At 36.5% G+C, this 55,753-nt stretch overlaps 3 protein-coding genes and 1 long non-coding RNA gene across 4 annotated transcripts; all 4 read left to right on the top strand.

Moving 5' to 3' along the window:
* Positions 1 to 12,457: 12,457 nt before the first annotated feature.
* Positions 12,458 to 13,810, top strand: LOC130460585 (uncharacterized). Its single transcript, XR_008920435.1, has 3 exons — positions 12,458 to 13,070; positions 13,160 to 13,274; positions 13,791 to 13,810. It is a non-coding gene; the product is annotated as an uncharacterized lncRNA (long non-coding RNA).
* A 21,802-nt stretch (positions 13,811 to 35,612) lies between these two features.
* On the top strand, positions 35,613 to 36,877 carry LOC110804971 (uncharacterized). Its single transcript, XM_056829539.1, has 2 exons — positions 35,613 to 36,786; positions 36,873 to 36,877. The coding sequence occupies exons 1-2, from the start codon at positions 35,613 to 35,615 to the stop codon at positions 36,875 to 36,877; spliced, it is 1,179 nt and encodes a 392-aa protein (XP_056685517.1).
* A 26-nt stretch (positions 36,878 to 36,903) lies between these two features.
* LOC130460592 (uncharacterized) lies at positions 36,904 to 39,950 on the top strand. The gene is made up of 3 exons (XM_056827863.1): positions 36,904 to 37,811; positions 37,899 to 38,247; positions 38,340 to 39,950. Exons 1-3 carry the CDS (start codon positions 36,939 to 36,941, stop codon positions 38,987 to 38,989), a joined length of 1,872 nt encoding a protein of 623 aa, XP_056683841.1. The 5' UTR covers positions 36,904 to 36,938; the 3' UTR covers positions 38,990 to 39,950.
* Positions 39,951 to 40,042: 92 nt separating this feature from the next.
* Positions 40,043 to 55,436, top strand: LOC110804968 (protein fluG). The gene is made up of 18 exons (XM_056827862.1): positions 40,043 to 40,313; positions 43,262 to 43,513; positions 44,349 to 44,418; positions 44,544 to 44,657; positions 44,735 to 44,840; positions 45,082 to 45,238; positions 45,321 to 45,416; positions 46,554 to 46,602; positions 47,824 to 48,092; positions 49,727 to 49,899; positions 50,793 to 50,913; positions 50,996 to 51,048; positions 51,145 to 51,274; positions 51,536 to 51,681; positions 53,219 to 53,404; positions 53,589 to 53,821; positions 54,134 to 54,276; positions 54,854 to 55,436. Exons 1-18 carry the CDS (start codon positions 40,149 to 40,151, stop codon positions 54,914 to 54,916), a joined length of 2,526 nt encoding a protein of 841 aa, XP_056683840.1. The 5' UTR covers positions 40,043 to 40,148; the 3' UTR covers positions 54,917 to 55,436.
* The last annotated feature ends 317 nt before the right edge of the window (positions 55,437 to 55,753 follow it).

The following is a 55,753-nucleotide window of genomic DNA, read 5'->3' as shown; positions in this document are numbered from 1 at the left end:
ATTGAACATAAAACCTTTTTTAATTAAAAATGAACTTGACAGGATATCAAACATAGTACGAACATTAAATTTCTAAACCTGAACATTGAATTTAAAAATTTGACATAACTAAGAATAATAAGTGATTTTTTTTAGAAACTAAAAAAAAAACCTATTACTGATTTAAACACATTAACTCCAGAATTGAGTATTAAATATTTTAACAGTAATTCAAATTTACAAACCCATAAATCGAACATACATATATCCTTATTTATGAACATGAGACTTTAGAAACTGTACATCACACAAAATTATTGAACATATAGTAATTTTATAAGTTGAATTTAGTTGATCATGATTCTGTATAAGTTGAACATAAGACTTGAGAAATTGTACATCACACAAAAGTGTTCTTATTTATGATGATATCATAGTTTAGTAAGTTGAATTTAGTTGAACATGATTCTTTATAAGTTGTACATGAGACTTTAAAAACTGAACATCACACAAAAGTGTTTTTATGAACATCATATTTTAGAAGTTGAACATGATGAACTATAAACTGAACATGACAATATTTAGACATCACTACTTTTGATCTTTCAGTAAAGTGAACATGAATGTGTACATAATTCTTTATAAATTGAATATGATATGTAAGAAACTGAAAATCGCACGAAAGTATTGAACATATATTAGTTTTTTTAAAAAGAATATTAGTTTTTCGCATTCCAATCAACTAACCAAAAGCTCGCAACAATGAAACAATTCCAAAAGATTAAAAAGCAAATATATTAACTGCTCTCTTTTATACAAAGAGGTGGCAAATATATGAACATTATTCTGTATAAGTTGAACATAAGAATTGAGAAACTGAACATGACACAAAAGTGTTCTTATTTATGAACATATCATAGTTTTATAAGTTGAATATGGTTCTTTATATGTTGAACATAATACTTGAGAAACTGAACATCACAAAGGTATTGAACATATATTAGTTTAATAAGTTAAATTTAGTTGAACGTGATTTTGTATAAGTTGAACATAAGACTTGAGAAACTGAACATCACACAAAATTATTGAACATATCAGAGTTTTATAAGTTGAATTTAGTTGAACGTGATTCTTTATAGGTTGAACAAGAGAGTTGAAAATATATGTTCAACGATATTATCAGCGTAAAATAGATGAAGTTAATACTAATCACTATTCTTAATGAAATTAATCCATATCACAACCAAAAATTAATGAAATTAACATTTCAATTTCGTTGAACATGATTTTGTGTAAATTGAACATAATTCTATATAGGTTGAACACGAGAGTTGAGAAACTGAACATCACACAAAAGTATTGAACATATATTAATTTTATAAGTTCAATTTAGTTGACATGATTTTGTGTAAAATTGAACATGATTCTTTATAAGTTGAACACGAGAGTTGAAAAACTGAACATCACACAAAAATATTATTATTTGTGAACATCATCTTTCATAAGTTGAACATGATACATTATAAACCGAACCTAACGATTTCAGAATTAATATTCAGCCGTAACTACCGCAAGTACAACCACCATGAACAAACCACAATACCAACAACAACAACAATATCAAATTAACAAGTGTAGTTCATTCTAATCACACTTATAATTCTTAATCAAATAATATGTCAACAAATCATAATTATTAATGAATAAATTGCAATTTCTCTTATCAAATTGAAATTAATAAGTTGACGCTTAAATCAGTGAACTATTTGCAATTTCTCTGTTGTAATCACACTTACTGACTTGAAATTCTATAAGCACACAAAATTGAATACATGAACATGCTTCTCAATCAAATTCACACAAAAACTAGGGTTTACAACTAATAATTTCAAAAAAATTCGTCCAAAATTAATAAAGTCAAATTTATTAAATTATACAAATGAAGGATATAGAACAGACCAGAGCAAGAGGTGGAAGGATTCGGAGCGCTGATTTTCAGCGGTCGAGAATGTAGAGCGTCAATGCACGAAGGATCAAAGTGGCAGCGTCGCGGGGGAGGGGAGAGAGAGAGCTATGTCGACTTCAGTGATGACGTCTTTGGCGCGGTGTCGCTTGATCTAGCTCGAATGAGTAGTTGCGCGCCGTTGAGGATGCGGCGGTTGTTCGATCGAAGCGGCGGTTGTTAGATCGAAGGGAGGAAGTGACGGTTGCTAGACCGAAGGGAGGCGGAGGAGTGGCGGTTGTTAGATCGAAGGGAGGCAACGGCGGAAGGTGGAGGGGAGGAGGTCGGATTGGTTGGGAGGCAGGAGAAGGAGTGACATCAATGGAGGAAAGAGAGTGAGAGGTTTTGATGAGAGAGAAAATGGTGAGAGGTTAGAGAAGAGAGAAAAATGGGTATAGAATAGGCGCGTGCTTTATTTTTTTCCAGAAACGCAGTCGTTTCATCTAGTATGCACGTATAGATACGTGGATAGGTATCCATATATTAATGATTACACAATTTATACCACTCCACGACAAAGTACATTTGGGCTTTATCAACAACCCAACATTTCATCAACCTTGGCAACAAATTTTACCGCATCCACGGATCTCTCCACCTCAAGAAATACAACCCCACGAAATTCACAACGAGGAGGGGATTAAAAAAAATGGAATATTGATATGATTGGGTGTAAGAGTAATGATTAAAGTTAGAAGATTCTACTTTTACAATAAATGGAAAAGAGAAAAATAATAAATAATGAAAGCAAAAAGAGATATTTTATTTATAAAAATGATAAAATAAGGTGGGTGAATGAATTAAATAATGTGGGTAGGGAAATCGATGAGAATAATTAGGCAGGTGAGTCGAATAAATGTCGGATATGGTAGGAACTAAATTGTAAAATGAGGGTATTTTGGGGAAAATTTTTTGTCAAAAAAAGAAAAGATTCACAATGAATAAAACAAAAAGGAACGCCGTTTCGAGAAACAGGAAAAACGTTAAGGAGCAGAGGTTGTAATACTTTAGATAACTTCCTTTTAATTCTCCTTCTCTGATGAAGAGAGAGGGGCTCTCACCTTAGAGAGAGCAAACTTAATTGATTTTACTTAAATTAGTTAGGGTTATATGAATACCTTTATACATTACGAGTGGTTTAACCTTCTCCGTTCCATAATCACACCATCTTGTTTTATATAGTACACTGTTCACATTAGACATTTGGTCATCTTTTGTGATTGATAGTTAAAAAAAAGGAAAAAATGATTCTAAAAATACAACCTTTAAGCGATCTGCTTAAAATGGCTGACTTTCCGTTTAATTAAGAATAACACGACCTTTTAGACCTGTTTCTTTTTTAAAGGGTTCCCCTCATAAAAGACTTGCTACAATAGTTAATATGAAAACCAACCTCACAAATTAAACATTTTTTCTTTATATAATTAACAAGAAGATTAAAAAATATTGTAGCATATTACCTATTTTAGCAAGTTATTGTAGCATATTATAAAGGGCCGCCTTTTAAAAAAAGATAGGTCCAAAAAGTTGTGTTATTCTTAGATAAACATAAAATCAGCCCTTTTTAAGCAGATCGCTTAAAGGTTTTATTTTTAGAATCAATTTTTCCTAAAAAAATTATAGTCACGTGAGATTTTGTTAGATTCATATTTACATATATTTTCTAAAATTCAAATTTTTTAAAATAACTTTTAGTTATACATAATTCGAGATATTAAGAGTCAACTTATGTGTCGGAAAGCGTTAAGTCGACCATGATACAATATTTACAAACTTTTAGGAAAGACAATCTAACGCTTAGACCACTTTTATGCACTGGAACCAATTAGTTATGCACTTTAACTAATTAGTTAACCACTAAAACCAATTAGTTAAGTCTGAAATTCAATTAGTTAAGCAACGAAACAATTAGTTATGCAACCGAACGAATTAGTTAAGCACTGAACCAATTAGTTAAACAATGAAGCTGATTAGTTAAGAAATGAGATCAATTAGTTAAGATTTTATGAGTTTTAGATAATAATAAGTTTGTTCAAAAATAATAACTATTCGACTCAAAACCTTAACTATTTGTCTTTATACCTTAACTATTTTGTTATTCAATTAGTTATGATTTTATTACTTTTAGTTATATTTTACACTAGTTTAGTTAGTGCAAAGTGGTCCAACTGTTAGACGGTCTTGCACAAAATCTTTTGTACAATATTTAAGGAACACAGGAATTTTATATCATAGCTTATATTAAAAAGCCGCATACTGTAGACACCTACTTTTGTCCCCATTCCCGCAAGGGAAAGGTTCGATGATGAAAGCATAAAAACTCCACTTGACAACGCATCTCCTATAAAATAAACGAATCTCGATTCCCCATTTCATTTCACCCGAAGCCTGCTATTTATGGAAACCTGCTAAAAATAGTAACTGCCGTAAAAGGTAGCTTCTAAAAGTGGCAAATCATAAAAGATAGAAACCTGTCAGAATTAGGTGTTGCATTCCAACATAAATCCTAAATGAGATAGAAAACCGCGAGAATCTTATTCCTAATAGGATTCGGAAATAAGAGTTACGTATTAATTAAAATCCTAACGAGCCTAGAGTTGGTAACGGGCCCAGACGCATTCCGTCACAAAATTGATACGCGCTAAAAGACTCGAATTAATCTCAAACTCTAAGGATTTTAGGAATCCGAATCTGACAAAACAAAACTGCCCAGACCATATTTTCAACGCCTGGGCGCCGAAATCTTCGGCGCCCAGGCCTGGGCGCTGAAAGTACCTGGGTACGTCTCTTTTCCTAATTCTTTGCGGATTAGAACTCTGCAATTCTATCTTTCCACGAACTCTTCCCTATAAATAGGCCCCTAGTTTCGACGTGAAACAACACACACCAACACATAATATATTCTGAGTATTGACTCTAAACCCCTTAGCCTAAGCCTCTCGCTGCGAAACTGTTCACGCGTTCTGTCGCAATCGATCCATAAATCGAACAGAACGTATCCTGTCCCATAATCGAGATTCGTTAAATAAAAAGGAGAAATAGCAAAGTCAAAGTGGTTAGTTTTCTGAGAACCGTGACGCACCTCTCAAGGGTGCGTCGTAATGTGTCCCTTTTCGATGATTTAACTGCTTTCCTCGCCCTTTTTATGAACTGTTAAACTAACCTAATATGATTGTTCTATCACGCCTAATAAATATAATATTTTTGGGAAATCGGATTATCATGCTAGGTCCCTTAATGCTATTTAAATCAGATAATCACGATCGAATTAGTATTATATGCTGCATGTTGCTAAAATCAATTCAGATTAGTTTAATAGTTAACGCATGTCCTGTAATCCCCCATAATTTTATATATTTTGTTTATATATTTTAACGTATATTAATATATTTAAATATAATTTACGGATTTCAAAAATGAATATGTAATTAAAATATAATTATTTTATTTCATTTTGAATACTTTTAATGATTTACGAAATCAAAATGTATATTTGAATTTTACGTTAAAACGATTTCGAATTACGAAACCACGTTCTATTGAAATTAGAAAGCAATACTAAACATTGTGGATTCATCAACCTAAATCCTACTCCTAGCCCAATTGGGCAAAGCCCAAACCAATAAACCCAACTAAATACTCCCTCCTCTTCTCTACTCTTACGTGAAACCAAAAGAAGAAAAAAAATAAAAGAAAAGAGAAACCCTCCTTCAATTCACGCACAACTCAGCCATCTCTCCTTCCTCCCCTCCACGCCGTCGCCCACTGCCGGACCACCACCTGCACCGACGACCACCGTCGACCCTCGTGGTAACTCCTTCTTCCTCTCCCTTCTTTCGGTTGTCTTGCCCTGCTCCTCCTCGTCGTTTTCCCCCTCCTTAACGGTGTTATTGGTTTCACAGCACCACCTTTGCGCCTAGCCGCGCTGCTGAGCCACCGCCTTCGCCGTCGGTATGCTTCTTCCTCCCCCTTCTCTCTTTTGTCCCTTCCTCTCTTTTGGTCGTGCTTGCTCCCCTCACTCGGTTTTCTGTTTCGCCCAGCCTCCGCGAGTCTCTTCGCCACCCGCACAACACCACCTTCGTCAGCTCAATCGACCGTCGCTGCCGCGCCGCAAAGTCTACCGCCGGCCAGCCTCCTCCTCATTCTCTCCTTGTGGTTATTTCTTAAACCCTAAGTTATTTAAATGTTTTAGTTATATTATTAATTTAATTTATGTTTTGATTGAATTAAATTTATGATTTTTGTGATTTATTTATGAATTTCAGATTTTAATATTGCATAATTGAATTACTAATTTTCAGATTATATATTTTGATTAAAAATAGGGGTTTTAATTATTAAAGCATGGATTTTTAAGGTTTTTATAGTTTTAAACCATGGATAGGACGATTACAAGTTATTAAAGTTATTGTTTTTTTATGATTTCAAACATGTTAATTATGTTTTGGAGTAGTTTGAAATTAGTTAGATTGCTGGAAATTTAAAGTATGATGCTTTGAAGAGTTTTCAACGAATTTCAATAATTAATATAATAATTATGATGCTAGGAGATCAAATATTCAAGTTTCGATATTGGAAAATGTTCTAATTATGTTTAGGAAGGGTTTGAAGCTCCCTAATGTTGCTGAAAATTCAATATGAATTGATATGAGTCTATATTGGTTGTTGTTAGGTGGAGAATTCTCTGTAGGCGACTTTTGAATTATTAAAGTGGTCTTGCAGTTTGTTTACACAAGGTACGTACATACCTGTGTGCTTGGAATGCGTGCTATTTGTTGAAACCATGTTGAAATTGTTGATGAACTTGGTTATGTTGAGATTGTTGATGAACTTGGTTATGTTGATATTATTGATGAACTTGGTCAGGTTGAAATTGCATGTTTAATACTGTTGGATGGACATATTGAACCTAGATTGCATTATGAGAATTATAACATGTTAGTATGGATGATTGATACAAACATGTTGGTTGGGAACACTAGATTATTCTATATATGTTGGTTTGGATCGATCGATCGTTGTTCCTTTTTAGCTTTTCACTACTTTATGAGGGCGGTGGACCTTGTTTAGTAAGTTGAAACTTTATACCCATATACAGGGTTGATCATGGTTAAAGGAAAGGTTGGGTAAATTGGAATGAGTCTTGATTGATGCCTTTATGATCACTTACATAATTCCAAGATAAAAACAGTTGTGAACAAATGTGGATTGTATGCCTTATGTGATTGTTGAGTCATAACAGAGTCTCAATTTGTAAATCATGTAAAGTGAAACTGAGTAGCAATAGCTTTAGACTGTGCACGTCTAAAGTGACGGACAAATAGGAGTTGGGGTTCATGGTGGTAGCCCATGGCCTTTTCTGGGACCGGATTGATCACCGTGTTCTATTTTTATTAAAACGTTCCTCGATATCGCAGGTCACTGAGGTTACGGAGTCGCGCCCGTACCTCGTCTTCCTTAGTGAAGACTTCTGGATGGACAACTCGGTCCATTGTCTATTTCAACTAAAATAATATTATTGCTAAAAGTCTAGCCTAGTCTAGTCTGGTCAAGTATGGTCGTCAAACTATCATGTTTTGTCTGCCCTTGTTTGTGTTCATTAGTATCATGTTAGGGTTGTTCGTTTAATAGAATCATGTTAGGATTATTATTGATTTAGTATGTAGTACTCAGCTTTGCTGATTACGTGCTTTTGCTTGTGCATGTTGATCATGGCTATGCCTTATTGATCCTGTGATGACCCAATCTTTGGTGAGCAGTCTCTAAGGATCAATAAGCATTGTCCATCTGCAGGTTTGAAGATGTTGCATCATTGGGATCGGGAATAGAGAGCTTGTATTTAGTTTTGATTTGCTAAGTTGACTTGGGTTTGTTTAATTGGACTTTAAACTTGTCACACTATTTATATTTCCTTATTTTCGTTGGTTGATTTTTAGGACTAAACCTGTAATCGATTATTTATAAACCTAAAAGTTAGTTTTATGTTTTCCGCTGCAAAATTCTGAATAAGCCGTTACGTTTTCACACGGGCGATAATGCCTTGATAATTCTCTATATTTTATATTAAAAGGTTACTTTAGAAAAGAGAGAATTGTCGGGGTGTTACAAAGTGGTATCAGAGCTAAGGTTTTACTTTAATAAAATTTTAGGTGCCTAACTATCTAGTTATTTAAAATAAATTTCTTAAAAATCGAGTTTCTACGTATTATAGTGTTCAAAAATTGGTACTTTTTTTTGGGGGACCAAATTCATTTTATTTTGTTTAAAAAGTATATTAATATTTCTTATTTAAGTTTGAAATTAATTTATTTATTCGAAACTTTACGTTTATGTGAATTAAGTAAGTTCTTCTTTTCGTATTTAAATTAAATATATTCAAAAAAAAAAAAAACCTTATTCTATTTATTCGTTTAATAAATTTTTTTTTCTTATTAATCATTCTTGTTTTATTTTAAGCGTTTCAATGTTTACTTATTTTGATTTATTACGAGAGATGGGTAATATAAGAAGGGCATATAGGATAGAATTATGTGTGCATACTAGTTAATTCTAGCATAAGAAGTTAATTGTTATATGCATGTGTTAAATGTTCAAGTGTTGCAGTCAAATGTGCGTTAGAGAGATTGTTTGATTCCACCGAACTTATTGCTTTATTGAACTTTGATTATGGTTTGGTTGGGAAATCGTTAGTGAGATCTTAAGTTGCTTCTTTCAGGAATAAAATATCTCTTTGTGAAGAAAGTCGTGTTTGGATGTGAGTATTTTGCTAGATACAAGACCAACCCATCTTAATAAGAGAGGATACTGTAGCATCCACCATTGTCTATTGCTTACCTAACAAAATGCCATACCTAGAACTCAAAGATAGGTTTAAAGACATGCATTCTGATGATGGAACACCAAAGTTGATTAAGTATGGGACTAGGGATGGTAGGTAGAGATATGACTTAGAGATCCTGACCACCATTATTGAGGTCGTAGAAAATGGGTTCAAGGAGGGTAGAAACTCATGGAGTCATGCTTGGGATGCAGTTACAGAAGAACCTATGGGAATAAGTGTAAATAATGACCTAGAAGAAAATGATGTAGCTGTGGAGAATGAGAATGTAGGTGTTGAGGCAGAGAATCCTAACCTAGTGGCCCATGAGCCAACCATTGAATTTCTAGTGATTCAGATGCATAGCTCGAAAGTGAACAGGAGGTGGCAAGTGAGCCTAATCAAGATAAAGATATGGAAGAAGATGAAGACCCTGGAGAAGAGTTTGATGATTTTGAGATCTAAATCTCACTCCGCAAGTTTCAGGAGCAATGGATAGGCAAGAGGCCACAAATATTTTGAAGTCATAAATAGTTAATTAGCTCTTTTATGTTTTAAAGAATAAGTAGCGAAGCTACAACAGTTTAAAGTTAAAGTTTATTGAAGTTTGAAATGTTCTTTATTATTTTCAAGGATGTAATAAACCTTTATAGAGTTAGCAATAGAAGTTAAAGTATTCATTTCCAGTTTGAGAATTCCATTATTCGCCAACAATAGTTTATGTTTGTGTCATAGAACCTTTATGTTAATTTGAGGACAAGTGCGTTATTATGGTTTAGAAATTGTTATTAACATTCTTTTGAGGAATAGAGTTAGATTATTGATAATCCAAATGATCATGAGTTTATTTTGGGCACCCGAATGGGAATATTATTACTTATTTGTTGTGATTGAACTTCCATTCATTGGTTTTCAAATTGTATGTCCTTGATGGGGATATTTTCTTGAATGAGTGACGATGATTGCTCTATTATTGGTGTATATTCTTGAATAAGTGTTTGTTGATGCGATTTCTATGATCAAATCTAAATTTCTTTCGTAGAGGGGACATATGAGTTATGTATCGTAGAGTAATTAATTTTAGGTCGCACACTAGAATGTCAAGCAATAGTGAGTTAGTTGCTACTATTCGCCTTTTGGCGGGAAGACTGGCTGAAGAGAGAACTGAGCGTCCTGATTCTACTGGGGACATGTTTGAGAGACTAACCAAAGTTAAGCCACCATACTTTAAGAAGCAAGCTGATCCTACCTTTTTAGAGAACTGGGTTAGAGAGTTTGAGAAACTTTTTGGGGATGTGAACTGTCTTGAGAACAGGAGAGTGGGTCAAGTTGTACTGTACTTGGAAGATAAGGTTGATTTGTGGTGGAGAGAAAATGGGGTTAGACTTAGCGCTGTTGAGAGATTCAATTGGGCTTCGTTGTTACTGCCTTAAGGAAACTCCTTTAATGAGAAAGCAAAAGGCACAATAATTGATAAACCTCGTGATGGGATTGGCTAAATTTGTACAAGGCTAAGATAGACGTACTGTGAAATTCAGAAAGTAAATTTAAGGAACCATATTGGAAGATTGACCTCGTATAGATGTTTTGAGAAGTCCAAAAACCTTTAGTTTTTTCTGTAATGCAAGTGAGGACTTGATGAATAAGGAGTGTGAACTATTTTTCTGCAGTGTGTTAGAAGTGGGTAAAGAAGTTGGAGTGAAAATCAAGTATGTTGCCATTGTGAGTGGATTCATTGATGTGTTTCTGAGTGAAATTGCAAGTATGTTACCTGTTGGAGCCTTTGAGATCACTATACACTTAATTCTTGGAACGACACCTATATCTAAAAGCACCATATAGAATGACACCTCCTGAAATGAGCTAATTAAGACACAATTACAAGAGTTGTTTCGTTAAGGGGTATATTAGGCCTAGTGCATAACCGTGGGGAGCTCCTGTGTTGTTTGTTAAGGAGAAAGAAAAGAGTATGGAATTATGCATCGATTTTAGGGAACTAAACACCATCAAGAACAAGTATTCTTTGCCTAGGATAGATGACATATTGGACCAATTGAATTGGGCGAGTGTGTTCTCGAAGACTGATTTGGGTTTAAAGTACCACCAATTGAGAATAGCTGATAAGGGCCTAAGACCTCATTAGGATTCGTTATTGTCATTATGGGTTTAGAGTAATGTCTTTTGGGTTAACCAATGCACCTGCATTAATTATGGATTTGATGAATGAGATTTTCTAAGAATTCCGAATTAAGTTCGTTATGATGTTATTGATGATACCCCTATTTATGCAAGGAATGAGAAAGAGCATGACAAACACTTGAGGATTACTTGGAGACGCTTAGGAAGAATCTAGTTTTATTAAATGAAGTATACAAATCTTGAAGTCATATGGGTATAAGTGACACCGACAGAAAAGTGAAGGGTTAAATTGATTGAGAACTATGTTACGTAAGGGAATAAATTTAAGAGAAGATTTGAGTGGTCCAGGATCGTTAGAAATCATTGTTGTCTGGAAAAGATGAAAAGAAATACATGAATTGGTGCAAGAGCTAAGAGTTAAGCCAAAAGTTATACACCCATGAAAAGTGTAATGAGGTTCGGTAACAAGGAAAGTTGAACAGAAGGAGTTTCTGTAGATCATGCTAAGATTCAAGCTGTGAGTGAGTGACCTACTCCAAAGGACGTGTCCGATATTTGAAGTTTTCTAAGCCTAGATGACTATTATAGGAGGTTGTGGAAAACTTTTCGAAGAAAGCAAAACCAGTGACCAACTTGTTGAAAAGGAATCGAAATTCAAGTGGAGTGAGAATTGTGAAGAAGCTTTCCAGATTTTAAGGGAATGTTTGACCTCCGCAACTGTTGTCGCGTCAATTGAAACCTTATAAGCCTAATTACCAAACCCATGACCTAGAGTTAGCTGCTATTGTGTTACCTGCGAATATTTGGAGACATTACCTTTATAGGGCAACATGTAAGATCCTTACCGAGCACAAAAGTCTGAAACTTTGGCAATAAGGTCCAGTTGAATCTTGGGGACAACATCGAAAAATGTACTGCTTTCCACCCTGCAATTGATGGTCAGTCTGAGGGGACTAACCAAACTACGGAATATATGTTGAGAGCCTGTGTTATTGACTTTAAGAGTAACTGGGGAACCACCTAGATTCGATTGAATTTCTTGAAAAATAGATACCATGCGAGCAGTAAGATGTCACATGTTGAGGCATTGTATGGGAAAGAAGTGTAGAGGTTCCACTTGTTGAGATGATTTTAGTGAAAATATAGTATTGGGAGCAGAATTCGTTGAAGAAAAGATATCCAAAGTTATTCCCTGAGATGAGTTACGAGGGCGTAACTCGTTTTCTTTAAGGGGGGTAGAATGCGATAGAAATTCGCGCTTTTTACCTATTTTTATGGTATTTTATGCATTTTATGCTCATTTTTAGCAACTTATACATGTTGATGTAAAGGAAATAGATTCTCCGCATAAGAAAATGTGTTCTTGAATATTACAAGTAACTCTTAGTTGGCAAAAGAGTGCACAAGAGTGGCACAAAGTACTTCTACAATAAGAATAAGTTGGAAAGTTTGGAAAGATATGTGAATTTTCGTGTCAAGTTTCGGGACGAAACTTCTTTTAAGAGGGGTAGATTGTAATCCCCCATAATTTTATATATTTTGTTTATATATTTTAACGTATATTAATATATTTAAATATAATTTACGGATTTCAGAAATGAATATGTAATTAAAATATAATTATTTTATTTCATTTTGAATACTTTTAATGATTTACGAAATCAAAATGTATATTTGAATTTTACGTTAAAACGATTTCGAATTACGAAACCACGTTCTATTGAAATTAGAAAGCAATACTAAACATTGTGGATTCATCAACCTAAATCCTACTCCTAGCCCAATTGGGCAAAGCCCAAACCAATAAACCCAACTAAATACTCCCTCCTCTTCTCTACTCTTACGTGAAACCAAAAGAAGAAAAAAAAATAAAAGAAAAGAGAAACCCTCCTTCAATTCACGCACAACTCAGCCATCTCTCCTTCCTCCCCTCCACGCCGTCGCCCACTGCCGGACCACCACCTGCACCGACGACCACCGTCGACCCTCGTGGTAACTCCTTCTTCCTCTCCCTTCTTTCGGTTGTCTTGCCCTGCTCCTCCTCGTCGTTTTTCCCCTCCTTAACGGTGTTATTGGTTTCACAACACCACCTTTGCGCCTAGCCGCGCCGCTGAGCCACCGCCTTCGCCGCCGGTATGCTTCTTCCTCCCCCTTCTCTCTTTTGTCCCTTCCTCTCTTTTGGTCGTGCTTGCTCCCCTCACTCGGTTTTCTGTTTCGCCCAGCCTCCGCGAGTCTCTTCGCCACCCGCACAACACCACCTTCGTCAGCTCAATCGACCGTCGCTGCCGCGCCGCAAAGTCTACCGCCGGCCAGCCTCCTCCTCATTCTCTCCTTGTGGTTATTTCTTAAACCCTAAGTTATTTAAATGTTTTAGTTATATTATTAATTTAATTTATGTTTTGATTGAATTAAATTTATGATTTTTGTGATTTATTTATGAATTTCAGATTTTAATATTGCATAATTGAATTACTAATTTTCAGATTATATATTTTGATTAAAAATAGGGTTTTTAATTATTAAAGCATGGATTTTTAAGGTTTTTATAGTTTTAAACCATGGTAGGACGATTACAAGTTATTAAAGTTATTGTTTTTTTATAATTTCAAACATGTTAATTATGTTTTGGAGTAGTTTGAAATTAGTTAAATTGCTGGAAATTTAAAGTATGATGCTTTGAAGAGTTTTCAACGAATTTCAATAATTAATATAATAATTATGATGCTAGGAGATCAAATATTCAAGTTTCGATATTGGAAAATGTTCTAATTATGTTTAGGAAGGGTTTGAAGCTCCCTAATGTTGCTGAAAATTCAATATGAATTGATATGAGTCTATATTGGTTGTTGTTAGGTGGAGAATTCTCTGTAGGCGACTTTTGAATTATTAAAGTGGTCTTGCAGTTTGTTTACACAAGGTACGTACATACCTGTGTGCTTGGAATGCGTGCTATTTGTTGAAACCATGTTGAAATTGTTGATGAACTTGGTTATGTTGAGATTGTTGATGAACTTGGTTATGTTGATATTATTGATGAACTTGGTCAGGTTGAAATTGCATGTTTAATACTGTTGGATGGACATATTGAACCTAGATTGCATTATGAGAATTATAACATGTTAGTATGGATGATTGATACAAACATGTTGGTTGGGAACACTAGATTATTCTATATATGTTGGTTTAGATCGATCGATCGTTGTTCCTTTTTAGCTTTTCACTACTTTATGAGGGCGGTGGACCTTGTTTAGTAAGTTGAAATTTTATACCCATATACAGGGTTGATCATGGTTAAAGGAAAGGTTGGGTAAATTGGAATGAGTCTTGATTGATGCCTTTATGATCACTTACATAATTCCAAGATAAAAACAGTTGTGAACAAATGTGGATTGTATGCCTTATGTGATTGTTGAGTCATAACAGAGTCTCAATTTGTAAATCATGTAAAGTGAAACTGAGTAGCAATAGCTTTAGACTGTGCACGTCTAAAGTGACGGACAAACAGGAGTTGGGGTTCATGGTGGTAGCCCATGGCCTTTTCTGGGACCGGATTGATCACCGTGTTCTATTTTTATTAAAACGTTCCTCGATATCGCAGGTCACTGAGGTTACGGAGTCGCGCCCGTACCTCGTCTTCCTTAGTGAAGACTTCTGGATGGACAACTCGGTCCATTGTCTATTTCAACTAAAATAATATTATTGCTAAAAGTCTAGCCTAGTCTAGTCTGGTCAAGTATGGTCGTCAAACTATCATGTTTTGTCTGCCCTTGTTTGTGTTCATTAGTATCATGTTAGGGTTGTTCGTTTAATAGAATCATGTTAGGATTATTATTGATTTAGTATGTAGTACTCAGCTTTGCTGATTACGTGATTTTGCTTGTGCATGTTGATCATGGCTATGCCTTATTGATCCTGTGATGAACCAATCTTTGGTGAGCAGTCTCTAAGGATCAATAAGCATTGTCCATCTGCAGGTTTGAAGATGTTGCATCATTGGGATCGGGAATAGAGAGCTTGTATTTAGTTTTGATTTGCTAAGTTGACTTGGGTTTGTTTAATTGGACTTTAAACTTGTCATACTATTTATATTTCCTTATTTTCGTTGGTTGATTTTTAGGACTAAACCTGTAATCGATTATTTATAATCCTAAAAGTTAGTTTTATGTTTTCCGCTGCAAAATTCTGAATAAGCCGTTACGTTTTCACACGGGCGATAATGCCTTGATAATTCTCTATATTTTATATTAAAAGGTTATTTTAGAAAAGAGAGAATTGTCGGGGTGTTACATGTCCCTTCAATCATTTATGCTGAGCTAGTAAGGATATCCTGCCTCTGGAGTTATCGACGAGCGAATTACTCCTCTCGGTAGTTACAGTCCCCCGAACCCTCAATCTCTACCTTGCGGGTGTATATTGAGAGATCCCCACACCAGGGATCACAAGGGAACCTACGGCCGTCGTGGTCAAACATAATTGCACTCCCTTTATGTCACGATAACCGGGTTTTGTCAGTTTTTCTCATTGTCGTTAAAAACTGAATGGCGACTCCTATATTACTAGTCAATTGGGTGTATACTCACAGGAAATCCAATTACACTTGATTGAATAAAAAGAATCGTCACACCCACGAGGGGCAAGGTCACGCATTAGCCTCGCGCTTTTTCGACCCCCTCACAGTGGCGACTCCACTGGGGATAGTGAAGGAAATACTCGTGCTTGTAGGTAATCAAAATAGCCGAAGGGTGAAACGATCCTACCCCGCGTTTATTTCCCCATCAAGTTGGGACGACCTGAAAATCAGCATATTAATGTGAACGGGCAGAACCGCATAACGAATCTCGGCTCCCTCGGGAGTTGGGACTAAGGATACCTTTTTTCGCCAATAGGGGGGTGCATACTCCGCGCATGTTTCCCACTCGGTACTTGTGCAGGTAGTACACCTATCCCGAACCCAATCGCTCGCCCATTAGGTCCCTCTCGCCTGCATGCCCCCTTGGCTTGCACTTGCGGGTTGGCCTCTTGGGCGAAATTCTTCTGTTGAAGACACTACCTCGACCGGGACATGTGTTGGATCTACGATAGAAGCGGTACCAAGCCAGGCGCAAATACTACCCATAGAAGCCTATCATAAACTACGTGGCATATTTAATTTTCAAATCCATGTTTGTATTGTAGTTATGTGTAGCGAAATATGTGATTGTGTGTGACAAACTATCCTAGAAAACCAATGACCTTAAAAATTGCCCAAACATTCATAGACTAATTTGCCAAAGAGTTATACCGAAACACGTGTTCCGCAAACCCGAATGATCGCCACAAAACAAGCGACGCTCGGGATGGCCTGTAACGAATCCCACAAACGCTGTCACGCGTAAAGGACGTTATTAGGCAAGCACGCAAATCGAAGTCGCATAAACAGAAAACGGAAAACGAGAACCAGCCAGGGACGCATTTTCAACGCCCCTGGCTGGGCGCCAAAATTTCTCACCCCCACTGCTGGGCGCTGAAGTTGCTGCTTGACTTTCTGGTCAGGCGCAGCAGCCTCGGTGCCCAAGCAAAAAGAAAGTACCTAGCACAAAAAATGTTCATCAAAAGAATTGCTACGAGGGCGTAAGAAAAGCACTCGATTTCAAAAGGCGACTCGCGAAAAATTAATAACTCTTTGTGTCGTCGTTAGGCCTCCTACGACGGCAATTCTCGGCACCAAAACCGAACATGCTAACAACTATGAATGTCACACAGGCAAGTGTTTCGAAAATCCAAAGAATGACCAAAATTAAAAAAAAAACCCCAAAAAAGTGTACCGACAGAAGAAAAAGCGAAAAAGTGAAAAACCAATTTAGAGAGTCGAAGTCTAGACTAAGTAATGCCTGAAACTTTGGGAACCTAAACTTTAGCTTATCTTATGCCTAGGACTGGTCCTGCCACTTGGTGCCGATCAGGGAATCAACGGCTAGTGCGTCTCGAAGATACATCACCAAGTCTAGCAACTCCAAGCTCCGTCCGTCGTCCCTCATTTCAAGGATCTCCGCTTCCCCAACCTCGATTCGCACCTCCAAACATGTCCATCGAAGATTTGCGAGACCAGATGGTCCAAATGACCCAACTCATGGGCCAACTGAAAATGGAAAACGAAGCCTTAGCGGCTGCGCAAGCCAAAAATGACCTCGAAAACGAGAAGAGGATCGAAAAAATGGTCCTACAGCAAACCATGGGGAGCAAATACTTCTCCCTCGAGCCTGAACCTTTTTCTGGCAAATTACCAGAAAAGTTCAGTTCATCTGACTTACCAAAGTTCAAGGCCACGGACAACCCCTGTGATCATCTACTGAGCTTTGTGAATACCATGAACTTGAAAGGCGTGGACAAGTCCATGTACCTACCTGCCTTTCCTTTGTCCTTGGAACCTGTGCCGCTCAAATGGTACTATCACCAGGACCCTAAGCTCTTCCCCACCTGGGAAGACTTTGTCAATGTCTTCATCAAGCAATACTCGTCGAACATGGATTTCCAAGTCACCATGCGCGAGCTGGAAGTTCTCTTCCAAAAGAAAAATGAGGGTTTCACAACCTACTTTGCTAGATGGAGGGACCAGGCGGCCCAGCTAATCAATAGGCCTCCCAAAACAGAATTGGTCCAAAAATTCATTGACAACTTGGACCCGACTTACAGACAACACCTTAGGTACCTGGGACTCGACACTTTCAAAAGGGTTTATGATGTGGGAATAAAAATCGAGGACGACCTCGCCAAAACCATACAGAGAAAACCTGCATATAAGACCAACACCTATAATCGGGGAAACACACCCCAAGCCCAAGAAGTCCATGCTGTAGAAGAGGCTCCCGCCCGAAGATACCCTGTAAGATGGGTCCGAGACCGAAAGTTTGCCCCACTCGGGTCAACCTTGGTACAAGCCTTTGAAAGACTAACCAATCAAGGAAAGTTGAGACCTATAGGCCCCACCCGTGACCCTCCTGTCAAAAACAAATATTGGGTCGAAGGTACTTACTGCAAATTCCATCAAGGAAATGGGCATGACACTGAAAACTGCTGGCATCTAAAACATACGATCCAGGACATGATAGAGGATGAAGTAATACCTCTTCCTAACGTTGGCAAACCCAACAACAACAAGAGCCCACTCGGCTCTTGTCACATCTCTCTCGACCAACCAGAGAATTTCGACCCCACGGTGTATATTACACCTCAAGGTGCACCACTCGCTGTGGTACCTATGGATCGAATCGAGGGGGAAGTGTGCGGTGTGTGGAACGATGATGCTGAAGATATTTACCTATCTCAAGTCTCGGGCCAGGACCTCTTCACTGAAACTTGGCCCGGGTATGCTCTCATTGACACCACCCCTCAGGAGCCCGAGGTCGACAACCTCACCCGATCCGGAAGGATATACCAACCGGATATTCACCCACCTCCTATGGACGACATCCCGGTTAGGCAAACTACTGAGAATGGGCGGCACACCACCATCGCGGAAGTCATTGAAAATCCTCTCCTGAAACAACTAAAAAGAACCGAGGCTGAGATTACCATCTGGGATCTTATGTGTACTTCAAAGGAACATCGCGAAAAGCTTATTCGCTCACTTGACCTCATCTCAGTACCCACAGATATCACACCTGACTCATTGGTTAGCCATGTCACGAGAGATGCCGGAGAAAAGGCCATAGTTTTCACTGATAAAGACTTACCCAAAGAGGGGGGTGCTCACAATAAAGCCCTTTACTTAGTGGTCGGATGCAAAGGACAAAACATCCCCCTAGCGCTCGTAGATAATGGTTCGGCGGTTAATGTCTGCCCATTGCGAACCGCCCATTGCTTGGGGCTAGGAAGCGATGACTTCCAAACCTCCTCACAAGGGGTACGAGCTTATGATAACTCCCGAAGGCCTGTGTTGGGAAAAATCAACCCTACCATACAAACTGGGCCTGTGGCACGCACCACGGAGTTTCAAATAATCGACATCAAGCCCACTTTCAACCTCCTCTTGGGGCGACCTTGGCTCCATGACTTAGGAGGTGTGGCTTCAACCTTGCACCAAATGGTTAAACTTAACCATAACGGGGTAATACTGGAAATCCGCGCCCCTCCTCTCGACGTCAGTTGTACTATGGTTGGAACGGCCGAAACTGCAGATGACCTTTATGGGTTTCAAATGGAAGAAGCAATCCAGTTCATCGAAGATTATGATCCAGCATTCCTAGACCCGCATGCATCCCGAGAATGCTGTTGGCTCAAGGTTATTTCCCAGGAACCCCATTGGGCATAAGGAAGAAGGAATGCACATTCCATCCTTTTCCCGACAAATCTACTCCCTTTGGCTTAGGTTATGAACCAACGGAGGAAGATATTGCTGACCGCCTATCTAGGCTACGCCTTAACAAAACCAAACAAACCACCCTCCTTCCCCCATATCAAAGGACCCTTAACGGGATGTTTGTTCGGGAAGGAGAAGAACACCCATGCTGTGATTTCCCTGAACCCTTCGTTCAGGATGGCTTGCTAAAACCCGGATTTGAAATTTTCCATGACTGCCACACCTTGGATGAGGCACCCCACCTCACCAAGACTAAAACAGCTAAAACATTGGACAACCAGGCTCTATGGACATTGTTTAACGAATCGAGGCCTATGGAGAACGAGACTGTGATGACTACCTTAGCTTTACAAGACGAAGGTTTCCATCCAACCCGGTTAATTTCTCCTGCATCAACACTAGAAGAGGTCGGGAACGGATGGGTGAAGACATGTCAGTGGGTCAACGCAAAAGGAATAGAATTCAAGATGAGTACCGGTGAAGGACCGAAGTTTTATGAGACTAAACCCCGGGCTTGAGCCATATAGAGCACCATTAGTAAAAAACGCCTAGTAGTTCTTTAGATTGACAAAAAATAATAATAGAGACTTTAGATGGTCCTAAGGCCCTTTAGAATATGGGTCAGTTTTATTTCAGTATGTTTTCCTTACTTTCCAAATCAATAAAGGCGTAATATTTCTCCTAAAAATTTTATTCTAACACTAAATAAACACCAAATGTACTTGCAAAATAAAAAAAATAAAAATAAAAGCGGCCCACTATAGGCCCAACAAACAAAGCCCACTCGGTTTTGAAATAATGCCATGTGAACCAGTTCCCGAAGCCCACAAAATAAACCACACTATCCCATCCTCAAAAAGCCAACCAACATAAGAGCGAATCCATGCAACCCAAAATAAAAAAGAAATCAAAAATTTAAAACAAATGCAAATGTTACCAAAAAAATAAATTCATAAAACATAGAATCCACCAACAGCTTTCACATAGATTCCATCATACCCTCCACAAAGATCTTCATAAGTTCCGCACCCTAACTCCATTTTCAAAACTGTTTTGAGTCACCAATAGAAAAAATTAATCTGGACAAAAATGCGTTTCACGCTAACAGTAAAAAAAGCCTCCAAAATAGCCTCAAAATTAACTTTAACTACGAAGCAAAATATCAAGGCACAAAAAACGAAATAGAAATAAACGCAAGAACATGTGAAGCAAAAACGTCAAAATTGACCGCCCAAGTTATTTTCAGCGCCCAGGGCTGGGCGCCGAAATTTCTGACGCCCCAGCCTGGGCGTTGGAACTCTCTGCCTGCCAAAAGTTTTCCTTGTTTTCAAAAAGTGCCCGTCATTTTATCCGCACACAACGGAAAAATAACGAACACTTGGGGGGTACAGTACGTATCCAAATAGGTTTACCAACAAATCGGTCGAATTTTACGCAACCTATGGGAAACGGCAGATGAAAATAATGGAAAATACTTCACTCATTTGACCGATTAAGTAATATGCTTCCACTTCAGGACATATCTACCGAAATTCGACATACTAGAACTTATTCTAAAAGCTAAGAACTACGCGCGACCTGATTCTGACAAGATACGTAGGCAAATAACCAAAAGGAGAAAGAGAGAGGGACTGCCGGCGGCTGGTGCAGGCACGACGACGAGGGAGGCGCGACTGGTGGAGACGCGACTGGGCGGCGCGACTGGTGTTGGTGGTCGCGGGTGGTTGCAAGCAACGAAAGAGGAAGGAGAGAATTGGTGTGTGCAGTGCAGCAGCGACGCTGCAGGTGGCGGCGCAACGTGGAGGGAACGACGAAGGTGGTTGTGCGACTGGTGGTGGGTACGGCGGTGGGCTGCGGTGGTTGCTATGGTTGCTGCGAGAAACCGAAACAAGTAAGGGAAAGAAAACGAAGGGGAAGGAGAACGAACGAGTGAGAGAATGAGATGTTACCGTGCGCCGACGGAGAGGGACTACGACGGAGGAACAGGCGGCGGTCAGGCAAGGTGGTTGACGGCGGCCTGAAGCAATGAGATTGCAAGGTTTTGAGTTGTGTTTTCACGTGAAGTCTAAAGCAGAAGGAGGGTTTCTTGGTTTCACGTGAAAAAGAGAGGAAGGAGGATTATTTTGGGTTTATTGATTTGGGCTTTACCCAATTGGGCCTAGAATTAGGATATGGGTTTTAGTGTTTCAGTCAAACTGAATAGGATTGTTTTTCCGAATTCAACGTGTTTTCCTAATTCAAATTCTTTTCAACATAAAATTCTAAAATTATTTTTGATTGCAAAAACCGTTAAAATATTTAGAATATATTTAAATAGGATTAAATATACATTAAATATATAAATATAATAAAGTTCAAAAATCGTTAAATATTTAGAACGTACTTAAAATAAAATAAATATACGTTAATTATATATTCATTACTAAAATTCATAAATTCTATTTAAATATAAATAATATACATTAAAATATATTAATAAAATTTATAAATTTACGGGGGATTACAACTCCCCCCATTGTTCATACTCAAGGTATATACGTTCCAAGAGTTTTGAAGCTTGTTCCGGTTGCACTTTACGTTTATTAATATTTTATTTGAAGGTGAACTCAAGAATCAACAATGTACATTCATACAATTAATAAACAACAACCAAAACAATCTTATTTTAATGCTTTAAGACTTGTGATCAACCAAGCAAGACTTTTGTGAAATTACTACCATGTTCCTCCTCACCAAAGTGAGACTCCACATCATGCACATTAACATGAGGGTTGTGCCCTTGCACGACAAATCCTAATTCATTTCATACGTAATATTCCCAACTGAACCCTACATGTGCGGTGGCTTACATGAGCTAACCCTTCACATGTGGTAAAATAAATAGTACAACGAGGTATGAATAATTGGCTCAAAGTATGCTAGACATCCCGTACAATAGCATACAATTAAATAATCATCCCTTGCATGTGAAACAAACCATACATGCATAAATATTGAACAACGTGATTGACAATGAATTCCATACTCATAATAATCTCAGCATGCTTGTTCAACCAACAATTCAATAATTCCAATAACATTAATCCACATGATCGTTCACCCAAGCATATATGAATCCACATAATATAATTCACATCATCAACAATCATGTAATGTCATTGACAAAAGGTGTGGTCGCCCTAGACTTGTACGTACCTTGAATACCTAAGCGTAGGGGCCACTTTGCAATAACGAGCACTCAACTAGAAATCACCTCCTATCATCAAAATAATGAAACTTAAATTATTTCCATGTTCATTAAATTTCCAGCAACTTTATAAAATCTAAAACCTTGTTTAAACTTTAGAATTCAATCGTTTTTCAAACAATATAAACGTCTCAATTTGCAAAACCAATCCCTAGTGCGAAAACATACTTTTTCCGCCTTTAAAATCAATAAAAATCAACACGTTAAGCCTTTATTCAAATCTGAAAATATAATTGATTATCATAATTAAAATCATCACCTAATTATGCTAATCAATTGACTCATTAGGTCTAGGTTAAAATCCTAACTTGAAAATCCCATTAAAACTAATTTAACATCATAAAAATCAATTCTTTATCCAATAAACAAATCTGAAAATTCGTCCTTTAATAATTAAAACAAGCCTAATGAATCACAACACGCAAATTCTCAAACCACGGTATTCATAGCCGGTTCCCAGCATTTTAATTACTCAAAACAATATTAATATTATAATTTAAAATACGGAATTGAAATAGAATAGGTAAGGAAGAAGAGAATTATACCAATCCGGCCTATAGCACGGAAAAATCACGAATTAGGGTGATTGGGCGAAAAAGAATTGAATTACGAACACGAACAACACACACACACACACACACGTCCGTGTGTGTGCGCGCGGGGGATTGAGGGGCGACGAGCAGGGCTGCGCGCAGGGGTTGGCGCGAGGGCGCAAGGGCTGGCGACAGGGGCTGGCGCGAGGGCGCAAGGGCTGGCGACAGGGGCTGGCGCGAGGGCGCACAAGAGAGAGACGAGAGCAGGGGTGTGCGGTGCACACGAAGCAATAACAATACATCAGCACGGCACCAACAGCGATGCGTGCTGGATGGGCGGGCAGCGAGAGAAAGGGAGGGCGAGAGTGTGTGTGTGGGCGACGGGCGAGCACAAGGCACAAGGCACGCAGCACTCGAGGAGCAAGGGCGATGGCACAGCAGCACGAAGGCACGAGCGCGAGGCTGTGCGGGCGTGCGTGCGGGCGGACGAGAGAGAGAAGATGGAGTTGGAGTGAGGGGCAAGCAAAGCAAAAATAGGGTTTATGAATTTTAGGGGCTCATTTAATGATGAGGAGTCCTATTTATAGGCTCCTTATTTTTAATGGGCTAGGCTTAGGAAAATAGAATTGGGCTTAGCAATTAAATGATTGGGCTAGCCAAGAGTTTGGAATTAAATTCTTTTGATTGGGCTCGTTTAATAAAACGAATTGGAGTTTTCATTTAAAACCCGAAGCCTTTAAAAATCATTTGCAACCCATTTAATTTCCCGACTCAAGAATTAAATTCGTTTCGTGATTAATTAAAATAATAAATATTCTAATTAATTAAAATACATTTAAATAAAATACATTTAAATATTATTTAAATGCGAATTAATCGTAAAATGCTTTATAAATATAATAAAATATACTTATAAATATTATAAAAATGCGAGGTATTACATCTTTTGTGAGCAGTCTCTAAGGATCAATAAGCGTTGCCCATCTACAGGTTTGAACGTGATGCATCATTGCCTCATTGGGATCGAGATTAGAGAGCTTGTATTTAGATTTGTTTTGTTAAGCGATTTGGTTTGTTAATTTGGACTTGAAATTTGTCGTACTGTTCGTATTTCCTTATTTCCGTTAATTGGTTTTTGGGACTTAATATCTAATCGATTATTTATAAACCTAAAAGTCAGTTTTATGTTTTCCGCTACAAAATTCTGAATAAGCCGTTACGTTTTTACACGGGCGATAATACTTTGATAATTCTCTATAGTTATATTTATAAAAGGTTATTTTAGAAAAAGAGAATTGTCGGGGTGTTACAGAAGTAGTATGTATGGAGTATATAACTTCGTTGGTTGTTACTACACATATCATTTTTCAAATAAACACTTTTACTTTGAGTCATTTCAGAGCACTCTTCATTTCACATTTTTATGATCTATTACGATAATCTACCATAAATGTAAGGAAATAATAATTTGGACCACAAACTATTAATTAACGCGGTGTACAATAAATATTGTAAGGCGAATTTAAACTTGTCTCAAAATGTTTAAAAGTTATCTCGATATAATGTAAAAGTCGTTTATTTTTTAGTGAGATTTTTTTTTTAATTTATAATGTAAAAGTTATCTCAATATGCGCAACGCACGTGTCTGTTAAAAATTTATAATTTTAAGATGAAAGCTCCTTTTTATCGACTTGTATTATTTGAACTTGTATTATTTGCACTTATCTGAACTTAACTGGATTTATTTTGTCTGAAATAACTTAAAATAAGTCGAAGATAACAAATTCTAAGTTGTTTGTTGTAATGTAATGGTTTCTTTTAACAACACGCAATGTAATGTAATGTAATAACTGTTTCATTATATTTTGTTTACCTTAAAACAAAATAGTGCATTATACTTATCAAGTCAGATAAGAAAGTAGTACATATTACATTACAAGTGGGTAGCGGATTAATACTCCATTTATTGGGACTCACGATTGTGGTTCTTGTACCTTTTATCTTGCAGCACTTTAGTAATTGCTACACTTTTTCCAGTTTTCAAACATTTTACTTACACAAAAACAACGATGAAAATAAAATATTGAAAAGAATTGCTTGTTCAGATGGACTAAATAAGACCGATACCACTTTTGATAACATGATGAGTATTGTTGTTCCTTATACAAAAAGATGTCAAGTTATGCTAGTATGCCCACATTGTCTTGTAGTACAATGTAAATATATAGTTCGTATGTTACTCTTGTAAGCTTTTAACTTCAACTAGTTAGTGTCTAAGGCGATCTCCGGAGTGTCGCATGTAGTTTGATTTTTTTTTTACTCATTTGTAATTTACTTATAAATTTCTTTAATTATGCAATTTGAGAATAATAATATGATTTTTATTATATATGTAATTTAAGAATAAAATTGTTTAACCAACCATTTTTTAACTAAATTTTTGAGTAATTTTATTTGTATAAAATTTTATTTTTTGTAATACCATACTTACAACTTATCAAAAAAAAATAATTACAATTGTATATTGAGTTACAAAGTCGAAATACATTTTAGAGGAAAAAAAACACATTTTATTGGCTAAAAGAAAGCGTAATATTTTTTTTCCTATTGTTTTCTCTGTTAATGTCATGGTTTTATCTTTGATCTAAATAAATTTCTAGGAAATCTATATGATTTGATTAGTAAAAGAATACAAATTAAGAAAAAAATTGTAATCATAAATTGTTATTCAAATACATAAATTTGGCATTAAATTTATATACGACCTTTCTCCTTTTTAGTTGATTTAGAGTCACAAGTTGTATCATTGGAGTGAGGGATAAAACTTGGCATTAACATACAAGAGGTCATGGGTTCAAGGATGGCTAGCAACAATTTTTTTGGCGAGGACAATACACAATCATGTGTGCGTATGACGTGGCGTTGCGATGTCATGTCACTTGCCAAGTCATCGTGACACGTGGAGAGATGTCATGGATTGCCTTAGAGATTTAATAATATATATAAATATAGATATAGATAGATGTTACATTGAAGTGATTCCATTGGTTGAAGGACAATGCATTACTTAGTTTTGTTTATTCACTACATCTATCCATCAATTTTTTTTTTTTTTAAATTAGCCAAAAAATCAATATTTACTAATCCAATTATCACATACACCATATCGTTTTTATTATAGCTATAGAGAATTAGTGATAAGAAACCTAATACGAAGAGTAGTTGTTAGGGTTAAACCTGAAAATTTACGATTTTTTCTAACCAATATTTCTTTTACTTTATCGAAGATAGCAATTGTTTGGGAGAACCTAGTGGGCCATTCTCATTCTCATTCAATTATTTTGGACTATGTCGATCTACTTGTTAGTGAACTAACTACATCTGCAACTTATAACCAAATAAATACATAAAAAATATATCAGGAAACCTTTTTTAAAAAAATAACCATGAGAAAACTATGTAAAAAAGATCATCAATATACAATAAACCTGTAAAATCAAGCATTCATCGAGATGAGAAATACCTTCTTGTGAATTTGCGATGTTAAACACCTACTCTGCGGTCTCCCACGCTTCCTCTTTCATCTACTCAATCTCCTTCCTCTTCTTTATTCTTGAGGGGCACCTGGATCATAAAGGTATAATCTAAATCTAAAACTAAATGACATGTGTCTAGCTTGCATGCAATGAAAAAGTAAAATAAGATAAAAGAAATAGGAAACTGGAAGAGAACATAAATCCACCTTAATCAAAGGGTAATAAAGGTAAGAAAAATTACGCAAAATAGTTATGGGTATGTGTGAGGGGGTCCAAAAAGCGCGAGGCTAATGCGTGACCTTGCCCCTCGTGGGTGTGACGATTCTTTTTATTCAATCAAGTGTAATTGGATTTCCTGTGAGTATACACCTAAATGTGCACCAGGATTGAAACCATCAGTTGAAAGACCTAATCTCACATTACGTGGATCTGCTGCAAAATCAGGAAATGAATCATCGAGCTTCTCCCATGCCTTTGAATCAGATGGATGCCTTAATACGTCCTTATCAACTTGCTTCCTATCCTTATGCCATCTCATATGCTTAGCAATTTTTGAAGACATAAAAAGCCTTTGAAGCCTAGGCACTAAAGGAAAATGGCGAAGAACTAGACGAGGTATTCTAGGAATCCGTTGTGAGGTTCCTTGAGATTCCGAAAATGGGACACTATCATCAAATTCACCACTACCTTCTTTCCATCTGGACTCCTCACAAATAGGGCATGAATCGGCATTTTCATACTCCTTTCTATAAAGAATACAATGATTTACACAAGCATGGATCTTCACATAATTCAACCCAAGATCTTTTGTGTACTTCTGGGCTTCACGGGAGCTCTTTGGAAAATTTGGATCATAATTGAAGGCCTTTTGTAACGCATTAAGGAGCAGACTAAATGACTTCTCGGGCCAATGTCCACTAACCTTAATATGTAAGAGAGTTACGATGAATTCCAACCTTGAAAAGGTTTTACAACCCGAGAATAATTCTTCTTCAGCATCTTTCATCAACCTATGAAATTTATCAGGAATCTCAGCACGATCCACTTCTTCTTCCTCATTCAAATTTTCGGGCACTACATTTGTGGCATCATGCACCAAAGCTGCCATCTCCTCTGATACGAGAGGATCTTCATCATCAAACCAATCGCCTTCCTCCTCGGACATTTCCATGTTTCCCATGTCAAGGAATTGTTCTTCTCCATGGAATATCCAAGGATTGTAGCCAGGTTCTATTCCTACTCGGAAAAGATGGGCACGCATTGTCTCTCGATCATGGTCGATATAATTTCGACAATTCAAACAAGGACATCTTCTCTTAGCCCTAGTATTAGGGATTGTGTCCTTGAAAGCAAATTCGAGAAAACTTTTAACACCATTTCGGTAAGGTGGTTGTAGCCGATTTCTCAACCCTTGAATATGCATCCAACTCCTGTCATTATCCATGCTATCTAGCAAAAGATTGGAAATAATTATAGGGGTGGGGAGGCACACAACGCAATCTTGAGTATTTTCTAAAAGCAATGAGAAACTTGAACATGCACAATCATTGAATCATTCATACTACATTGAATCATTCATTCATCAAGAATCACCACAAAATCGAACTACAATTGAAGATGTCATCAAGGAGCTACAAGTAACAAAGGATTGCAGCCAACTGAAACCTTGTATACTCAATCAACTGAAATCCAATAGCTTTGGTGTATATAGTCTTATACTAGTCAAATAGTGTACACGTCCTAAAATTGCAGCCAACTGAAACCTTGTATACTCAATCACCTTTCCTTATCTAAAGAGAAGGGCATCTGAGTTCACTTTAAACATACAGGGGTAGGCATTTAACCATGGTTTTGGTTATATCTCCTCCGCGACATACCCAAGTCCGGAGCAACATAGTTTTTCATTTCTGATGGTTCTATTCTGGAAATGAAATTCTTACCTCCAAATTTCTATTCTTTTATTTTCAAGGCCCCTCAAACAAAAATATACAGTGCTAGATAGGCCATCATTAAAGGAAATATCTAATATGTACGAAGTAAACCGATCCACTAAAACTATGACTTATGAAGGTACTACAGAGCTACAAGTCACAAAAAAAAGAGAAGTGCGAAAATTAACAACAAGTTCCTGCTTCACATTAGAAAAGAAACAGAAACAAAAACTTAGGGTCATCACAGGATCAATAAGGCATAGTCATGATCAACACACACAAACAAAGCACGTAATCAACAAGGCTGAGTACTACATACTAAAACAATAACAATCCTAACATGATACTATTAAACATAAGTAAGGGCAGGCAAAACATGATAAGTTGACGACCACACTTGGCTAGACTAGGCTAGACTGGACTAGACTTTTATAAAAATAATATTATTTTAATTGAAATAGGCAATGGACCGAGTTTTCTAGCTAGAAGCTTCACTAAGGAAGACGAGGTACGGGCGCGACTCCGTAACCTCAGTGACCTGCGATATCGAGGAACATTTGAATAAAAATAGGACACGGTGATCAATCCGGTCCGAGGAAAGGCCATGGGCTACCACCATGAACCCGAACTCCTGTTTGTCCATCACTTTAGACGTGCACAGTCTAAAGCTATTGCTACTCAGTTTCACTTTACATGATTTACAAATTGACACCCTGTTATGACTCAACAATCACATAAGGCATACAATCCACATTTATTCACAACTGTTTTTATCTTGGAATTAAGTAAGTGATCACAAAGGTATCAAACAAGACTCATTCCAATTAAATCCAACCTTTCCTTTAATACTGATCAACCCCTCTATATGGGTATAAGGTTTCAACTTACTAAACAAGGTCCACGGCCCTCATAAAGTAGTGAAAAACTAAAAGGGAACAATGAACAATCGATCTGAATCAGTATGTATAAAATAATCTAGTGTTCCCAATCAAACATGTTTGCATCAATCATCTACTAACATGGCTAACATGTTATAATCCTTGTAACGAAAGACATATGTTCAACATGTCCATCCAACAATATTAAACATGAAAGTCCGACATAATCAGGTTCATCAATAAATTTCAACTTGGTTTCAACAGATAACACACATTCCAAGCACACAGGTATGTACGTACCTTGTGTAAACAAACTGATAGGCCACTTTAACACTTTCAAAAGTCGCTTAAAGAGAATTCTCCGCCTAAGACAACCAACAAATAATCCCAATCAATTTCTAAACATTGGCGATCATAATAAAGCGTTCTAAATGCGTCCTAAGCATATTTAGAACCTTCCCCAATAACAAAACTTAAACATTTGATTTCCTAGCATCATAATTATTGAACTAGTGATTGAAATTCGTTGAAAACTTTTTGCAAACATCGTACTTTAAGTTTTCAGCAATATAAACTCATTTAAAAACTTCACCAAGACCAATCTATGTTCCTAGCACATCGAAACAATAAATTTAATAATCCGTACTCGTCCTACCATGATTTACAATCATAAAAACCTTGAATTTCATACTTTAAACAATCGAAATTAATATTTCAATGTAATTTGATCATCTGAAAATTAATAACTTTATTATATAATTTATATAATCTGAAATCTATAATTTAAATCATAAAACTATAACTTTAATTCAAGAAAACATAATCCAAATTAATAAAACATGATTAAACCCTAACTTATATTTTAATCAACCAAAACTGAAAATAATTCGTTTATAATATCAACATCAAATCTGAAAATCATATTCACCATAAAAATTATAAATTTAATTTAAGAACATAATCTAAATTAACAAATTTTAATTTAAAATAATTAGTTACTTAGGGTTTAAGAAAATAACCAATTCAAGAGGGGGAGAAGAGGGCTGGCCGGCGGACGGTGGTGGCTCGTAGCAAGGGGCTGGGAACGGTGGCTGCTTGCGGTGGTCGGCTGGCCTGGGTCGCGGTGTTGCTGCGCGAAAACGAAAGGGTTAAGAGAAAGAACGAAACAGGGGAGAAAAGAAGAAGGAAGAAAGAAAGAAAGGGAAAGAGAAACGACGGAGGAGATGAGGGTTACCGGCGACGACGTGAGAGGTTCCGGCGGTGAGGGCAGCGGCTGCGCAAGGAGGAGCAGAGAAACTGCAGTGAGGACTTGTTAGTTGTACGTGAAACAGAGAGAAGCAAAGGGCTTTGGTGTTTTACGTGAAAATAGTTTGGGTGGGGTTTTGAGCTTTGGATTTTAATGTTGAGCTTTCCCAAGTGGGCTAGAATTAGGATTTAGCTTTTATGATTCGAATCCAAAACTGAATAGGATCGTTTTCTAAATTCAATCAATTTTCGTAATTCAAATTCTTTTCAACTTAGAATTCTAAAATTATTTTCGATTTCGTAAATCGTTGAAATTATTAAAATGTAATAAATCAATATACGTTAATTATATATTTATTTTCAAAATTCATAAATTCTTATTTAAATATATTAAATATACGTTAAAGTATATAAATAAAATGTAATAAAATTACGGGGGATTATAACTTCCTCATCCTACAAGAGTGCTTAATATTTTTTTTAAGATGTCCTTTTCAGTTTGCTCCATACCTTAAATTGTAACTTTCTCACTTGTTCTCTCTTCATTTCTATCATTAGGAGATCCACTTTTATCAACTTAGGTGCATAGTTTACACCCAAATATTTTGTATTAATTAAGTGAAGTTTTCTATATGGACCAATCTTTCAGGAATGGGGGGCGCAATAGGCGAATCGTAAGGCGCAATTTAGAAGGTAGACCATGATTTACAATGAGTATGATGCATCTTAAGAACAACTACATAATTAAAAGAACATTACCTTAAGTAAAAGAACATGCATATTTAGGATGATTTTTGAGTGGCTACATAAAAATGGTAGCCACTACAACAAATTGGATCTCCACGAATTATTATTGACTAATCCATCCATTATTGTTGACTAATCTTGTCCGTTAATTAAGTTGACTATTAACGTAAATAAAAATATCAAATTTACAATAAAAAAAAACGAATTAAAATTACCCCATACTACCCCACGATTTACCTATACTATCAGATTTTTTGTCTCTTTCCTTAAAATTGTATTACTTGGGGTTCTCTCTTCCACCGTTTTCTCTGATAAAATTATAATTCTTGTAGGAATTGTGCATGTCATTGAATTCGTCATTCCATATTAGAACCTACTTCGTATAATGAATCACGCAATACCCCAAAAATTTAAGTCCTTACAAGTACTTTGTTTGCTATAGTAATATATTTTGAATATATATTCTATGTTATTGATAATTAAACAAACTAAAAAAAACAAAAAAATTAAAATAAGTGAAAAGTCATACTTGGATGTATAACTCTTAATTTTTATTTATGACACAAGTATAGTACACCATCAATTCTTTTAACCACTTTTTCAATTACATACTGTACATGAAGTTTATTACGTAATATCTGATTCTCTATTTTAAAATTTGAAGAGTTAATTTGATGAACCCCAAATTCGGTCTCATAGTCGTAACTGAAGAACTCTAAATCCTCAACTTTCCACATTAAAAGTTTAGTAAGTAGCAAAGGCAGAGCTAAGAATGGAGGTTAGTGGAAGATAGATGGAATACCAAAAAGCTAAGGTGAATCGTGGGATTAATTGTGGATAAATTTGCATTCAATAAAACTTATTTTAATATGTCAATAACGAAGAGCAGATGCTACTTGGTGCCCACCAAGTATGGGTATGCTAATGAATAATGATAAACGTCGACGCGACAACGTTTAGTGAAGGCGGAGTTGGTTTGGGTGTGATAATTCGAGATTGCAATGGAGATGTGGTATGGGCTGCCTGCCAACAACAAAAACAAGACATGGAGGTGAGCATGGCAGAGGCAAAGGCGGTAGTTTTAGGGCTTAAAATGGCATTGCAATGTGAGGCTCGTTCGGTTATGGTAAAAAGTTAAAAACTAAAAAGTGACGGCTTGCAACTTGCAACTTGCAAGTGGTGAGGTTACTCCAAAACAAGCAATGTGAGGTTCTTATCTTGGCATAGCAATTAGGGAGATTTTATTAGTTGTCAACTGTTTTGATTTTGTTAGCTTTAATCATGTGTTTAGGGAGGCTAATGAGGCGGCAAACGCTATGCTTCATTACAACCTTAAACTTACACATCCATTTTAAATTACAACCCGAAGTTATTTTCCAGCAAGAATCACCAAAAAATGATGCCATAAAGTTATTAAAAAAATAATTACATAATTTCTATAAAAAAAATTAATTTGATAAATAATAATTAAAACAAAAAACATAAAATAATTGAAAAAGTATTTTTTATAGATATTATGTACTTCGTAAATTTTTTTTAATAACGTTATGACATCATCTTCCGGTGATTTTTGCCGGAAAATGGTTCCGGGTTGTAATTTAAAATAGATGTACAAGTTTAAGGTTGTAATTGACAAAATTAGAAATTTAAGGTTGTAATTGGCAAATAGTGAACTTTATTAGGTTGTACTTCGTATTTGGCAAATTTGCCATACATATATGATAGGGGATTTTTATTCAACGTCCTATTTCGCTAAAAACGCCCGCGTATTTTACATGAAACGACAATTTTACCCTTACATTCCATACAAGGGATTACAATGCTGGTTGTCATAATTGAGGAGTTTGTGGAAATTGCGTGACATACTCCAGCATAATTGCTTGACATAATCCCATAATTGAGGAGTTTATTTCCTATTATAGTGCTAAGTAACCGTTTGCAGTTTTAGAATATTTGACTAAATCTTTACATAATAATGGTAAATTACACATATTCTATCACCATTGTTACTGACGTTATTTATCCGGCCAAGTCTCGCCACCACCGTTGTCTCGTTGCTCTGTTCTCCTTCCAAGTCGCTGCCGCCTCGTTGCTCTGTTCTCCATTGACACCTCGTTTCTCTGTTCTCCGTCGTTGCTTTATTCTATTTCCAATTTTTTTTATTCTGTTCAAGCACCGCTGCCGCCCAAAGAAGACGACCCAACCGCTCAGAAATAGCGGTTGCGACCATGGCCGACCGCAGATCTTGCGCGGCTGAGCCATGGTCGCCGCCGCTAATTATGAGAGAGTGTACCACGGTATCGGCCGCCTTCTATGGGTGGCACTCTTATTTTTTTAAAAAAAATTGATTTAAACAATTTTTTTTTTTAAAGATGAAATTACATTACATAATTTCGTAATATATTTAAAATTTTGTGAATTTCAATTATTGTTATTATTGTTATTTTTATTATTAGAATTATTGATATTATTATATCATTATTATTATTATTGTTATTATTATTATTGAGCGATTTCCTTCAATATTGCATAAAGATCCAACAATTCCCTAAATACGTTACTTTTTAAGTTATTTCCCACCATACCGTCCACGTAAGCAAGGGAGAAAGAGAAGTAATTTTTTTTTTCCGGTTCAGCATTGAACCGCTATATGAGATAGCGGTTTCGTTTTAAAGCAAACCGCCATCTCAGATGGCGGTTCAATGTTATAAACCGCTATCTCAGATAGCGGTTTGTATTAAAACAAAACCGCTATCTCAGATGGCGGTTTACTTAATTGTAAATTATTTTTAACATGAATTACAGTTTAAATAGAAATATAATTTAGAAGTAACCTTTTATGACATCAATTGTGTCTGTAGCTCAGTGGATAGAGTGTGTTGTTTCTACGCAGGAGGTTGTGGGTTCGAATCCTACCTGATGTGTTTATTTCTTTTTAACCATTTATTAATATTCATTATAAACATTTCTAAATTTAACTTATCAACATTAGTGTCTGTAGCTCAGCGGATAGAGTGTTTATTTCCTAACCAAAAGGTCGTGGGTTTGACCCCTAGCTGATGATTTTTTTTTTTTTTAACCATTTATAAATAGTACTACCTACGTGATTATAAACCGCTATCTCAGATAGCGGTTTACTTAAGTCAACCGCTACCTGAGATAGCGGTTTAGTGTCGCTTCGTTAAAAAAAAAAGAGACCGGTTTTAATGCTGACGTGGACGGTATGGTGGGAATTAAGTTAAAAAGTGGCGCATTTTGGGAATTTGACGTTCTTTAAACAATATTGAAGGAAATCGCTCATTATTATTCCGTACTATTATTATGGGATATAATTTTATAAGAGAAAAATCGTCTTTTTATGTAAAAAACAGGGACAATTTTAGCGTACGAGGACGTCGAATAGCGATACACTGTATGAAATCTTCGTGCATTATACTTACGGTTTTTTCATGAAATGCCCCTGAGGTTTGCAATAATGCACCAAATACACCTGCGCGTTTCAAAATTCATAAAATACCCCTAAAGTTCCGTACTGTTCATTAAATGCTCCTGGATTTAACGGACGTTAGCTTGCCGTTAGTGACGTTTTACCAATTTGCCCTTAATTGTTGTTTGGCGCGATTTAGGTAACAATTGTGACTGAAATTCCAAAAAAAAAAAAACTTCTCAACTTCTCTTCTTTCTCTCTCCTTTCCTCTGTTCTTCAACCCTCATCAATTCTACTGTAACTGACAAAATTCTGGGTAGATCTTCAAGAATTTAGTGAAATTTGTTGCGTTCTCTTTTGGCGAGTTCGTGGGTGTTCGTTTGGTGAATTCGCGACAAAAAGGGGGCAACTTGGAGGCGATTTAGAGCTTCGGGTGCAGTGGACGAACAAGGGCCCTTTTCCTAGTTGGATTATCTACTTCAAGGTAATAATTCCTTCTTCGCTGATTTATTTTGCTTGTAAAGTACAATTTTTTTCGCGAAATTGATTAGGGTTAGGGTTTTGCGAAATTGTCAGTGATTTTTTGAAATTGTCAGTTGAGATTAATTGATTGGTTAGAAGTTAGTTATTCCTTGGATTTGTTGTGAATAATTGTTTGGTTAGTTGTAAGTTGTGATTGTGACCTGTTGAATTTCATTGTGATCATGATTGTGGTTGTTTATTGATGAATTGTTGTTGGTTGAATCGAAATTCATGTTTTTTTTCCTTAAATTTTCCCTTTAGGATGACTGCAATGTGGTTGTTATTGCATCATGGATCACATAGCTTTGATGTGAGAGTTACAGACATGGAAAAGTATCGTCTTTTGAGGTTGTTTTTGGATATTTTTGAGGAATCTGTTAGGCAGGATGTGTTTTTACCTAGTACATTTGCCCTGTTTATTGAGTCTCCCTGTGGTAGAGTTGAGTTGGTAGATGATAAGACAATGAAGCTAATGTGGGGATGGAATTGGGGTAAGGACACTGCTGAAATATGGGTTGAGGGTACAGACAAACCAGGAGTGGTGTTTAGAAATGTTGTTGCCACAATTGAGCATCATAGGAAGGAGAGTGAGAGAAAGCTCAAAGAGAGACAAGATGAACTTCTTAGGGCTCAAAGAAAGGAGGAAGAGGAAATGAGGAAAAAACAGGAGAGAGAGGACATTTTAAGGGAACTTCAAGAACAAATGGAGTACACAATAGCTGTGGAGGTGCCTGTGGTTGATTGTGAGGACTTAAGCACTGAGTATGTGAGGATTATAAGCAAGGATGGTGCTGATGAGGTGTTTCCAGGAGCCTCTCAACCACAACCCACACAAGAATCTTCACCCTCCAAAAAACCTACTTCTCCTAAACCAAAACAAAAGGCCAAAGTCAAGCCAACTACTCCAAAAGCTCCTAAGGTTCCTAAAGCCAAGAAACTGACCCCTAAGAGGAGACCCACCCCAACTCAAAAACAGGCCACACCAAAGGCAAAAAAACCCACCCCAACAACAAAAAAGCCCACCTCAACACCACAGCAACCCACCCCAACTCCAGAACAATCAATCCCACCAGCACAGCAACCCACCCCAACAACACAGCAGCCCATCCCACCACCACAGCAACCCAACCCATCACCACAAACACACCCCACCCATTCCCCACCACCACAGAACACCCAAAATGATCAACCACCCCATTCCCCACCACCACAGAACACCCAAAATGATCAGCCACCCCATTCAACACCAACACAGAATCAGTCTGAAGCTGTTAAAAGGAAGGGGGCCAGAACTAGACCTACAGGGTTCAGGGTGAACAAAGTGACTGCCAAGAAAGCTGGAACTTGGGTATCCAAAGGGAAGGGCATAGGTAGGAAGGGTACAGGGAGGTCAAAGAGTGCAAGGGTGTTCACTGATATTGAGGATATAGGTTCAGAAGAGGAGAGTGAGGATTCAGATTGGGAGGAATCTGAACCAGACTCTGAACTAGAGGAGGATAAACTTGATGATTGGGTTGACTCTGATGTGGAGGCTGAGGTGATAACAGATGATGTTCCTGACTTATTGTTTGAGGAATGTTTGGATGGTTCTAGTAAGATGGATAAGGCCTACAAGAATGGAAAGATATGGACTCATCAACCATATGGGTCCATCAAATTAGAACCTTGGTTGATCTTTCCAGACAAGTCCACTTTCCTAGATGTTTTGAGGAGTTTTTGCATACAAGAGGGGTTTGGACTAAGTGTTGAGAGGGCTGACAGTAAGAGGTACACTGCAGTGTGTGCAATAGAAACTTGTGACTGGAGGATACATGCAAGTAAGATGTTTGACAGTGTCAGTTGGGCTATTAAGGGGATCAGTGGGTGCCACAAAACTTGTGGGAGATTGGAGGAGAACCCTGTGGTGACCTCTGAGTGGCTATGTAAGAACATGATGAGTCTAATTGAGGCCAACACTGAAATTCCTGTTGAGACATTGAGAAGGTATGCACAGGAGACATTTCAATTGAGGGTTAAAAAGAGATTGTTGTACAAAGTAAGGAGTATGGCAGTAGAGAAGATACATGGTGGTTGGGCTGAGGCTTATGAGTTGCTTCCTAGGTATGCTGAGATGATTAAACAGACAAACCCAGGAAGTTATGCACTGATTTCATGGGGTGCTACAAGTGGGGATGTGAACCCCAAGTTCAGAGCTTGTTTCTTCTCCTTTGCTGCTCAAGTCAAGGGTTTTTTGAGGGGGTGCAGGCCTATAATTGGAATAGATGGGGCTCATCTAAGTGGGTTTTACAAGGGAATCCTACTCACAGCTGTTGGCATTGATGGGAACAATGAAATATTTGTTCTGGCTTATGGGATAGTGGACACTGAGAGCTGTGATAGTTGGACACATTTCATGAGATGCTTGAGGCAGATGTTTGAGCAAGAGGGTTGCAACAAAGATGATTGGACCTTCATCAGTGACAGGATGAAGGTATATGTTTATTTTGCTCCTTTTTTGTTTCAATTTTATAATATTGCAACAGATATGATTGGCCTAAAATGAACATATCCTGTGTAGGGAGTTGACTTGGCAGTGAGAGATACTTTTCCTAGAGCTACTAGGAGAGTTTGCTGCCAACACTTGTACATGAATTGCAAAAACAATGGATTTAGTGGATCTGCTTTCTTCAAACTGTTTTGGATAGCTGCAAATGCACACAATGAGTATGTGTATGGTAAAGCATTAGAGAAGATCACTGCTCATGATCCAAATGCTGCTGCATACTTGGACACATGCCAGGAGCAGTGGTCCAGGCATATGTTTGACCCTGCTGTTTGTTGTGATCACAACACAACAAACTTTGTGGAGTCATTCAATGCATGCACAAAACCATACAGAGACATGCCTGTATTCTCATTGTTGGAAGGTATAGCTCACCACTTCATGTTCTGTTCCTTTATTTTGTGATGTTTGTGATGTTCTGTGTATAATGTTGTATGTTGTTGTGTTGTTGTACAGCAATCAGAAAGTGGTGTATGGAGAGGGTTGGGGCAAGATTTGACATGGCAATTGATATGGAGGATGGTCAGTTGACTGAGTATGCCAAGAAAGAGGTGGATGAAAGAACAGGAGAGTCTAGGTTCTGCTATGCTACAGCCTGTGGTGGGGGGGAATTTGAGGTCAGAGATGCACATGTGAACTTCCCCATCAGGTTATCAACTAGAAGCTGTGGGTGTGGGAAGTGGCAAATTTCTGGAATCCCCTGCAAGCATGCACTCAGGGTGATTTATGACCAAAGGCTGAACCCCATTGATTTTGTCTCCCCATTCTTCAAGTCTGCTGCATACAAGCTTACATATGCAGACCACATTCACCCCATGTCAGACCCAACACAGTGGCCTAACTTTTCTCTCCCTACCATTCAGCCTCCAGTCATCAAAAGACAAGCTGGCAGACCTGCTAAGAAGAGAAAGAGAGGACCAAATGAACCCAGGAAGGGGAAGAGAAACAGCAATGTGAAATGTGGAAAGTGCAGGGAGTTTGGTCATAACTCAAGGACATGTAAGAATGGAGGACCAAGCACTGGACCAAGCACTTCAGCAGCAGCAGGAGCAAGTACATCACAAGGGGGTTCAAGGGGGAGGAAAAGAGCAAACACAGCAACTTAACCATGCACAAAGTTAAAAGTTAGTCAGTTTTTGGTGAATTGTAGGTGCACAAAGTTAAAATAGCTTAGGCAATTTACAATTAGTATCACTTTTTGGAAAGAACACAATTGCTTAGACAAGATGTTTTTGTGCAGTTTCAGTGGCATTTGTCCACTTAGAAATCAGTTTTTGTAAAGCTCATATGCTTAAACAAGTGATGTTCTTGCTTGAAATTTGTTACAACTCTACTTCATTGCTATCCAAATTAGAAATGCAAACATTATTACACCAATTTTTATTGCAAACTTGAATTGTTGTTTCTGTTGTTTCAGTTTCTTCTTCAATAGCTTCAACTCTTCATGCATTCCCCTGCTTCCTTCTTGCATTCCCCTGTTTTCTTCTTGCATTCCCCTGTTTTCATCAGCTCTGTTTCCCTTGCTTTGAGCTTCATCAAATGTCTGCTCAACAAAACCTTTGCACCACTTGAAATTATCACAAGAATCACACTTGTAGTAAAGCTTTTGCGGATTTTTAGCCGTTTCCGAGCTCCTAATTGCAAATCTTCTCCCACAATTGCAGTTTTTATTTGGAACTCTTAGGTATGACAAACTTGGGATGGAAGAGGATCCGGTTTTTGAATTAGAACTCATGGCTATTTAGGAAATAGAGGGCTAAACATGGAGCAAGTCAAGTGAACAACAGCCTTACTTATAGGCAGCATGAACATAACGGCTATATTGAATTAAAACTAGTCGTTGGATTCAAATTATGAAGTTTGGGTATTTGGTGCAAAGAACTTTACAAATAGGTGTATACTATGCAAAACCTTTATATTTAGGTGCATTTTATGAATTTTAAACATGACTTAACGGAGGACTAACGGAAAGTCATAATAGGGGTATTTGGTGAACAGTTTTGAGTAAATAGGGGTATTTTATGAATTTTGAAACGCGCAGGTGTATTTGGTGCATTATTGCAAACCTCAGGGGCATTTCATGAAAAAACCGTTATACTTATTGTGCACCGACAAGTCGACAACCGTTGTCCATAGTCTAAGAAAACCACACGGGCCATGAAGGGAGCATGTCTAATTTGATAAAAAAAAGTCAAACCCCATCCAAAGTCACTCCTCGTCTCACTTCAAATTTGGAGAGTAAGAAAAGAAAAAGACGAGATTAAAATGGAGAAATTTGCAGAATTAAGAGAAACAATTGAGAAATTGGAGTTAATCGACGCTCATGCTCACAATATCGTCGGAATTAATTCGTCATTTCCTTTCATCAAATGCTTCTCTGAAGCTGACGGTGACGCTTTAACCTTTGCTCCTCACTCTCTCTCCTTCAAGGTAATCATTTCATCTCCGATTCCTATTAACAAATTTTGAACAGTACTCCGTATGAGTTAACTTACCATTCTGAATTGTTTTGAAAATGTTGCTGAAAATTATTTATGTGAAAGGTTTTTGGAGGGAGTTTGATCATTTTATTTGGGTTGAATTTGTTGTGAATTGATTGATTTTAGATTAAGATGTAGTAATTTATATGTCTGTTTAGTTTATCAGTAATTAATTTCCCTGTCCAAAAATGTGCATTTTTTTGTTTTTCCTAAAATAAACCTCTGTTTGGTGGGCCAAGAAAGATGATAGATTTGTTTTCGAGATACAATTGTGGATTGTACAGCTTTTTATAGACACAGTTCCGCCACTGAATATATGTGTTGAATTGGATAATTCAGATATCCGGAACTTAAAAAACCAGACGGGATATTTTGCACAATTAGCTTTAAGTATGAATGTGTGATATTCATCTACATCGTCCTTTAACGATGGTAAATTGATATGAATAGCTTTTTGTTTAATCTGCTAATTAACTAAAACTAGTTTTTTTTTTGGTAAAAGTAGGTTTTGGAGATTTCTTAAATTTGACAGCTTACAAAATGAAATGCCACCTTTAAATGGCAATCACCTGGCTACAAAATCAATAACTGTGATTTGCATTATTCACAAATCGCATGTCATTTTGGTTACTAAATTGGTAAAAAAAGGAAAAAGAAGAAAGAGAAAACCGAAAAAGTGAAGTAAAGGAATAAAATTTGAAGGTAAATGAATAACATTTGAGTGTAAATGGATAAAATTTGTTCTGAAGGACCTGTCTATCCCAATAATTGTTTTGCTACTTATTATTGCAACTAGTTTCAAGAAGAGGCCTAAGAAATAAGGAAAATAATGTTCTATGCGGGAAGCTGACAAAGGTTTCTAAACATCCAGAATATGATGTTAGTCCTAAGATTTTTTTTCTGAATTGTCATCTTACACTATGATAAGTACTCCCTCTGTCCTGTTTTTAAGGCAAACAGCCTAACTCCTACTTTTTCGATTTTTGAAGGTTCATGTACTCATGTTAAGAAAATTTAGAAACATCAACCATTTGATTGCGCCAATCAACACATGATTTAGTCATAAATTTTTAACCTACTTTCATTTTAGGAAATGCATTTAATGTCCTTTTAGTTAATGATGCCAAGCAAAACAAATTACATAAAAAGGAGTCAATGTTGGGGAACTTAAAATGATGGACTTGGGACTATCCAATCCCTCAGGTCACAAAATCAAACAAAGCTAGAACAAGTATGTTTATTGATTTACAATACACATTACAAAAATGTCTTTCTGTTTAGGCGTGGTTAAAGAATAGCTTTTCAAGTTGTGTTTAGATCCTAATGTACATATAATGTTTAGTGAAGTAGTCCTTTAAGGTAGCTTTCAGAGGCTTGCTTCCTTATATTGGTAAACATCAGTAGTAGTGAAGTTATGGATCAACTTTAGCCAGTTAGCCTTGAATCCTTGATTTCTACCAAATGAAGGTTCTATAGGGAGTATAGGCTTCATGCTTTTATGGGCTTCAATTGCCTCAGTCTTGGTTATAAACACACGAAGCTCTGTGGCAATATCTCATTCTTATTTCGGTTTCATTTCAACACAATATAAGATATAAGTGAGGTACATTATTGAACAAAACAGGTTTGTCATTTTGAAGATGTTTACTGAAGGACAATATTCTTTTCTTGCGCAGCACACCATTAAATATAAGTATATAACTACACTTGTATCAAATTCTGAATTCTAATATGGAGGTTAATCAGACTTTTGTTCTTGAGAATATGTTAATAGTTATGACAAATTTCTTTAAGGGAAGTACCGAAGCACAAATCCTTTCAATTATCTTTGAAGAATAAAGTCTAATCTCAACTTTCATTTATACTAAGATAACAATTACATAGCCTTTGTTTTCACAGTTTGGCATTATGCATGAGAGTTTGTATGCAATTGTGAAACTGGTTGATATAATGTTTGTGCAATTCTCTTAGAAGGGATTTGATCCGCTTATTTAATACATTTCGGAATGTTAGAAAGCCTGGTTTCAATGTGGAAGCCTTTGTAACAAGGTGAGAGTGAAGCTGAATAATCAACAACATCCATCCAAATGCAAATGTCATGTAATTACTTTGTGATGTAATATTTATTTATTTGGTGATTTTATTCAACATTGTCAAAGAAAAAAAAAGGGAGAAGCTGCCTCTTTTTATCAAGTTTCAGTTGTGCTTTGACATTATTGTACTTGCATGATTTTCGGCCTTAAAAAATTGTGCTAAGCTAGCTGGATATGACCTGGTATCTTATTGACCAAAAAATTGCAGTTTTTTCTTGAGAATTAAATGATCACTTTTGTGAATTTTAGTTTAGTTTTAAAGCTTCTGATTACGACGATAGCTTATGTTTTGTTAATTTCCACTACCTGTTTGTCATCTGTTAAAAAATTGATTGATCCATTGGTGTGAAGGATTATTGGATGTGGTGTTACTTCTTTTATATAGCACAAATGTGGTATTCCCTGTAGTTGATGACCTTCTGGTTAGCTTTTAGAGTATAATTTTTTTTGCTTAAATTCCAATAACAAAAGAAACTATCATTGTAGTTCCTACATAACTGTCTGTGATATCTGGCTCAGCCACTGCGTTGATGCAATAATAAGTAATGTTAGACATCTACACCAACATTTTGGTCCTTGTCAATTTCGTGAACATAGTGCTTGATGCATGTAGAACGATACTGCAGAACCTATGATAACATATTTTAAATCTACTTCATTTATTCTCAAAAATTGTGCTAAGTTTGTTATGAGGGCTTTTGTTCTTGAATTATCTAGTCATGTCCTGCTACATCTCTTTTTGGAATAAAAATGAAACATGATAATTTCACAATTTGGCTGCAACACTTGTTGATTTCTTTTTCAGAGGGGGGTGAGGGAAATTGCCGAACTTTATGGTTGCAAATCATCTTTGGACAGCATCGAAGATTATCGGAAACAGTCTGGAATAGATTCCATTAGCTCAACTTGTTTTGGAGCTGCAAGGATCTCAGGACTATTTATTGATGATGGTATCGATTTTGATAACAAGTATGACATAGAGTGGCATAAGAGCTATGTGCCTTTTGTTGGTCGAATTTTAAGAGTTGAACACTTGGCAGGAAAGATTCTGGATGAAGTAAGAACATTTTGTCTCTTCATTTGTGTTAAGTTTCTGAACTGTAGCATGTAAAATACAAGCAAATGCAGTAAATGTATAAAATAAACTTCTTCGCTAGTCAGCTAGACTATTGCTTCACATTTTCTAAAGGGTATTTTGGTGCTTACTACCGTAAAAATGCACCACTTTTGTTTTAGCTACCTTATGAATTTTTTTATTGTAATTTGCTACATTAAAGTATGTTTTTGTTTATAATCACTACCCATTTACGTTTTTCTCATTTTAAAATTAAGATATCTTTTTCGTTTCTTAATCGTTTTAACTTTTAAGTGATTCAAAGCTCATTCTTCTCCTTTTTTTTTGTAAGTATTTAATAGAGAACGATATTTCAAAACAACTATTTGATACTTCACAAATATTTTTACTTCCTTTGATCATCTACGAAATTTCAAAAGCACGATTTCTATGGAATCCTTACACATAAAGGAGAAGAATGGGATTTGAATCACTTAAAACGATTAAGAAACTAAAGAGATATCTTAATTTTAAAATGAGAAAACCGTAAAGTGGTAGTGATTTCAACACAAAAACATACTTTAAGGTAGTAAATAACAATAAAATTTTCATAAGTTAGTCAATACAAAAGTGGTGTATTTTTAAGGTAGTAAATACCAAAAAATCCTTTTCTAAATTATCAACCTCTGAATTTCTGATTTAACATTATTGTTTATATTCATTAAACAGACCATTTGTCTATTTTCACTCCAAGCATATGCAACATTTCTGATTAGGTGAAATTTTACATATGAGAGGTTGATATGTATACTTCTCTGCTGTCTGAGTCATATTGTAGGACTCGCCTGATGGAGCTACATGGACACTGAACAAGTTTACCGAAGTTTTTGTTGCAAAATTGAACTCATATCCTTTACTATTATAAGTGATATTCCTTAGGTTTACCTTCTGCTTAACGTGGAAAGATTATTCTGACAAAATGAGTATAACTTTTTTCTTTCTCTATTTGGGTTCCCTAACCTTTCTTCCACATTAGCTACCACAGTGGTTGGATTGAAGAGTATAGCTGCATATCGTGGTGGTCTTGAAATTGATCCAAATATTAGCGAAAAAGATGCTGAATATGGTCTTTCTGAAGTTTTACGTGGTGAGTGAGGCCCGAGAGGTTCCATTTGTTTCATTACTCCCCGACATATTTATTTCTCTGTTTCTTCTATCTTGCAGCTGGGAAGCCTGTCCGGATTGGAAATAAGAAGTTAATCGAGTATATCTTTATTCGTAGTTTGGAGGTTGCTTTGCACTTTGACTTGCCAATACAAATACACACAGGGTAAATACATACTTAAAAAGTTAATTGTTCTAGGTGTATTACAAGCACATAGTTTGAAGTGTTATAGTGCTGTAGGTTTTGTTGTATATATCATGTAAGTGGTTCCGCAGCTGGAGTTTCTACCTACTAGGTTTAGATGCTTTCTTTTTTTTGTTGTTGTCCGCTATCTATTCTTCCGATCTTGTATTTTTTTCCTTACATTGCCTTATTTGCCTAAGTTTGCATTTGGTTTGTGTCTTAGGTTTGGAGACAAAGATCAGGATTTGAGGACATCAAACCCGCTTCATCTTCGAAAGGTACTTGAAGATACAAGATTTTCCAAGTGTCGTTTTGTTCTCTTACATGCTTCGTATCCATTTTCAAAAGAGGCATCATACTTGGCATGTGTTTATCCCCAGGTAATATTTACAGCAGTGAACTTCCTTTTTATGCCATAGCTAATTTTTGTAGGCATTAGCTAAACCTTCCGTGATGTGCTAGGTTTACCTTGACTTCGGATTGGGACTTCTCTTACTCAGTAACAATGGGATGAAATCTGCAGTTAAAGAGCTACTGGAGCTGGCTCCCATAAAAAAGGTGACGTGTTTCTCAAGACCATATGGCTATAGAACTGAACACTTGTTAAGTTGGACCTTCAAATTTACTACTCCAGCTATAATTATTAGGAAAAATCATCAGCAATTGTCCAAGTATGGGCCATCAAATGATATTATACAAAATAGGAACAACCAACGAATATCAACAGAAAGTTCAAACCGATTTTTTTTTTCATTTGTAAACACTGAAATTAATTGAGACTGAATAGACCCCAATATCAGGGAGGGAGGGAAGGATATGTTGCTCCTATGAGCCAATTTCAAGTAATTCAAACCATACTAATGCAAGTACATGAGAATGCAATAAAGAGATGATTTTTGTAGTGGAGGTTTAGATTCAAATAAACGAAATGTCACGAGTGTGATGAAAAGATATGGATGTGTGGTGAAGAGTATTGTGGTTGTCAGAGTTGTTAAGTGATTCTAGTCATTTTACATCTTCCCTTATTACCCTATCCTCTCCTAACAAAGGGAATCTATATCTAAAAATTAAAACATTATATTTTCCTTATCAGTAAGCTATGTACATTTTGACATTTCAATAATTGACACTGTTATTATTCGATGGTCCATAGTTGCCTAGTCAGGGTTATTTCTGTCAATTTTTTTTCTTTCTTTGTATCATTGTTCTTGATTGCTTGCAGCTCGGAATGTTCTGTGATATGTTTACAGACTAATTTGTAATTTTGTACTGAAACACCAAAAGTCATGCATATGTATATTATCATTTGCTCTGACATTATTTCTGATGGATAACCACCACTGGCACTATTGAATCCTTCATTTCGGTTTACCCAATGTAGTGAAGAATAGTATCGCTGACACGCTGGCCTCCAGAAGTGCACTTCCACTGCTATAAGCCTATAAGCAAGTCTTTCATCATCCATTACTATTATTATTTATGAATTATGGACTACATTTATGTCAAACGGTCCTTTGACTAATCACAGTTACTTCTGAAACTACAAGCTTTATTTTGCTCAAGAGATTACCTTCCTTTTTAATGCAAACTATTATGTTTCGTCGTGAATATTTTCTCTGGAATATTAGTTTTGCTGATTTACTGATATCATGTTAATATAATATTAGATCAAACTTTGGGGGTAATTGTCTACAGGTGATGTTCAGCACTGATGGCTATGCGTTTCCTGAAGCATTTTACTTAGGTTTGTTCAGCTTTGGTTTTTATTTTAGCCCAATATTGGAACTTTGAATTTCAAGTTAATTTTTCCAGTAGCTATGTAGTACTTTGTACCATATTTATCAATAGACCAATAAATTTGTATATGGCCTTAAAATTAGGAACCACTATTTTGACTCTACTACTTTTTTGGAGGGGATTGTAATACTTTAATTATCCATGATAATTCTGCTGAAATCATGATTATAAATTATGTGGTTGGTTTCCGGATCATTCTCCACATCACTCCAAAACCTGAACTTTCTAAAATTATACTTCGTAGTCATAGACCATTGTATCCTTATTAACAACACCTCTCTGTCTAATTAGCCAGTCAAATTAAAGGTTGCACATACATCCTGACTTCTTGAGTCAAAGTAGAATAGCACGCTAGCTGATACTCTTCACTGCGACAAACACCAGCCGACACTGGAGGAGAGTCTGACTACATATAAGCCCGACAGGGTTCCATCCTATAACCAATAACCAATTGGTGATAAGTGGAGTAGCCCACCAATCTTATATGTTAGTCAATGTGTGATAACTAGTCCCAACGCTCACTTGTGAATTATACTCTTTAACACTAGCATACTGTTGTATCTAGTGTGGACTGGGCTCTGCAAATAAGATTCAAACATTTGACATGACATCTGAGTTTAAGGCTCCGTTTGGTTTGGTGTAAATCGTTTTTAGTGTAAAATGATTTTCCATGGAAAATATTTTTCAAGGGAAAACACAATTCCAAACTAGTTTTCTTTTGTTTGGTTCCTTAAAAGAAATTGAGAGAAGACGGTGAAGATTGAAGGGAAAAAGGGAGAGGGAGGTAATGAGGAAAGGTGGAAAAGTGGTTTCCCTCCCTTTAAATGGAAAAGCTTTTTCCACCTTTGAGGGAGTTGTGGAAAATTGTTTTTCATCCCTTGCCGAACCAAACAACGTAAAATGATTGAAGAGGGGAAAATCGTTTTCCATGAAAACGTTTTACACACTACCAAACGGAGCCTAAGTGGAAACCATAAGTTAAAGAGTTTACTTGCCATTTTTTTTAAAATTGCGCCATTCTTTTCTCACACACATCTTATAGCTGCATAGCACACTTATGTCTTTGCATTGACATAAAAGGTTATAAAAACCAGAGATATGTATTTATCCATTGCTCAGTTGAGGTTCCCATAAGATAGTCCTTACAGAACCCATTCTGACGTTACAGGTTCCAGGCGAGCACGTGAAGTTATTTTCTCGATTTTACGTGATTCTTGCATTGATGGAGATCTTTCTGTTCCTGAAGCATTGGAAGCTGCTAAGCACCTTCTAGCTCAAAATGCAATTCAATTTTACAAGATCAAATGGAGTGGTGAACTGGGCTTAACAAAAGCCATGTCACATAATTTTGGAGAGGATACAAATATTGTGCCACAAAGTAATATTACATTAGTCCGCTTAATCTGGGTCGATACTTCAGGGCAGTGCAGATGTCGTGTAAGTTTAATAAAGTTTTCTTTAGCAACAATTTGAAATTTGTGGTTTCTTGCAGCTTTCTTATAGTTAAACAAACAAATTTCCATAAATTTGTGCTAGAAATAATTATTGTTCTTAAGTAGCTGGGATTGTAGGCCTGTCTTTTAAAGAGGTTATTTATGTCTTACCATTAGAGTGTCCCCTGTTTCTGGTTCTTTGAACTGCAGAGTAATAAATATCAATCAGAAGTTACAGACTTTTGGACCCTTTTTTCTTTATACAAGTAAAATAATTCTAATGTTGCAAAAATATGTACAGAAATCTCTAATACTTTCGGACCTTTATTTATATGTTCTATGAAAATTTCTAGTTGAATCTCCCCCTTAACTCGTGGCTATAAAATTTACTCTCTGGCCAAGATTTATCCCCCTAAATTTTATATGAGCTTGGTTAGACATGTAAGAATCTTTTTACTTTTATCCTTTTGAATGGATCTGCATATCCTAATGAAACAAATATTTTTTCAACTATAGAAGCCTGAAATCATCCTCAAATTCTGCAATTTCTGTAGTCACCTCACGTGGGCACGCGCACAAACACATGCTTATATGTATTTCTATGCATATATTACCTAGGTGTATACGTCCCTGTGAATGTAAAATGAGGGGGAAAAAAGGTAAGAACGAAAAGTGAAGAGATAGTCTCTTATATTTTTGTCTATTTTTCTTCTATTTTTCTCTTGTTTCCTTGTTGTTGCCTTCAGTTAGAGGCCAGTAACAGTCTTCCTTGGCTCTTGTCCTGTATGTTCTTGCTGAAAGTCTGAAACCTTTGTTCGTTGATTACTTTAGATTTTTCATTTGCTTTTTCTTAATTATAGCATATCATTCTGAGTTATCTAGAGCTGCTAAATTATATTCAATAATCAGTCCCGCTTCGGAAACATCTCTGCGTGGTTCACGTTGCTTGTTGCTTAGAATTGGGATTTCCTTATAGGCTTGTGACTGGGAGTGGCTCATGTGCTTATGTTTTAGGAGCATTCTTATGCAAGGCTTCTTTTGTCTCTTACTTTGTTATTGTGAAACTTTTGGACGAAGAAATTCTACAAGGTGAAAGATCTAGAGGTTGTGTTAAAGTCATGCTGCAAATAAATTTCATGTCTGACATACCATCTATATGTAGTAATATTTACCAACTACGGTGAATATGAAGAAATTATAACTATCATATAAAATCACAAGTGCATGTTATGATTCATTGATTTATGGATATACTTCGTATACACTTGTCAGCTTGTATACCCTATATATTTTTTCCAAGTATTTATGTCTTCCACTGGTACTCGATAGTTTGCCTCTAATTTTTAACTTTTTTCTTCATCTACTATTGTCAAAGGACCAACTCCACCAAAAGCTTAAGCTGATGGTTGAAGCCCCAAGATTAGTTTTATACTATACCAACTATTGTTTTTTGTCTCTCTAAATTCCTTCTTTTCCTTATCTAGTTTCTCCTTTCTGGTATCTTGAAAATTCTGGTGAATAATTTGAATTTTTTTCCATATACACTGTGAAACATCCTGTTGAGTAAATGAATTACATTATGGTACTCTTATAGCTATTTTGACCTATCTCTAATATATCTAATCTATCATGATATAGGTTGTTCCTCTGAAGCGCTTCCATGCAGTTGTCAAGAAAAATGGTGTTGGTTTAACTTTTGCGTGCATGGGAATGACCTCTTTTATGGATGGCCCAGCTGCTGAGTCTAACTTGACAGGAACAGGCGAGATCAGACTTATTCCTGATATGTCAACACTTAGGACAATCCCATGGTAATATCAAGTAGCACTTCCTTTTTGTTCTTTTTCCATCCAAGGTCTCCAATACCCTTTTTCTACTAATTTCATATTTTCCTCCATTGAGTCCCATTTTACTTTAAATTTTAAAACATTATTAGATGATCATTCTTTGTGCTAGGTGTGCTGGAGACTGAGTGCCTTTTTCTTTTTATTCTTTAACCTTGAAAGTCAAGGGAAGAGTTTACCTAATGACCCAACATGCAATCAATCATTTCCTTAATGCTAAGAAGTATTTTGTTAGAGAATTTCTGTATTAATTTTTGTCTATGACAATTTCGAGGAGGGGGGCCTAAAAATTACAGCTTATGGTGTAACGATAAGTCTTTTCATGAGCCTGTGCTCTCTTGTGTTTAATGGAGCAGACATTAATCTTATTTTCTGTGGAATATTCAAATTTTCAACGTGTTATGTTAGGAGATTTGGAAGAGCATATGTTTCATATGTATTCTGCATCATATGTTGATTACATGAATCCAGTACGTAGGTAAGGTGCTTCATGATTGCTAGTTGCTACAGAAATGGGAAGCATTACAGTGTACGCCAGTACAACAAATTGCAAAAAGTTGTTATGTAGATTTTCATTCATCTGATTCACATGCTTGCAGTTTACTGCTTAAGATTTCTTGGAACCACTGATAGGTAATTACATTGCTCTGTTTCCAAGAATATTAATGCTAGATCATCTCTTTTTGTATCTAGTTGTTTTGCAATTGTTGATAGATTTTTTTTTGCTCATTAATCTAACATAGATTATAGTGCAAGTGATACGTAGGCGTTTATGCTTGTTTTTCTTTAAGAAAAAGCTGATTAACCTCTCCTACGGAATAAATTTTTAACATAGTGGGTTCCTCTGTTTTCCTTGTCAGGGCTCAAGGTGAAGAGATGGTTTTGTCAGACATGCATCTCAAACCTGGTGAACCCTGGGAATATTGCCCAAGGGAGGCATTAAGGAGGGTTGCAAAAGTCCTGAAAAGAGAATTTAATTTGGTATGTTTTTAGTGCCTAGTATGTTAATGGGACTTAGCTCTAGCTCGTTCTACCTCTAAATGGTGTTGTCTTGTTTGTCTAGGAAATGAATGCGGGGTTTGAGAATGAGTTTTATCTCTTGAAACCGGTTTCAAGGTGATTACATTAATGTTGCCACTCTTTTTCCTCATTTTTATTTCATTAATATTCATGACTTCCAAGATCTTATTAATTATTGAAAAAAAAATGTAGGGATGGAAAAGAAGAATGGGTTCCTTTTGATTCAACCCCATACTGTTCAACTTCATCATTCGATGCAGCTTCTCCCATCCTTCAGGAAATGTTTGCTTCTCTTCAGTCTCTAGATATTACAATGGAGCAGGTACGGAGTAGATATCAGTCGATAATATTTCGCTGGTCTCTGTGTTCTTACTTGGAGAACAGATACCTTGATGGCAAGTACTGGTATTTGATCAGGATTGCGTGATTGAAAGTGTGAATTTTAAACTGTCTCTCGATTTGGTGTATAAAACTTTCATTTGTTTATTTTTATTCCTTCTTTTTATTGGTGCCACACCTTATCTCAGATGTTGTTCTAATAGCATTCCCCCCCCCCCCCTCCCTCCCCTTTTAAATTCTATAGGTACATGCAGAAGCAGGGAAAGGCCAATTCGAGATGGCCCTGGGACACACTGTTTGTACCCGTGCTGCAGATAATTTGATTTTTGCTCGTGAAGCTATCAGGGCCGTGGCTAGAAAACACGGTTTGCTGGCAACTTTTGCACCAAAGTAAGTATCGTGTCTGAACCTAAAATGAGGCACTTGATGAAGAATATGGTAATTTGTCTATATCAGAACTATATGTCATCCTATTGTGAAGGTTTCAAGTATTAATGACCTGCTCTTTTTGCTGATTCCTTTTCATATGGTAACTTGCAGAAGGAAATTTATGTTATTTGTTGATATTGACATGATGTTGTCACAACTATACTGATAATTAAACTGCTGTGATCAGCTTGTTCCTTGAGGTGCTGTTATTTAATACCAACCATCAATCGATTAACTTGTTACTAGCGTAGTTGGTTAGATTTGTGTTGTATGGTGTAGCTTTTCTGGTTCCTTTTTATTCCACCTCTTAGTGGAGAGGGTGTGGTAAGAGCTCAGGATAGGACCAATAGGCATACATATTCAAATATCTTCTGAATATTATTTCATTCTTGAAGTGTTAATATCCAATTAGCCAGTAGCTTTAATATGTTACATCTGCATCATGTATTTATTTCCTTGCACTCAAGAGAAGAAAAGGAAAAAGTAGACGACACTTGGATACTTCATCGTGTTGTGTAGCCACAGTTGCTATCTGCTGGACAATAAGGAACAGGATTTGCAGGCAAAGAATTTCCAGCTCCTGGCAAGTTCTGTTTCTTTCTTTCCAGATGTGGTAGTCACAGCAGTAACCACTGCACACGTCACAATTATTTTGACCCTGCTCTGATCTGATATCATGTATGTGTGTTTTTCCATGTCATAGATCTAGAAAATACCTGCAACCAGAGCATAATGTTAATTATGCACTACTCAGAGTATGTTTTGTATACTTTATTTTAGGATCTTATTACTCATTCTAAGCCAGAATATGCACCGGTAAGGAAAGTGGAGGGTTGGGGTAATGGAGTAATGGAGTTCTCAAACACAGTCGTGGAAGGCCCCTGACATTATGGAGGGAGTTAAAAGGGACATGGAGAAAGTGGGCTTGCAAGAAAATGTAGCAATAGATAGAAGCGAATGTATGAGGATATTTCTGGACGACCACATGAGATAGACTCTCGGCTCATGCAGTTGAACCAAACTCATTGGGAATAAGACTATTCTTAGGACGGTTTGAAACAATAATAACAGTTTAATTCCTCATTGTTATTCCCTTTGTTTAAAAATTAAATTTATTGCAATGAAGGAAGTAAACAATATCCTATTTACCTTCTGCTGGGTAATGAGGAATAGGATTTAATACATTAAAACTGAAATAAATATCTTTGAGACAAAGAGAATAACTATACTAACGACGAAAGTAAAAAATATCAGAGTAAAATCAAACACATAATAGTTTTAAGTCTTTATAAAGGGCAAGCCAGTTGATAAAAGAATGCTGCGCTGTTAATATTGATTTTCATGTAAATTTCTATCTTATCCTGTGTATATGTGCTAGTTGTTGGTTTTGATGATTTTCTTTGAAAATATTCGTGACACTTTTGTTTAACATCTACTTAACTATCCTGGTGTTAGCTTCTTAATCGTTCGGTACTGTTTGTTTCTCTTTTCTTACTAGGTATACATTGGATGACATTGGATCTGGATCCCATGTGCATTTGAGTTTGTGGGAAAATGGGGTAAATGTTTTCACTGGAGCTGGTGAGTCCAGTCACGGAATGTCTAAAGTTGGCGAGGAATTTATGGCTGGAGTTCTGTTTCATCTTCCAGCCATTTTAGCATTTACTGCTCCAAATCCAAATAGGTAACACTTTTATCTTAATTCTGTAACAACCTTTATGATTGGATGATTTCTCTCCAATAGTTCAAGTCTGGAACTTTATGATTGCCTATTTTCCTTTGTTGCTCCTAATCATGGTTTATGTAGCAGAAATCTTGTACTGACCTCTCATATTATGTAATAAGAAGCATAAATTAATGTTTTGCAGCTATGATCGGATACAACCAGATACATGGAGTGGAGCATATCATTGCTGGGGGAAAGAAAACAGGGAAGTTCCACTGAGGACTGCCTGCCCTCCTGGAGTAGCAGATGGCCTTGTAAGCAACTTTGAAATTAAATCATTTGATGGCTGTGCAAATCCCCACATGGGATTGGCTTCTATAATGGCTGCAGGGATTGATGGCTTACGGAGGCACCTCGTTCTGCCTTTTCCTGTTGGTAAGATTATTTAGAGTTCAAGTATAAACATACATATAATCAAGTCGGCATTTAATTGCAGCTTAATCTTATTGCATTGCCAAAAACAGTAAGTTAGGAAGATTATGTGCTCACTAGTACGCAAGTCTCTTTATTGTTTATATTAGATGTTAACAGACCAAACAAACTTTATCAAATACCACTATACCAGAAGTTTCATTATGCATAACCTACACGCCGGGGAAAACGTGAGATTTTAACGTTTGAATAAGTGAATAGTTGACATCCCTAATTACAGTCTGAGTGACAATGTTTGATACTAACGTGTTGCAGAAGCGAATCCCTCTAGCCTTGATGGAGAACTTCAGAGGTTGCCAACATCACTTGCCGAATCCTTGGAAGCTCTTCATAAGGACAACTTCTTTAAGGAATTCCTCGGTGAGAAGCTGCTGACAGCTGTAAAGGGAGTTAGGAAGGTTAGTTTATATCGAATACAATACTGTCACTTTCATGACCTAACGTACTTTGCATCATGCTCCCGGGTGCATAAAATAATTTGCTCTTGTTTGTTAGCCGGATAATTAATATTTATCTTACATGTGTAAAGTGAAATCCCTTGTCAATGTCTATTCTCAACACCTTCTAATTAAAGGGGCAATGGTCTAATGGATGGCTACAGAAATTATTTATCAAGGTGAACACATTGCATTATAACCATTAACATTATATATGATGGAACTTGATCATTATTACTACTTACCAAACGGGCAAACTGGGCGTAATTTTGAGAGATAGCCTTGAGTGTAAAGAACTTATACAAGTATAAAACTAATAATAATAGCCAAACTTCTCAAGTTGATCATTTTAAGATTTAAGTTTGTAATTATTTTGAAGTTTTGAACAAGTGGTTAGCATTAGGACACTTTCCATCAGATGGTGTGACCTTTTAGTGTCGCTCGCAAGCTGTTGCAGTGAACTTTTCAATTATATGCTTATTCTTATGTTGTTTTTTTCTTTCTTATATTATTAAGAGTTGGATTTCATGTTTTGCAGGCAGAAGTAGATTACTACTCACAGAACAAAGACGCATACAAGCAACTCATATACCGATATTAAGGTGTTGCGAATTTGCACAGTATAACAAATATAATAATGTTGCTACAAGAATGTACGTAGATAGAATAGACTTATCTGGAATATGCGAACAATCGGAAGAACACGTAGCGAACAATTGTTGCGCCTTGGGATACCACTGTCCTAAAAGACGATTCCGCACTACCTCGTGCACTCACAAACCCTAATGGAGTCAGAATATATGCCAAAACCAAGAGCAATTTGAGAGAAAAAAATAATGTGTTTTTGTATTTCTGGAACTGTGATTATATTCCATGTAAGGAACGTATGAAAATGAGATTGATTAAATAATCAATCTCCATAAAAGGCAATGGACAAAAACGTAAAGAGCAATAATGTGGTAAGTTATTATGGGAAGAAAACAATTACCTCAAGTCTTGTATAAGATCGTCCACACCATCATTTGATGGTGTGACGTGTTCACACTATATGGACTAATTTGTCATTATATCTTCAATTTAAATACAGCAAAGCTCATTCATGCGAAGGCAGAGGCTTCATACTCGTTTATTGAATATTATTCCAATGCCTTCCTTGGTGCTTTTTCATTTTGTCCACCTCTTTACCCCACCTCAATTTAAGTTAATAAGTTCTTTAAAAAATAAATTAGTAACCTTTAAATGTAGTGATAGGTAACTTCTCCTACAGAATCATATGTTTATTGAATATTATGTTGGGTAATCCAAAAATTATCATGAAAGATCTGTTATGATCTTCAAGAATTCAAGTGAGGAGTAACACTTAGGGGTCGGTTGGTACAACAAAGGGAAAGAGATATACTTGTAAAAAAAGGAAGAAGTAGACATGTTACCTTTTTTA

Source organism: Spinacia oleracea, chromosome 5, assembly GCF_020520425.1.
Source record: "Spinacia oleracea cultivar Varoflay chromosome 5, BTI_SOV_V1, whole genome shotgun sequence".
NCBI lineage: Eukaryota > Viridiplantae > Streptophyta > Magnoliopsida > Caryophyllales > Amaranthaceae > Spinacia > Spinacia oleracea.
The sequence above is the reverse complement of the archived record's forward strand: the minus strand, read 5'-3'. Positions and strand labels throughout refer to the sequence as shown.

Bases quoted from the DNA above. Each gene is read 5' to 3' on its own strand.
- LOC110804971 (XM_056829539.1), top strand. From the start codon at position 35,613: ATGTGGTTGTTATTGCATCATGGATCACATAGCTTTGATGTGAGAGTT.
- LOC130460592 (XM_056827863.1), top strand. From the start codon at position 36,939: ATGGATAAGGCCTACAAGAATGGAAAGATATGGACTCATCAACCATAT. The intron at 37,812-37,898 runs GTATATGTTTAT...TATCCTGTGTAG, and splicing joins TCATCAGTGACAGGATGAAG to GGAGTTGACTTGGCAGTGAG. The intron at 38,248-38,339 runs GTATAGCTCACC...GTTGTTGTACAG, and splicing joins TGTATTCTCATTGTTGGAAG to CAATCAGAAAGTGGTGTATG.
- LOC110804968 (XM_056827862.1), top strand. From the start codon at position 40,149: ATGGAGAAATTTGCAGAATTAAGAGAAACAATTGAGAAATTGGAGTTA. The intron at 45,417-46,553 runs GTGACGTGTTTC...AATTGTCTACAG, and splicing joins AGCTGGCTCCCATAAAAAAG to GTGATGTTCAGCACTGATGG. The intron at 46,603-47,823 runs GTTTGTTCAGCT...CTGACGTTACAG, and splicing joins TCCTGAAGCATTTTACTTAG to GTTCCAGGCGAGCACGTGAA.